The sequence below is a fragment of the Terrapene carolina genome, unplaced genomic scaffold (genome assembly GCF_002925995.2).
Source record: "Terrapene carolina triunguis isolate 2854851 unplaced genomic scaffold, T_m_triunguis-2.0 Scaffold139, whole genome shotgun sequence".
NCBI classification, from domain to species: Eukaryota; Metazoa; Chordata; order Testudines; family Emydidae; genus Terrapene; species Terrapene triunguis.
This window is the reverse complement of record NW_020664490.1, coordinates 8,227,221-8,299,309: the sequence shown is the minus strand read 5'-3', so window position 1 is coordinate 8,299,309 and position 72,089 is coordinate 8,227,221. Positions and strand designations below refer to the sequence as shown.

Sequence of the window (72,089 nt, the reverse complement as noted above, 5' to 3'; positions counted from 1 at the left end):
GCTCACACCTGCTTCCTCCCTCACTGGTTCCCTCATAAATGCCCTTGTTTTCACACGATACTGGTATAGCAAAGGTGCTAATGAGGTGACTGATGTAGAAGCATCCAGGATTAAACACTCCATGGGAACAGTTTAAAATGTCATGCAGGGAGTCATTAAGGATTTGTAGGAGTTAAAACTGTCCTGGCTCAACCTTTAGACATTTCTCACGGCAGGGCTACACTACCGCTTAAGTTGATCTAACTTACATCGCTCAGGGATGTGAAAAGGCCTGAGCGACACAACCTAAGCACTGTCCACACCAATGCTATGGCAGCATGAGACACTCTCCCGCCAACATAGCTTCCGCCTCTCACGGAGGTGGAGTAATTATGCCGATGGGAGAGCACTCTCCCGTCGGCCTAGAGCGTCGTCACCAGACCTGCTACAGCGGTGCAGCTGCATTGGTGCAGGCAGCAGCACCAATGTAGCGTTTCTAGTGTAGACCTGCCCTCAGCTTCCTTTTTATTTTAGAGCAGCTCCACACAAGGCAGGTTGATGGCCAGGACACATTCCCAGACGATGTAGTCTAGAGGTTTCCCAGGTATAAAGTTCAGGGGCTGAGGGAGGAAAAGAGGCTTAGGATGTGCTTAAGCACTTTGGCACAGCTCCTCCGAGGTACTTAGGCACTTAAATACATTTGAGGAGCTGGTCTTTGATCTTCCTGAGTTTTGGGTGAGTCCTGGAGGGGTCAGATGCCAAAGACAGCTGCAGCTTGGAACACAGGAACAGTGATGTACCTGAGATTTTTGCTAAAGGAAGTTGCCTGTGTGGTTTATTGCCACCTCTATTTAAGAAAACAGGCCTTGTGTACAATTTGTAAATAACAAATGTCATTAAGAAAATACCTGATTCTGCATTACCAATTTCTGCTCCAAGCAGGGAACCAATCTAACAAGCCCCCAAAAATCTCCTTCCTCGGTGCCACAATATGTAAAGCCTCACCATGTTATCTTCACAGCAGCAGACACCAGCCAGTGTTCATTTTTTTAAACAAAACATGAGGTTCTGCAGAAGCACAACGAAGACAATCAGAAAACCCTGCAATTGCAGACACTGCGGTGCCTTTTGCATCTTCTTCACAGCCTCTCAAAGACAAACACTGAAATACAGCTCACACAATAGTCACAAGTGACAATTTGCTATCACTTGCCTGACCCCTTGCAAGTTATGGGAGTAACGTGGCTGAATGGCCATCTATCCCTCCTCAAGCAATTCCTACTCTTTCCTTGAGCATGGTAAGAATGACTCCCTTTCCTTGCGAGACTGCATGCCAAATCAGTGTTATCAATTTTAAAAGGGGGAACCATAGACCAGTCACCCTATCAGCAGCATCTGCTCATCCCACTGGGCATGCAAAACAAGAGCTGGCTAGGTGCTTGCTTTCAGCTTTACACCGAACAAGCCTAAACAATCATACTGATACAAAATTGGGCCTTTTCCCTATATTGCTTGTGTAGTATAGGTGCAGTATGTGGATTGGACTGTCGCAGGCAATGAACCTAATTTTATACCCACTTTGCTATTCTGAAAGAAAGTTCCTAGTGAGCCGATGGGAGTTTGACCAGTGACTGCAGCGGGGGTAGAATTAGGCAACAGCTGAGCACTTTTGAAAACCCCACCACAACCTTTGACTTGGCAAATAAAGTGACTCCAGACAGTCAGAGTGTTTTTAAACACATTTGCACTGCTTCTTGGACAGATCTGAACTGTGGCGGGGGGGGGAGAGCCACTCTACATAGCTCCCCTGCTACTGACCTAGACAGCAAGACCAAGCTACAATGACCAGGGAGAGGGAGGCCCAGCAAGGGTGTCAGAAGCAAGCAGGATCAGCAGGGAGTGAGCTCTCTCTACACGAAATGGGAACGGAATGGGAGGGGAGGAGAGTACAAAGCAGACAGCACCCTGTGGTTAAGGTGTTGGAGGGATAAAAAAAAATCTCAGCTTCCCCATGCCACCCATTCATAGAGTTACCATATTTCAGGTTCCCCAAAAGGGGAGGAGAAGAGCTGGGGAGGGGGTAAAGTTGGAGGTGCTGAAGTGGGTACCTGTGGCGGGGGTTACTCACTCGAGGTGGGGGGGCACTGTCACTTCCTGTCACAGTGGCAGGGCAGGTGGCACAAGCCCAGGACACAGCACCAGCTGTCGGTCAGCGCTTCCCTATGGAACCCCCCTCCGTAGGGCTGAGAGCCTGGGCCTGGGTGGGCGGGATCCCGCAGCTGTGGCTTGCAGGGGAATGGACCAATCAGTTGTGGATGCAGGGTTGGGCCCAATCAGGAAGCAGACCAATCAGGGCTCTTTCTGAGCTGCAGCTTGTCTGGTCTACAAAAATCCTGGATATTGCCTGTTATTTGAAAAATCCACCTGGACAGAGAAAGGCAGCTCAGAAAAAGAGGCTATGTCTAGGAAAACCCGGACATATGGTAATGCTCCTCATTGAGGGCCAGAGTAAGGCAAAATAGGGCCACAGACCCACCATGACATGGGCCTCCATGTGGTCCCTCTCAACCCATTGCCTCAACCCTGCCCAACGTTATGGTTGTCAGGCGTCCGGTTTTCAACCGCAACCCCCAGTTGAAAAGGGGCCCTGGCGGCTCCAGTCAGCACCGCCTACCGGGCCGTTAAAAGCCCAGTTGGCGGGGCTGCGGGTCTAAGGCAGGCTAGTCCCTGCCTGTCTTGCCACCACGCTGCGCCCAGAAGCAGCAGGTCTGGCTCCTAGGCTGGGGGGGAGGGGGCCACGAAGCTCCACATGCAGCATGGGTCCCCTTAGAAACTCCGAGCACTAACAGAGGCCTTCCTCCCCTTCAGAGCATGGGGGGGGGGGGGGGGGCTTTTTCTCTACACAGGGGCAGATGGGGCACCAGGATAGCCCAGCGCCACTCACCTCACAGCTCGAGTGTCGCTGTTGGGTAGTTGGGCTGAGCCCACTGCACTCCCTCCCACCACCCACACAGCTCTCTGTTTGGGTAGGGTTAGTGGGGTTTCCTCACCCTGCACGATGGGGCTAGATGTTAACACACCATTGAGATGCATGGGGCAGCTCACACCTGCCCGCACTAGTGTTCAGGCTCTCTACAGACTCAGATAGACATCAAAGTCTTGCTTTACATTGCTTTACATTCCCAAGCTTCTTGCTGCAACCCTGGGGGCTAGAAACTAACTTTTTAAAAATGAAAACTGAGCTACTGCACTTATCACATTACTGCAGGGGCTGGAATGCAAGGCACAAGCCTACAGCATCTGCATATTAATTTTCTGCCTTCCTCTCCTGCCCTGCCACTTCATCAGTTCTTGCCCCTCACCCCATTCCAGCTCAGACAATTTAGTTTTCAGCTTGCCCTTCTTCCAAACCTTCCCCTTTCTCCTCCTCTTCCATGTTCCCATCCTCTGCCACCATTTCTCATCCTGACCCTTCCCCAGCATTTCATTTGCCACACCTCATGCCCCTTGCGTTAATTCTCAGACTCACACACACTTAGAAGGCTCCTACTCGCCTCCTTGCAGGGCTGGGTGGTTTCTGGTAGTGGCTTTTCTTCCCCAGTCCAGTGCCCAAATCTTCGCTGCACTCTTCAGATTTGAGAGAAGCCGCAAGCCAGCAGGGGCAGCCTCTTCCTTCACCCCTCAGGCTGGGAGAGAGGGCCCTGCTGGGAGCCAAACCAGGAGCTTCAGACCCAGCAAAAACAGCTGCACCTCAGCCAGCTGCGCCACCACAAAGAGCTTCCAGCTCATGATCAGGGGGCCGTGGAGAGTGCATGAGCTGCTCCTTGTGCTAAGGGACCAGGAGAGCATGCAGAACTTGGAGCCGCTCTGAGTAGCTGCCCTTCCCCAGCCTTCAGCTAGGCTTCATTATTGCACTGGTGTGACTCAGAAACGTACACACCAAAGTTTGGCTGGCTTGCCAAAAACTAAAAATCAGGGCCTGAAGGGACCTTTTTTTGCCAATGGGGAGGAGCTGAAAGTCGGTTTTTATATAAAACAGAATATGCCCATCTTACACTGTTAGTATGTCACCGTAACAGTATGAATATGCAAAGCCAGCCAGCCACTGGAACAATGCACAAGTCTGGGCCCCCGGACCCTCTCTGCCCTGTACTTAGGGTGACCAGATGTCCCGATTTTATAGGGACAGTCCTGATTTTGGGGGCTTTTTCTTATATAGGCTCCTATTACCCCCCACCCCCTGTCCCAATTTTTCACACTTGCTGTCTGGTCACCCCCCCTGTATTGCTTGCTGCACTATCCTCTTACTCGTTAAGGACCCCAGTTCCGCAGCTGCTCCACCTGCAATATCACTGCAGCATTGGTCCATAACCAAAGTAGAAGGTTTTTTTGTCCCTTTAGCTTGGCTTTCCGGCTTCCCTGACTCCTTAAGGATCAGCTTCCCAGGTACAGGGAAATAGAACAGTCTGGTCAGACCCCTTCCCTGGGCCACTGCCCACCAACAGCACAACTGGTCCCTGGCCAGTTCTGCTCATTACACCTAAGCTGCTGCTCCAGGTGGGAGCCAAACTTGGGCAGAGAAGAGGAAAATTTGCAGTTCCAATAGCTCCTTCCTTTTCTCCAGTAGCCACACTGCCCTTTGGCAAGCCACGTGGAGGCCTATGGGAGCTGCGGGGGCGGTGCCTGTGGGCGGGGGCAGCACGCAGAGCTCCCTGGCCGCCCCTCTGCCTTGGAGCCAGAGGGATGTGTCACCACTTCCTGGTAGCCGCCTGAGGTAAGCGCCGCCCAGAGCCTGCAGCCCTTATCCCCTTCCACACCCTTCAACCCCCCTGCCCCAGCCCTGAGCCCCAGCCCACATCCCACCCCCCTCCCACACCCTGAACCCTTCATTCCTGGCCCCACCCCTAGCTGGAGCCCTCACCCCCTCCCACACCCCAACCCTCTGCCCCAGCCTGGTGAAAGTGAGTGATGGTGGGGGCGAGCCAGCGATGGAGGGAGGGGGGAAATGGAGTGAGTGGGGAGCAGGACAAGGATGTTTGGTTTTCTGCGATTAGGAAGTTGGCAACCCTACCCATGGACCAGCAACCGGGACCTTATTCTGCTGCTCTGACTGCACCGCAGCTTCCCAGCTCAGCAGGGAGTGAGCCACTCATCTACGCTGGCCCTTATCTCACGCTCAGACTGGTGGTACCTGAGTGTCTCTACACCACATGCAATGTCCACAGCACAGCCATTGTGTTTCACAGCCCAAAGTGAGTCCCCACCTGCCCTCCCTTTCCCTGGTTTGCTCTCACTGTGAGCCACCTCCCTGTGTTTCCAAATCACATCCCAGGAAGCAGGCAGCTTGCTTAGCAACAGTGACTAGCAAAAACTGTCATGGAACCCAGAGCAACTTCCTGTTAGCGATAGCTGCTGGGGTGGAGCTGCATGCTCACCATTCTCTCTGAGATACGGAGACAAAGCCTGCTCAGGAGAGTGTGTTTGTTCTATTAATAATCTAGCTGTAGCCAGAAGGCTAAGTATGGTTGGTGTTAGCAGTAGGAGGTTTACCCTTTTGTTTCAGGAATATGAGCTTCACTCATAAAAAGCCCTAGCTTGAAGTGGCTGAAAGCAGCAGACTGGCTACCTAGGAAAATGAAGAAAGGTGTATGATACTTTCTTCCCGCGTAGAGTCCCGGGCACACAAATATAACTGAATCAGAGCTGTTCCTAGAGAATGACAACAGCTAAATTTGTCTAGTATGGAAATCCTATCACCATGAAACAGAATGAAGAATCTTGTTTGCTAAATGTCTGGAATGTTAAGGCATCAGAAGACAGAGAAACAATAACATAGCCAGATGGAAAAGGTCGCTCATATAATGACCAGGTTTACTGTTTGGAAAACAGCTACTCAAAGACTTCAGAAGAGATTGCTGCTGCCTGAGATAACTGAGATAGATTATTGCCTCCAGCAGCATCCGCTGCAACAGAATTTCTATCAATTCATGGCGCATGGAACAAATCCTCACAGAAAGCTCTACACAAACTACACGATTGCCACCAAGGTTAATCCACAGCAGCGCTAAATCTCAGCGTATAGTCACAAAGGTGCTAGCTCTTCAGTCAGACGACAGAACTGGGATCTGCTTCCTCTGCAGTAGCTTCTAAAGAAATAAGGCCAGATTCCCTCTGCCAGTGCAGTATTTCCACAGAGACCAGAAAAAGCTTTTAGATTCGTATGAAAACAACAAGAGCACAAGTGTAGAGGCCCCTTTTGAAAATGTGGTCCCTGAGCCTTAAACAGACGGAGACCTAGCTACCTCAGGGGCCTGCTCTGGATTGATCTGCTGGTACTCCTTGGAGATACAATCAGCTTCCCTTGGACAAGCCTGTATTTACAGTGGTGGCCACAAGAGGGTGGAATGAGCCACCACCGGTGTTTTGTTTTAATCAGTCCCTCCCCATCGCCCTGAACAGGAAAGCTGCAAAGAGTTTTTTCCATGGCCACTTTGGTGCCTGAGGAATTGCACAGCTTGTGGTCCTATATTCGTTTGTAATGATTTTATGTTTTGGGATTCATGTTATTCTAGTGTAGTGTATGGCTGCCTGAGCACTTTGGCAGGGGAACATGGACTGTCTGGGGACAAGATTATGCCATGGCTAGGGAACAGGGAGAGCAGTCAGCAGCCATAGGTGCTGTTCTCAGCTCCATCCTTGGTTCTCCATGTATGGAGACCCTTGGACAAGTCACAGACTTTCTGCACTGTATTTATCCCATCTGTAACAGGTTGGATAAATGACACGTCCTACTTGTTAGATCATTTTGATATCTACAGCTGAAAAGCGCTATTGCAAGTGTTCGCTGCTGTTACCAATGTAAATAATTATTGCAAATAGGCAGCAGGTTTAAAACAAAGATGAGGAAATATTTCTTCACACAGTGCACAGTCAACCGTGGAACTTGTTGCCAGGGGATATAGTGAAGGCCAAAAGTATTACTGAGTTCAAAAAAGTATTAGATAAATTCATGGAGGATAGGTCCATCAAGGGCTATTAGCCAAGATAGTCAGGGGTGAAACCCCATGATCTGGGTGTCCTTAAACCTCTGACTGCCAGAAGCTGGGACTAGACAATAGGGGAGGAATCACTCAATAATTGCCCTGTTCTATTCATTCCCTCTGAAGCATCTGGCACCGGCCACTATCAGAAGACATTGGGTTAGATGGACTATTGGTCTGACTCCGTATGGCCATTCTTACATTCTTATAACTAAAAGAAAATTAAACAGACAACACTGGGATAAAATAAACATAAACTTTAAAATACCGCCTCCTGCCATCACTGTAAGTTTTGCCTGAATCTTTTTCAGCAATTGCTCCATTGATCAGAATAGAAATACAGAGATTACTCAATTTTTTGAAAAACAAATGCAATTTAATCTTTTCAGTGCCTCATAAATCGATCCGTGTAATTAGAGATAGGAGATGAATAGCAGAGGTGCAGGAGCACTGTAGTACTTTTAAACTAAGCGTGTCCTTGACAGTGTCACCTGTGCATTTATATAATGATTATGCAGCATTAATATGAGCAAGCAGATACAAGGAGAAAATAATAAAAGCTAGGTTGCATTTTTTCTTCCTATCCCGTAATAATATGTCGACAGAGGAATGTGCATGTGAATAGCAAACAGAATCAAATGTATGCTGAGCAGTGCAAGATCCATCTAGCTTACTGTATTAAAATCAAGGGAAGGCAATATCCGGTCACATATCCTGCAGCAATGTGACCGATAAATGAGTTACAAGTGTGTAAAAAATTCACAAACCTCCATTAGGAATAGATTTAAAGGCTCAGTTGGTCCTGTAGGGGATCACAACACTGGCAGCTTACTTCATGGATATTTAGTTTCTTAGCTTTCAGAAATAAGAAACATTCACTCCCAACTGGGAGAATTATTGTGGGGGAGGGAGGAGAAAGGGAGAGAGGATTAACTATCAACAACTACTCACTTTCTGTAGCTAGCACTTTAACTTCTAAATTAACCTTCGTGACATTCCTGCAAGATGGGTAGGGATTATTATCCCCGTTTCATAGCTGGGGAAGCTGAAGACTTGCCCAAAGGCAAAAGAGGAAATAGGAGTCAGTGTCAGGTTGGAATTAGAACTCCAGCATTCCTCATTCACAGCTCAGACCACTAGACTACACCTCACCCAAAGGGTTTTGAAAAACTGGAGAGGGTGCAGAAGAGAGCCACCAAAATGACTCTCTAGGAAAAATGCCTTGCAGTAAGAGGGCTAGGAAAAATGCCTTGCAGTAAGAGACTAAAAGAGCTCAATCTGTTTAGTTTATCAACAATTGATTAAACTGCAGCAAGGGAGGTTTAGGTTGGACATTAGGAAAAAGTTCCTAACTGTCAGGGTGGTTAAACACTGGAATAAATTGCCTAGGGAGGTTGTGGAATCTCCATCTCTGGAGATATTTAAGAGTAGGTTAGATAAATGTCTATCAGGGATGGTCTAGACAGTATTTGGTCCTGCCATGAGGACAGGGGACTGGACTCGATGACCTCTCGAGGTCCCTTCCAGTCCTAGAATCTATGAATCAAAAGAATATTGAGATGTCACTTGATTGCAGCGTATAAATACCTCCACAGGGAGCAAATACTAGGTATTAAAGGGCCCTTCAATCCAGTGGAGAAAGGCGTAGCAAGAACCAATGGCTTGAACATAAAGCCAGACACATTTAAATGAGAAAGTAGGCATGAATTATTAATAGTGAGTGATTAACTAACTGGAACAAACTACCAAGAGAAGGGGTGGTTTCGCCATTTCGTGGAGTCTTCAAATCCAGTTTGGATGTGCTTTTCTGGAAAAAAGGCTTTAGTCAGACAAGTTGTTGGCTCAGTATAGGGGTAAAACTGGGTAAAATTTAACGACCTGTATTATACAGAGGGTCAAACTAGATGATCTCATCGTCTCTTCAGGCCTTAAGCTTTATGAATTTAAGAGGGATCTCCAGGAGACGTGCACTGCCTGTGAATGGTAGAGCACTAAGCCCATTCCAGAAGACAGAATATTGTTCTTGATCATTCACAACACTCTGCAGTTTGGGAGAACCCGATCATTTTGCCAGAATTCACTGAGCTTTGGCAGGATTTAAGGTGCCTCCAATAAGCATTTGACTCTTCCACTGTTAGAGAATAGAATTTTGTTAGTCTATAACAAAACTTTAAAACTCAGTTCCTACTGTTCCCCCTTTTGACACATGCTGTTAGACAATGTTCAAGGTCTTGTGGGTTGTTTCTGTTAGGAGGAGAAAATTATGATGGAGTCTGATTGCCCCAAAGAAATTCCTAAAAATGTACATAAAATCCTGTTTCCCTGACCACAGTAGGTATCAAACAACAGGAGAGAATTTCTCTGTGTGTTTCTGTGGTGTTTGTCTCGCTCTCCTGTGTACATGCGCACAAACACACTCAACCAAACAATAACCAGCCTCACGCATGTGCATTCAACCCCCACTTTATACCTTCCACAGCTCAGATTCCTAACTAGCCTTACATGTGGTCTGTGTTTTGGGTGATGGCTCCTATTGTTTCAGCTCTCTAGACTATTCCATAAAAGGAGCTTTGCTGCTTTTTACATTATCCTGAATGATGGTTGGCTCTTGTGCCCACTCGCTTCAACATGGTTTCACACAACCCCCATCATAACACCACAAATATGTTTATAGTGATCTTTCCCTTCCACTTTTTTAAAGGCAGCACTAGATTTTAGTACTAGACTGGAAATAGAAATGGTGTGAATTTGCTAGTCAAGAATCACTTAAAACATCCTGTTTTTAGAGGCTAGGTGGGGACAGTCCCAGGAAAGTGATGCAGCAGTCTGACATACTCCACAATAGTAACCCTATAGTTGTCCACAGCAAGAATTCACATTTCAGAAGCCAAACCAAACTAATTCAAGAAATGTATTTCCAGCCTAAATTTCACCACATTCCCAGATGGCTCCATCCAACCCTGGGTAGCTTACTTAATGCAGCAAAAAAACTTTGGACAGCTTTATTACCACCATATCAACCAGCATCACCATCATGGCTGTCACCACACCAACATGCTAGCACACAGGTATTTACTATTACACTGTTGGCCTCCTTTGTCCTGAAAGACTTTTTGACAGGACCAAATGGGGATTTGAGACTAGATGATGCCATCACTGCTGTGGCTGGGTTCTGAGCAATTCCTGAGATATGAAACTAAGGTTTCTGATATATTCTAATATGTCCATTTCCTTTCACCTTATTACTCCTTTTTCTTTCATCCTAAGCCAGTTGGCACAAATCTAGACTTGCAATGCTTTGCTATGTCCAGGCTGGCAAACTAATAGGTTTGCAGTGTGTTGTGCCTGTGGGTTGCCAACAGTTTACCAACTACACATATCAAAGACAGAAGCAACTTTTCCCTTTCTTCCCCTCTTCCTCTCCTCCATGCTACACCTCAGCTTTGTGTGCCTGAAGAAACCAGATAGAACTGTCTCAGATGAAGCTGAGCCCTATCACCTAAAACTGACATTTTCTTCTCCTTGGGAAAGGCATTTGTCACCTAAGAGACTTCAGCCAAAATGGATCCACTTTGAACGATTCCGTGCCTCTAAAGAGAAGAATATGGTAGTTTGGTAAAATTAAGATTTATTAATTTTTTTGTTTTAAATATTTTCACTCTTCCACTGCCACTGTCTCCATTTCCTAACCGTCCTGCTTCCCTCCTTATTCTTAGCTGCTTGGGAATGTTTGTATATCTATATAGATAGACAGATATAAAACATACATACACACAGAGACACTGTAGTGCCCAAAGCACTTTTATGTGGATAACATCTACAGTTACTCTAAGGCTTATACCAACATAGATATGTCATAGAAATGTAGGGCTGGAAGGGATCTCGAGAGGTCAATTAGTCCAGGCCCTTGCACTGAGGCAGGACCAAGTAAACCTAGACCATCCCTGCTAGGTGTTTGTCCAGCTTGTTCTTAATCTCCAATGATGGGAATTCCACAACCTCCCTTGGAAACCTATTCCAGAGCTTAAATACCCTTATCGTTGGAAGGTTTTTCCTAAGATCTAACCTAAATTACCCTTTCTGTATATTAGACCAATGACTTCTAGTCCTACCTTCCATGAACATGGAGAACAATTGACCATCATCCTCTTTATAACAGCCCTTAACATATCTGAAGACTTATCGGGTCCACTCTCTGTCTTCTTTTCTCAAGACTAAACATGTCCCAGTTTTTGTTTTGTTTTTTACATTTCCTCATACGTCAGGTTTTCTAAACCTTTTATCGTTTTGGTTGCTCTCCTCTGGACTCTCTCCAGTTGTCCACAACCTTCCTAAAATGTGGTGCTCAGAACTGAATACTGTACTTCAGCTGAAGCCTCTCCAGTGCTGAGTATAGGAGGCCAATTACCTTCCTTGTCCTAAATACAACATTCCTGTTTATACACCCCAGAATTACATTAGCCTTTTTTGCAACTGCATCACATTGTTGACACATATTCACTTTGTGATCCACTATAACCCCTGGATCCTTTTCAGCAGTACTACTGCCTAGGCAGTTATTCCCCATTTTGGAGTTGTGCATTTGTTTTTTCCTTCCTGAGTGTAGCACTTTGCTCTTGTTTTTATTTAATTTCCTCTCGTTGATTTCAGACCAATTCTCCAACTCATATTGAAAATATTGTATAGTACCGGACCCAGGACAGATTCATGCAGGACCCCACCAGGTACATCCTTCCCAGTTTGACAGCATTTTTTTGGGGGGGAAATCACAGCCCTAATCGGCAGAGCTATGCTGGTATAAGTTTTAAGTGTAGACGAGACCGAGTGTAGATGCAGCTATTCTGGCAAAAAAATGCTTTTGCCAATATAGATTATTCCAGTCTGACAAGCAAAATAAGCTATATAAGCAAAAGCACTTATATGTCGGTATAACTGTATCTACAGTAGGGCTTTTGCTGCCAGAGCTATGTAGCAAAAAAAACCAACCAAACAAACAAACAAACCAACCAAAAAACGGCACTATAATGCATCTGACATAGCTATGCCAGCAAAATGTAAGGTTAGATCTGGTCTTAGTCATTGGCAATAACCCCCCAAATACACATTACTGTTAATGTTGTGGCAGTAGAAAACTAACAAACAGATTAATTAAAAATTATCCTAAAAATCCTGCCACTAAAGCTTTACATAGGGCACTAAAAGGCCCATACCCTTTTTGTTGTGAACAGGAAACTGGCAGTTGTACAATTAAAATAAAGTTTGCAGTGTGTGATGTACAGTAAGTTTGATTCCATTTCTAAGGGAGGGCATTATGTCCCTCCTGGAGCTGCAAAGCAGGGGACTACAACTGCCATCAGGCCCTTCCCCACTGCACTTTCCTTTCCCCTGGTCAGGTAAGAAGGGGAATGATCCTCCTGAACCAGGAGGTGGCCAGGGCCTCTTTGGAAGTTTAAACAGCAGCCACATGCCAAGCAGAGAACTGGAAAGAAACTGGAAACAGGAATAGATGCAGAGCATCATGTGGAACAGGCTGTGACTGCCGGACGTTACAGCTGGGCAGGTCTGTGTGGGACTTACGGGGGACCAGCAACCGCTGGGCAGGGAGCCAGTGCCCAGAGGCCCCAGTGGGAGACAATAAATGAGCCTGGCCTGGAAACCTGCAAGCACTTATATACTAGAAATAAAGACTGGGCTGGAGATGGCACCCCAGGCACTAGGGCTGAAGAGCCTTGACTCTGGATTGGACTGCCCCCGGCACCCAAAGAAGAACTGCTATTGCTCACTTTGAACTGCAATTGTTGAAGGCTCTGTACCTAGGGTATCTGCAACCTGTCCGTTTCCTGCCATCCTTAGTAAAAACCTTTCCCTTAGCCATGAGTTTGAGTGGTTACTGGGACTCACCAGGTCTACTTCCCTACAAGGCCTCGCTGCTGAAGCACCTACAGTGCTTGCCTCTGAGATGTGGTACACTGGGAATGCTACTGTCACCCTAGGGTGTTGAGAAACTCCAATAATAGCAACAACATAAATACAACATATACTGCATACGTTTTGCAAATACTTTCTATTAGCATTCATTCTTTACAGCCTGCTCCAGGAAATAAAAACAGCAGATTTCCACCTGTATCACAAAAATATTTTGAATCAAAATATAATTTCATATTTTACAACAGTGTTAGAGCTGTAACTTTCAGTAAATTGGCAATAATGTACATTCCATTAGCACAGTTAAAAACAACATGAGCATATGCATTTCACACAGCCTATTAACACCAACTATCTCAGATGCAAAAGCTTGTTAATTTTCAAAACTAAATTATGCTATGTTTAGATCTCACTATATTTTTATAATAGTGTTCTGTTGTTTAAAAATTAAAAAATCTGGTTGCTGTCCAGTCATGGCACAAGCTACTATCGATGTTCTCTTCACAGAAGAGTGTTAAATCACCATTTACAAATAAATATTGAAAGTGAAAAAATGCCATCTGTACCACACCCTGATTACTGAGGAGGAGCTGAATCAGTCTGCAGGAGCACAGTGCAAATGTTACGCAAGCCTTAGGGGAGTGGTGTCCAATCTTGGACCATTGAAGGGCCAGTTTGGCAATTTTCAAGGAGTCTGAGAACTGCTCCTAATGTCCATAAAATGAAGGAAACTGCTGAGTCTATACCCTGGCATGTGCTCTAGCAAATCAACCTGTAGTTTGCTTGGGCCACCGCGCCATGTTAAAGGTGCGGAATTAATTCACTCAGATTTGTACAGTGTTCTGAAAAGGTAAAGCACTTTATAAGCGCAAGGTGTTATTTGGCCAAAAACTTTCCTTTGGACACTCCTGTCTTATTTAAAAAGAGATTGTTCAGTTTTAAAAACAGCCTGCACATGGTACTGAAGTAGATAGGATATTGTGGGAAATATTTCTGCATATATTTATATTGAATCCATGAGGTCAGTGTTTTTCAGTGATATTTAAAGTCAGTTTTGAAAGTAAGAGCACAAAAGGCTGTATTATTTCTACAGGTGCTGGCAGCATTATTGTATGGGATAATGTTTCTCTTGCGTCACTGTAATGAATCCCTGATTTACTTACACTAGATAGTGAGTAAGCACCATTTGAAAACTCAACATTTGCCGCTCACTGACTACAGTATCACCTAATCTAAGTATCGGAAGAACCTGCAATGGTTGCAGATACTTGATCAGTTAATTTGTTTTAATGGTGCTCGGCCTCTACTGATTTCAGAGGTGGAAATTTTCACTATGGTGATTTTTAAAATGGCACAGCATGATCATCTGGCAAAATGCCAACCTAACCATGGAACTTTAAACAATCCTATACTTAGTCCAGTCCACACCAAACACATTTATCCTATTACTACTTGTGAGAAGACTTTATACATTCTTACTATGTCTGGTCCATCCTAAGTGTCTTGCTCTGTATAAATGCAGTTTAGGAAATAGGTTGTTTTTTTATGGTGCAGGTGTTATTTCAAGTTGTTGCAGTTATTGCACCATAGGTGCAATCACTGATGCAGATAAATGGAACAGACATGTCCCCTGCCATCTTTTTGCTGCTCTATTTACGTCCCCCTCGATGTGAATGCAGGTTTCATGCATTCTCGCTTCAGGCCTCCCATTCCCCCCAACATTTCAAAATGTGGCTTTACAAATGACTAGCTCAAGATAGTAATGCATTGATCATTCCTAGGTAGTGAAATAGCCGCATGTTAAATACACATTTTAAATAGCCAACCAGTGGGGAAGAGAGTAGGAATATAAAATACTTGGTTTGGGTTAGGATTTTCAGGTCCTCAGCACATACACACACACACAATGCAGTCAGTGAGAGCTGCACATGCTCACCTACTCTAAAAATCAGGCCCAGTATTTATGATTCTAGCATAGTTATAGCAAGGAAAACTAGCACGTAGCTATATTTGGCCATGTATATATTAAATATTGTCCTTTTCACCATCCGTTGAGTTTTCCACCTGACACCATGAAGTAAGCTATACATTAAATATGTAAATAGGTGACTCTTTACAATGACATGGAGAAATCTATATAGCTCTCCATGTATTCATTAAGAACCGTCTTTTTGTATTACAGTCCATGCAGCACCATATGGCAGCAGGTAAACGTAGAAATGACACAGTAAAGTTTGAAAATATATTCTCCTTCAGCAAACCTTTCCAGGCTAATATACATTTTCTATACGTTATCACCTACCCAGAATTTGTCACCTGAATCCTCATAGCAAAATATATATATATATTAGTGCAAATGGAGACTCTTGTAAGTCTGAAACTAAAATACAAACATATTAATCACTATCACTGAACAATAATTATTTTCTATTTCGCTACATAACCTAAATAGGAAAGAAATGTAATCTAGTTTGCAAATGAAAGTAGGCATATTTCACATATAAATTTCAATTTACAGTAGATAAACATTCACATTCAATACAGCAACATCAGCTTCTGCTAGATAAACTACTTATAATTGACACAGAGCATATTAGATTAAAAAATCCTCTCCAGTGATGAACATAACTCACGAGGCAATATGGAAATAGAAGCATAAATGCATCTGAAGACAATGCAAGCACGGAGATAGAGAAAACAATCACTGTTCTGCATTATGCAGAATGGGCTCCTAATATACTGATTCTATTAATAAACAGTGTTGCTTTTTTTTGCTAATTTATTCCATTGAGAGAGAAGGGAAAGTCGCTCAGACTTTCAATGGTATTTCTGGATCTGAGTGCTATCAAGGCCTGATCCAATTCCCATTACAATCTATGGAAAAGACTCCAATGGGAGTTGGGTCAAGCTCTTAGAGAATAAATAAGTGAGTTTCAAAAGCAAGACTTAAATCCTTGGCAAACAAGGCAGCAGGTGGCCAGGGTAGAGGTGTGAAATTTATAGGCTTAAAGCCTCCAGACCCAACATAATTCAAACTCAAACAAATCCCTTCCTCAAATCATTCCACAGTTTGCTAACCAATGGGAACCTGGGAAATGGTTAATTACCAGTTTTGTTTTTTAATTGTTGGGGGAAGGTGCACAAGTAGGAGGAAAAGGTTCTGGTTACTAGGTGGTGGTATGGGTCCACGCTGTATTTGCCCCCTGCACCTCCATAAGACATACAGTTTCCTGCTATCAAGCACGGCAAAGGTCAGTGCAGTTCTCCCATTTGTCAACTGGGAGCACCCCAGATCCTTCACAATTACTACTCTCCCCCCTCACCAAACAAAATAAGAGCCTTTAATCCTCTTTAACTCTCCCACATCTCCAAGGCCTGGACCCTACCCCCGAGTGCTTAATTTGTAATGGAAGAGGTGCCGGAGCTCAAGCAATTAGGTGCCAGGGTTCAAGCAATTTTTTTATTTTCATAACTGATGCAGCAAGCCCCGAGGTGCCGGGGCTATGAACTGCCAAGCCTAGAGGTGCTGGGGCTCTGCCCTGGCATAAATTAAACACTGCCTGCCCCTTTGCCAGGAACCACCTTTACTGCCCTCCAAACATGAGTCAATTCCCCTTGCTGCTGTTTCCCGATGGATTTGTCAGGTTAGACACAGCAAGGTGGAGCTGGGTCACGCTCCACAGCATGGAGCCAGGGCAGTAGACTGGCAGGGTGACAGCACCAATAGAGACAGAGCAGGTAGGGAGTGTGGAACCAGCAGCCTGCTTTGCAGTTAAGTGATTTACCCAAAGTCACCAGCACAGCAGGGAAAAAATTCCCAATCTCTTCACTCCCTGTCCTCTGCTTTAGCAAGAAGACTCTCCTTTCCCTTTTGGTACATACAGTTGTTGAGTCTCTACTTTCCTGATCATTTAAATCATGTGTTTGTTTTGTATCAGGTGCCATAACACCTGGTTTGGGGAGATGGTTTCTTTTGTTTCTCATCAATCTTTCACCCTGAGAACTCCACATCTGTAGTTTTCCACTACTATATGTCTTAAAATAAAACCAAACCCAATTTACATCTAAGTTAATATATTTGTTTGTGTCTCCACCATCAGGCTAATTGTAGGCCTTTTTAAAAAATACCCTTACCCGAGTGGAAAAAAACCTGCCCAAATAAAGGGCCTCAATCAAAGTTCTGAGATAAATTTGATGACAACAATCAAGGATCTGTCATAAACCAGAAGTATTAAAACACAGAGAAGGATTTCAGGGCCCTATGTTCACAACCCATTTTCAACTTCAGTGCTTCACAGTATTATAAAATGCAAATGGTTCCCTAGTATTGAAGTGATTACAACCTTGTGTGCCATTATTTCAGAATTCCCAAAGGAATGCAGATGAAGGAGTAGCGAGTGCTGGATGCGAAGGGGCAGCACTATTTATACCTTCTTTCAACCCTCCTAGAGTAGTAAATAATGAAGAATACAGTAACAATAAAAGCAAAAAATATAAAAGATATAAAAGCTAATAAAGATTTTCTGGTTTGGAAAAGGTTGCATTCAGGGCACAAGACAAGCATTTCTGGGCACAGTCTATCAGGAGTTTCTGAACTGGGAAAACCATTATTGTCAATTATTCCTCTGTAATGTTTCATGGAAGGCTTCGGCTCATACTGATTAGCAATGTAACGATAGAGGCCGTATTTGGGAGCAGTCCTGTCATTAAAAGAATAGACAAAATATCCCCGTAGATTGACATTATCCAGGGTGTATGCTGCAAAAGAAAACAAAGGGGAGGGGAAATGAAAATAAATCAGTTATTAATTTATTTAAGAACAATGCTGTGTGCTACTGTATGTTGCTGAGGAAGGTCAGAGTCAAACCCAGATGTGAACTCATCTCCACACAGAGAGAAGATAGATATGCATACATACATTACGAGGTTATCATTAAAAAGTGAGCATTGGATGACAATTACCATATAGCGTGATCTGTGATTACCACACAGTTTTTCCTTTTAATTAAAATATATATGGTAATTCTGGGGTAATGGTTGGCCTATTAATGCAGGTATAGATCTGTTTGTATAAAACAAACAAACAGTAGTATACCCATGCACAGACATAAACTTATAGTATAACATATAACTCGTGTGGTCAATGAATACATCTTCATTCAAGGGAGTGAAACCTAGGGGCATGGAATCTATCACAGAATGCAGCCAGTGAAATTATCTTTTTAAAGTCATGACAAAAGCAGTTTTCAGAATTTTCTACGATATGTTGTTTGGGGGGTTGGGATTTTTTAAAATTTTCTCTGCTTACCCATGCCCCCAGCAATGAAGATAAATATGGTGAACACAACCAAGCTCTTTACACAGTGCTTCCAAATGGCAAAAGGGGAGAGTCACATGAACCATTCCTGCCCGTGGCACCAGGAGAACATACACACCAACATGGGGGGAAGGGTGGAGTTGGAATAGTCAATGTAACCTTCCTCAGTTGGTAAATCCTGCTCCATCACATCAGAAATCATTCCAGGACATGCTATGTGTATCAACCCCATCTCCTCAAATTGCCCTGTGATTTTGGACTGAGGTGACCTGAGTCATTAACTGAGTCAGAAAGGTACTTAAGCATAAGTCTAGCTTTAAACACATGAGCAGACCCACTGAAGTCAAGTTAGGCATGTGCTTAAGTACCTTGCTGAATCAGGACCTGTCAAACATGGACTATTCAGCTGACATCATCTCACAGTGTATCTTCAACTCACATAAGTAAAGTTATGCATGTGCACAAGTGTTTGCAGGAGAAGGCTCTTACTGAAAGGTACAGGCTTCTTGGCAGCAGGCCGTGCAGTTGGCAAGGAGAGTCAGACTGAGGTGAGGCAATTGGTAAGGCTGGTGTGTAACGCTGGCGGTAAATTGCCCCTTAGCACAGGTAGGGAATATCCGACAGCAAATATTGTGATCTGAGAGTGTATTTTTATATATCACTTTATTTACGGGCATTCAAAGATATCTGCCACAACTGGTGGTTCCTTCACACATTACACTACAATGACCAAAAGCTACTCTTTTTCTTTGTTGTAAAGTTCTGTACTATCCAAGTACCTGTAGTTTGGAAGGCCGAGAGCCTCAAAAGTATTTAGGCACCTAACTCCCGTTGGATTCAAAAGGAGTTAGGCACCTTAATACCTTTGAAGATCTACACCAAAGCTTTTAAAGGTCGGCAACATGCAGCTTTTTGGCAGATGTCTCCCACTGCACAGTATGGCTTATTCTTACAGCACTGTGCAAATTATTTTTATTTCAAGGTGATGTAAAAACATTATATTGGGAGATGTGAGGCATTATTTAAAACTGGTCTTTTTGGATAACTAATTTAACTGTGTGTGCGCAACATTACACAGAGTGGAAGACAAGTGCTTATTAATTTTGTAAATAAATCTAAATAAATAACTAAGCTCCTCCCTCCAAATCCTTGTGAGGGACAGAAGTAAGCTTTTTTGTTTCAGTTTCTCCATCAGTAAAATGGTGATACTAAGACAGAGAGGTTGAAGGACTTGCCCAAGTCGCACAGAGTATGAGAACTGTGATAAGGAGTCAGGAATTCCTGGCTACAAGTCCTGTGCTCAGTCCACTAGATCATACTGCTCTCCAAAGGCAATGTTTATTTTTATCCCCATACACACAAAATGTAAAGGGAAAATATTTTCCTGTGCTATTTTTTCTGGCTCATACACCTGTGTGTTATTTCACTGAAGTTGAAGATGTAAGCTATGCAAAATTGCATACATCATTCAGAACCTGCTATAAACATTGCAGGCACAAAACTGACATCTAACCCAGTTTCAGTCCTAAGGAAAAAACTGAAAAGAAAGTATGCTTGCTTAGATTCATGGCTGGTGCAAATGGAGATTACTTACCTGTAACTGGTGGTATCTCGAGATGTGTGGACCAAGCAGTGTCTGTTGGTCTGCACCTGCACCGTAGCTCTCCGCATGCACCGAACCAAGGGCATAAAAGGCAGCACAGAACGTGTTCCTCCAAAAACGGTCAAATTTAAATTACTGCGCATGCCTCTGCATAAACCACAACTGTCTCAGCCAGTTGGGCACTATAAGGATGACTTGAGCCCTGTCTTAATGGATTTTCTATAGAACCTGTGGTATTAAAGGAATGGGAGGTAAGGCATATCTCAGGTGATCCTTCTGTGATAGCAGCTCATTGTCTCCCATCGAGCACTTGCCTAGGGGAAGTTTCTCCATCACCTGTGAGACAAAAAGATTGCAGGACAGCATTTCCCATTGAGTGAAGACCTTGTTGAGAACTGAATTGTGAAACTTTCATTTGTGGTTCATGGAAAAATGTCTGGTAAGACTGTTCACTAGGTGAGAACTGGTGAGTTCTGCATCCCGGTAAGTGTACTGCTGAAAGGGTTTATGATGGCTGATGCACCTATTCCAGAGGTTGGCTGCCTCTATACCAAGAGGGAGGGATCTCGTTCCCCCTGAAAAGGAACCAGGAGGAGGTCTGTGGATAGGAGTTGCCAGAAACTCAATCAGGTAACTGCTGTGAATAACTTCCAGTACCCATTTGTCGGCAGTTAGGGCCTTCCGGTTGCAGACAAATTGAGTAAGGCAGCCTCCAAAAATCTGAAGAGGGCAATGATGTGGCATCAATAAAGGGAAGGAGGTCTTGACAGTCCTATTCAAAGAAGCTCTTTGGCTGAGGGTCAGAGTAAGATGCAGTGGTAGATGCTGCAGGGGCTGCATTCCTGGGATGATAAACCTTCTGTCTTTTACATGGTGGTTCCTGAGGACATTGATGCGAACAGAGCTGAGGAGGCAGTCTCACCCTATACCCTGTCTGTGATGTTTTCTCTTGGGGGTTGGGGTATAGATCCTAGCGAGCAAAGAATTGTTCTAAAGTCCTTGAGGGAGTGGAGAGATTCATCGGTCTTCTTGTGGAACAGACTGATCCTATCAAAGGGCAGATCCTGGATGATACTCCGCATCTCGCTAGGAAAACCATAAGTCTCTCCCCATAACAACCTCTGGAGGCAATGTCCGCAGCATTCACCATGACCTGGAGGGAAGTTCTAGCCACCAATTTGCCCTCGTCAAGTAAGGCCTGAAAGTGTGCTCTATCCTTTTCCGGCACCTTGTCCTTGAAATTTAGAAACAGCATAATTGGTAAAATCATATTTGGCTATGAGGGCCTGATAGTTTGAGATCCTGAACTGGAGGGAGGTGGAAGAGAGGATTTTTCTTCCCAGAAGATCGAGCTACTTCTGTATCTTATCAGAGGGAGTAGCCATTGGTCCCTGCTGCCTGGATCTCTTGGTAGCCACTTGGTAGCTTAGGCAATGGGTGAGAGAATAAAAACTCTCCCCTTTTGGACTGAACAAAGTCCTTTCTGGGATGGGAGAACAAGAGGTAGGAGGGTGCCATGCCATCTTTCTTGGGTCTATAATGGCCTCGTTGATTGGGAGGGCCACCCAAATGGGACCCGAAGGCTGCAAAATGTCCAGCAATCTGTGTGAGGCCACTGAACTTCCTCAAGCTTTATCTGCAGCTTGGAAGCCATCCTGTGCATGAGCTACTGATGTTGCCTGAAGTCATCAGGCAGAGATGGAGAAAATGAAGTCACTGCCTCATCCAGTGAAGACTATGAAATCACCCCTGGAATTGTCAGAACCAGTGGATCTGGCCTTCTACCAAATACTGCGATGGGGCCGGTTGGTGTTGGCGGGGCAATGGTAAATATGGCTCATGTACCGAATCCCATGTGTCTACGGTAGGTGTCCTAGGGCCCCCAATAGTGCCAGTAGATGGGATCAACTGGCAGGGTAGGACCCCATGGCATAAGGTACCACTGGTCCCATAGCCAGTCATATCTGGCCAGGACCCTGATCTTCTACAACTGCTGCTCAGGGCCACCTCTACCTGGTACCACAGAGACTCCTGAGAAGCTTCAAACTCATCAGAAAAAAAGGCTGGATCCTGGACTACTGGCAGAACCGACAGTACTGATGGCTACATAACTAGGCTGGCAAGCAGGATGGGAGAACGACTCTGCATCCTTGGGGTAGCCTCTTCCTCTGGAGGAAGAATGTCCAGGAACAGAAATGGTCCTGTTAGGAGAGGTGAATGAGGATGGGGAGAGCAAAAATATCCTCCAGGGAGATGTAGGTCTCAGATCACCCTGGGTGTGGGGAGAGTCCATTGGTGGAGCCGTCGGATCCAAAGCTTCCCTGGTCACCGTGGAAGTCAGATCCATCAGGGGCTGTGTTGTTATAGGCACCATGTCAGCTCTAGATATGGATGGGAGCACCAGAGGCTGTTTGTCTTTAGCCTTAGCCATCAGAACTGGTGCCAGAACCGGAGGGTCTGTAGTCTTGCACATCACTTTCTCTTGCTGAGGAAATTTATTCAGGCCTAAGTTCTTAGCACCTGTGTGTGCAGGCTCTCCCAACTTTGATGGGGTTGGAGAAGGATCCTCTCTCTTCAGGGCAGGCTTCAATGAAGATGGTTTGTCCCTATGCTTATGAGAGTGCCCCTTACTGTCATGGGAAGCCTTCTCTTTAGGCTTAAAAGACTTAGCTTCCATTCCTGAGCTCAAGCTCAGAGGGGTGCTGCCAGCTTGATAAGGTTGATATACTTGGGGGGTGGTCTCCGGCCAAATCTGATTGGAATCTCACTGTCTTCTCCATCAAACCTCAGTCCCTGAATCTTATAACTTCTGGGGGAAAGGAGTGGCAGATACAGCTCTTGGCTTAGATGTGAGTCTCACCCTGGCAGTAGAAGCAGTGTTGATCTTCATCACTCACAGCAAAGGAGTGAGGGCAGGAAACACAGTTCTTGACCCTTGGGCATAATCTCAGCCTTCTCCGGGGAGAAAAAATACCCCAAGGTGGGAACAAGAAAGGGGAAAACAACAATCTAACTACACGATACCAGAAAAATACTAAAACAAACTACTTACGATATATTTACAGCAATGATGCAGCAGAAAGGCGCTGAGGACACCAAGGATTCTGACTCAGACTATGCAGCAGTAAGAAGGAAGTGAAGAGGCATCAGCCTGCACCACCCATTATGCCCTCAGTTCGGCGTATGAGGAGAGCTACAGTGCATGTGCGGACCAATGGACACTGCTTGCAAAAAAAGTCCAGACTCAGGCACAGACTGTGCATGCATATCCACTTGTGGAATAAACATAGGGACCATCACTCAAAGAAGAACCTATCTCTGTTGACTACATTGACACCAGACATAAATGTGCTCTATTACATCTAATGGACATCTGAGAGTGGATTTTCTGAGTGATGCAGAAACAGAGCCATAACTAGGTATTTTTGCGCCCGAGGCAAGAATATAAAATTGCGCCCCTCCCCCAGGGCCGGCTCTTCGGTGGCAATTCGGTGGCGGGTCCCTCAGTCCCTCTCGGAGGAAAGGGCCTGCTGCCGAAGAATGAATGAAGCAGTAGCAGTAGAGCCTGTGATTTTGGGGGGTCTAACTCATAATTTTTGACTGCTTGGGCTGGTAATGTTGCTTCCAAGATAGTCTTTGGTTCCAGTCCAGTTCCAATCCAGAGAGGGACTCACAGGTTAAGAGAGGAGGGAGGTGCTGGATATCAGCAGTGGCCACTAGGGATCAGCACGTGTCCTGAGAATGCTGGGAGTTCAGGTTTGCAGGGCAGGATCAGGGGTGGCAGGTTTGTAGAAATTTTGGTGGTGCTCAGAATCCACCCCCACCCAAACTCTGCCCACCCGCCCAAGGCTCTGGGAGGGAGTTTGGGTGAGGGAGGGGGTGCAGGTTCTGGGAGGGAGTTTGGGGATAGGAGGGGTGCAGAGGGATGGGGTGCAGGGGTGAGGGCTGTGGGTTGTGGCTGCAGAAGAGGGGTTTGGAGTGTGGGAGGGGCTCAGGGCGAGAGATGGGGTGAGGGCTCTGTCTGGGGCTGGGAATGGGAGATTTGGGGTGTCGGAGGGGCTCAGGGCGAGAGTAGGAGTGTGGGGGGTGAGGGCTCTGTCTGGGGCTGGGAATGGGAGATTTGGGGTGTGGGAGGGGCTCAGGGCTGGGGCAGAGGGTTAGGGTGTGGGGGGGTGAGGGTTCTGGCTGGGACTGGGGATAAGGTGTTTGGGGTGCTGGAGGGGCTCAGGGCTTGGGCAGAGGGTTAAGGGTGCAGTGGGGGGGTGAAAGCCCTGACTGGGGGTGTGGGCTCTGGGGTGGGGCAGGGCTGGAGATGAATTTGGGGTGCAGGCAGGCTGCTCCGGGACAGGGGCCAGAGAGGAGGACTCCCCCCAGCCCCCTTCCCTGCTGGCAGCAGCAAGCTCTGGGGGAGGAGTCCCCCTTTTCTGCTCCCCCAGCAGCACACTCACCCCCACCACTGTTACTGCATGTGCTCCTAGGGTCCCTCTCAGGTCCAGGAATCTTCCTCGCCTCCCCCATGGTGGGTGCCAGGGGGTGCTGCCTGTGCCTCCTCCCCTGCTGTTGCCCCTGACTGTAGCCTCACTGGGGGTGAGGGATGGGGCTGCCTCCTTGCCCAATATGGGGCAGGAGTGGTGACTGCAGGTGGGGGGGCGGACTGTGCTGCTGGAGGGTCCCATTGGAAAATGAAAGGGCAGGCTCAGAGTCAGTCTGCCCTGGCAGTAGAGACGGGGGGTGCTAGGACCCTGCGGCAGCAGTTGCTGCAGGGGAGAGACAGGGACTCTCTGCTCCGTTTCCCCCACACACACACTCGCCTCGCCCTTGTTACGGCACTGTGCAGAAAGCAGGATTTGTCTTAATTATTTCAGAGGGCTAGAAGTAGGTATGGACCCAAACCAAAATCCTTGATTTAAATACTCCAGTACTTTGAGAAAAATTCAGTCTGGATCTAAATTTGATTCCAGACTCCTATTTTGCACCTGCATTCTATCCCTATAATGGGCCATATCAAACATGCAAATCCCAACACCCCACAAACTTTGGGATCTAGGTGCAACTTTTCTGCACCCTAGTTCATAGAATCATAGAATATCAGGGTTGGAAGGGACCTCAGGAGGTCATCTAGTCCAACCCCCTGCTCAAAGCAGGACCAATTCCCAACTAGTTAGGTGTAAATTGGCCAGGGGGAAGATTTGGGATTTGAAATCAGAGCCACAAAAAGGCAGAAATCTGTTCTAGATGGTGGAAACAGTGTAGGACAGAATTTACTGTTCAATACAAAGAGCTAAGGGGTGCGAGGGAAATCACAAACATTCTACTATATAAGAAAAGCAGGGGATGGGTGGAGAAAACAAAGAGGCTAATATTCAAATAATAAGTGAAAGAAGACTGTGGATAAATATTGATGAGGAAACCTTGTCCTGAATTCTGAAACGGAAAGAAAGCCAAGAAAGAGTACTGAGAATTGGGTTGATGTATTCCCACTCTTGGATATAAGTAAGTAGAGCTCTGCAAATCCACGGATATCCGCTTCATATCCATGGACCATTTTTGCAGATATTGGATCGGATGCGGATACAAAAGGGCTCTACCAATGCGTGCTGCTGCTGCCACCGCTCAAGCCCCGTGAGCAGCATGCGATGCTACGCCTCTTACTCCGAGCCCCCCATGCCGCCCCTTACCCTCAGTCTCTGCCCTCCCGCCATCTCTTGCCCCCCTGCCCCACCCCACTTGCTCATCTCTACCCGCGTGACTCTCCCTCCCCGGTCGCGGGCCCTTAGGGCTTTTAAAATGATGGGGCCTGGCGGGCGGAGTGGGGCAAGTGCCCGCGCCTTGAGCCTGCTCCCTGGTAGTAGGGGGGGTATTGCAGACTGCAGGCCCCATAAACCCCTAATCTGCCTCTGGCCCCCTTGTCCCTGGTTCCAGCACCCCTGACCTCCTACCATCCAATGGGGAATTTGCTTGGCAGCTTCCCTATACCCAGCGTGTGGCTCCCACTCTGCATTTTGCATTCCAATGGTGATGGATCTCAAAGGCAGGGAAGCAGCTGGCTGCAGCTCATAACCTATGAGTCACATAGGCTATGATCTGCACACCGCTGCTTCCCCACCTTTGAGATCCTACTTCCAGAGAAGATGGAACTTGAGTACAAACCTCTCATGCCTTATGTGATGCTTGCTGTATCTCCACATAACTCTGCAAGGGGGAACATACAACCTAGAAACCCATATAATGCAGCAACCACACCACCACATCTCATCTGTCTAAGGGAAATAAAATCACTGGAAATACCCCAGGCATGTAGTTCTTGGAGGCATGATCTGGTGCAATATTTGTTATGTTTTGTGCTGCCTGTATGAGAGTATTCTCCATCCTGATGTGCTGTTCACAGGCTGCACTGTGTCACTCCTTCCAAACACAAACACAGCCGTGTCCTTCAGTGATCACCAGGAGGTGCTTGCCCATTTACAGTGGCAAGCCTCTGACATAGGAGGCTGGCAGGGGTCAAGGAATCCACTGGAAATAGTGAAGGTTTAGTTCTGGTGGGGCAACTTTGAACAACATATAAAAGAGCAGGACAAATGGAGCAGTATTTAATTTAGCTGAGAGAGGAAAAAGCTATTCCTGAAAACTGCGATTGTCTGATTAATTTGGTTACTTTACCTATAGCAGATATTTTAGAATACTGTATCTGAAATAAAAAATATTTTGCTTTTTACTCAGATCAACAGCAATAATATTCTTTTCTAGTTGATACAGCAAGATCAAACCAAAGGCCAATTTGGCAGCTTCCTAAGAACCAGAACCCATGGTGCATAGAAAGGGAGAAAATGCAGTCTCCCTCACTATTGATACGTAGGAATGGCCAACAGACCCTACAAATCCCCTTATGCAATCTATTTTGAGTCATGCTTCTTCACAGACCACACCTCCTTATTTAAAATGAGGTTAGCCACAGACTGCCTATTAGAAATCTATGGGCTGAATTTGGATCATGAGATGTATCTTATCCACCCTGAGATACAGAGGCAGTAATTTAGCGAAAAAATGCTTAGTAGATAGATGACTAGTTTCTGGATTGATTTCTATCATCAAGCCCATTCAATCATGCTAAATTTAGCCCTGTAAATGTATTAGGTGCGTAGATGCTTTTAAAAATCCCAGTAGGCACCTAAATACCTTTAAAAATCTGGTCCCTACCTCGTGGAAGCACCAAGAGTTTTGGAGGGATCTGAATGAGGGAAAAGTAAGGGAATGTCTACACTGCAATCAGCATGGACTTCAGTGCGGTCTAGCTGTCCAATTAAGTACCCAGGGTCCCAGGTAGGCTCCTACAGCCCATGCTGAAGCCCATGATGCTGTGGATTCACTTCAGCTAGTACACACACTAGCTACATTAAAAGCTAACTCAGGTATGTCTAAACATGGTGCAATCACACCTCCTACTGTAGTGCAAACATACCCCAAGAGCTCATTTCAAGTGTATGGACAGTGTGGAAGAAAACATGAGACTCACAGACTTTAAGGTCAGAAGGGACCATCATGGTCATCTAGTCTGATCTCCTGCACATTGCAGGCCACAGAACCTCACCCACTCACTCCTGAAATAGACCCTCTAACCTCTGACTAAGGGCTGGTCTACACTGCTGCGCTAGTTCGGCGGCTGGGGATCGAAGTTCCGAGTTCGATTTATCGCGTCTGGTCTGGACGCGATAAATCGAACCAGGAAGTGATCCCCGTCGACTGCGGTACTCCAGCTCAACGAGAGGAGTACCGCGGAGTCGACTGGGAGCCTGCCTGCCGTGTGTGGACCGCGTCTGAACCACGGTAAGTTCGAAGTAAGGTATGTCGAATTCAGCTACGTTATTCACGTAGCTGAATTTGCGTACCTTACTTCGACTTGGGGGGTAAGTGTGGACCAAGCCTTAGTGACTGAAGTCCTCAAATCATGGTTTAAAGACTTCAAGCTACAGAGAATTCACCATTTACACTAGTTTAAACCTGCACATGACCCATACCCCATACTGCAGAGGAAGGCGAAACCCCCCCAGGATCTCTGCCAATCTGACTGAGGGGGCGGGAGGGGGAGGAAATTCCTTCCCAACCCCAAATATGGCAATCAATTAAGACCCTGAGAATGTGGGCAAGACCCACCAAGCAGATACCTGGGAAAGCAATATCTGCAGTAACTCAGAGCCCTCCCAATCTAGTGTCCCATCTCCGTCTGTTGAGGATTTTTGCTACTGGCAGTCATTGATGGGCCACATGCTATTGTAGGCAGTCCCATCATACCATCTCCTCCATAAACTTAAGCTCAATCTTGAAGCCAGTTAGGTTTTCTGCCTCCACTTGTCTCTTAGGGTAGATGTATGAAAGCAAGTGTAAAGTCTTGATGGCAAGGGCAAGTTTTAACTTGATACAGAGAGCAAGGGGAGCTAGTGCAGAGATGTGAAAATGGGGCTTGCGTGTTGTGACTGGAAAGATAATGTGTGTTCTGGATGGACAGTGGGAGTGATACCCTACATGACACAATCATGTGAAGAGATAAGGGAATGCGCAAGTGTTTTAGCCAGCAGAAAAGACAGGACGGACTGAATTTTTATAAATTGTGAAAGACGTAGTGGCAAGACTTGGTGATGGCCTAAATGGGCAGGGAGAAGGAGGAGGAATTAAAAGTGACCCCCAGGTTGGAAGCATGAATGACAGGCAGGATGTCAGCAACCACAGAGAAAGTATTAAGAGTTTGGTTTTGGTCATGCTTATCTTGAATTGGAGACAGGCCACCCAAGATGATGTGCTGGAGAGATGGTCAGATATGTAGCACTGGTCAGAAATAGTACGCAGAGGTAGACTGGTGAATTGGTGTGAGGAGAGGACATCCCCCATGAATAAGGTGTAGGGAGAAAAGGAAGGGACTGTGGACTGAGGCCTGTGGTACTCGAACAGAGAGGGGGAAGAGAAAGAAGCACCAAAAGAGATGATGAAAGGAGCAGTCCAGGGGTGGGGAGGAGGGGAGGAATCTCATGAGCAGATTTTGAAGCTATTCACACCAGTTACTTAAAGATAGATTTTTCCTCTTCTGCTTTATTAAGAACATGTGGAAGTAGATCTGACTTCCTACCGCTTAACAACAACTGATTTATGAACCATAGAATAAGTTATCCATTATAAAGTATAGCATAACTACATGTTAGATGCTGTTAGATGCTAATTTTTTTTCAATCATACACTATGCCAAAATTTATGCTAGTACTTTCAGTGTATAAACTTTGCATGGATTCCTTACCTTTTAAAGCTTCATTGATATAATTTTGTATGTAATATACTCTCAGTTTATCTTGAACCATATTCTGATCATCATCAATTCCATTGGCTGTAATATAAACTGGGACATCCCCATACTTGGATTTAACCCACTTGAGCATTTTGCGCAGTCCCCAGGGCACCACAGCGGCTCTGCTTGGGGAGTTCAGCCATGTGATGTCTTTTATCATTTGAACTTGAAGATAGTGATCATACTTCAGTGCATCTTCTTTTTCCGAGTCCACAAGAATAGTGGTGTAATGACTTAAGGCAAAAAAATCAAATGAGCCTTGGATTAATTTCTTTTCTTCTTCAGAGAAATAAGGCAAGTGGAAATTGTATAAATCAATGCTGTTTCTTTGGTGAAGCCATTCTCTCATCACATGTGGATAGTCACCATTCCCAAAGATGGGCTCAGCAAGCCAGCCAATGTCAAATTCTAGAACTCTATCAGCAACTTCTTGGTCATTTTTGGAAAAAGGACAGGCTGGCTCTACCCAATCAGCTTGCAGAGCTATAGATATTTTACCTTTCTGAGATCTTCTAAATTCTTTGTCATACACGTGCCAGGCTTTAGCATGGGCTTTCAACAGATTATGCCCTGCAGAGTATGTCAGGTTCCTCACATAGGGTTCATTCATTGTAATCCAAAATTTGACATGGTGGCCCAAACTTTTGAAGCAGAGCTTGGCATACTCAACAAAGGCTTGAACAGTCTCTGGGTTCTCCCAGGCTCCATATCTGGCTAGCACATCAGGAAGCCCTTGGTTCTCAGCCATAGGTTGCCATAAAGCTACAACAGGAGTTATATTAACTCTGAGAAGTTCACTAACAAAACACTGATAGTAGTGCAAGAATGTGTGGTTGATTTGAGACAGGTTACCCAAAGGGAGAATCAAAGACCATTTCAGTGAAAAATGAAAATGCGTGACATGCATTTCCTGCAGCAGCGAGATCTGGAGCCTGATGGCAGCAAAGTCAACACAGTGACGCTTACGTTTTGGGGTAGCAACTCCATCAACTTTAATAAGCTTCTTAGTGTGGTGAACATCCCACACATATACATTAGTGTCAAGGAATTGGGTGGGGGTTGTGTCTACCTAAGAAGGGAAAAGAAACACACAAGATTCAATTTGTTAGTTCTGATTACATAGAAAATTCATAACCATCAGACAAGGTTTATTAAAAGATAATCACAAGTAGAATATTTCTTTTAATTGATGCTGCCTCCTAAGATGAACACATTTTCCCTTTTAGCATCTCTCTCATACATCTCTGATGCCATCTCTGACTCATATGAATGAATGCATCTTAATATTGTGAGGTCCAGAAAATGCCAAATATATGTAGCACCTTCACCCGACTTTTATAAAAAGCAATGTACTAGCGTATGCCTTCTGTTTACACTCTCCCCACAATGCTCAGTTCTGTGAGGGAAATCAGGGGCTGCTCAGGGACAAAAAAGCAAATCCAGAGAAGGATAATACAGTAAAGTCTGTACTAATTTTTAAAATAATTTCTTTAAAGTTTAAAAGGCTATATTTTAGGGCTATTTGTACACTATACATTACCATAAATAAGCCTTCCTTTTTCCTGTAAGGTGGAACAAAATAAATAATAAATGAAACATGAAGAAGAATTAAACAGTTTCCTTATTTGAACCTGTGCTAAAAGAGAAATATGTCTCTGAGCTTGATTTTCAGCATGAATACAATTGACGGGTAAGAATTTTGCTTCTTGCTAAAGAAATGTCCTTTAACTGCATTAGCATATTGAACTAAAAAGTTCCTTCACTTTTACAACATTAAATTGGTTAAAATAGCATGCTGTTGATTTCTGAGTCATATTTTTGCTCTGATATCAGAGTTATGCCAATGTGCATCACTCCAACAATAAGCAAATTTTCCACAAATCTTTTGGGCCTGAGAGGAACACCTGCATTACCCACTGAAATCAATGAGAGTCTTACAACATCACATTTTCATTTTTTAATAAATACCATGATCATAAAAAGGACTCTAAAGGGAGCGAAAGAGTTACTTAGAAGGTTTTATTATGTGTATTATTTTTTTTCTCCTTCCTAGTCCAGTTTACCTTTCAAAGGAAAGACCCAAACTATAAGACACAGTTCCTATATATACACATCTACCTATGTCCACTATTTTTCTTCTTAAATTAACCCTCTGGGCATAAGTTTCCCTGTCGGACCTTTTGTTTCAAAAGCAGGGTCAACCTAAACCCACTGTTGAGCCTGTAACTGAGACTGTAGAATTGTGCAGAGCAGCTGCAGATCACTTGCTCTTTTCTCTGGAGAGGTCAGTGTTGTGCTTACAGAGGAAAGCAATAAAAAACAGCATGTCAGAGGGAAATTGCTTTTCTGGAGAATTGTCCCTTGTAGATTACTAAAGCATGCATTTCCACTAATACTGTGGGAATGCTGTCAGAAATGTTTTTCCACTATGATGCATCTACAAATCATTCTACCTCAGCCTTACAGCACAAAATGTTTGAATATCCTTTTGAAGTGAAAATATCCAGAGTTTTAAGGGTTCTTTTAAGTGTCTTGAACTAACAGACTCAGTAACTTTACAACTGTTATTGATCCCAAAGGTAGTAGTGCCATTTCCAGTCTCAACTTATTTGGGACCAGAAGGACAATGATTGCTGAATTTTCTTAAAAATCAATGCATCAGATAAGGAGGTTGCAATGTTTCTCAATAGTGTGAAGTCAGAGCTTACTTTTAGGGTATGAAACAAAACAAAACAAAAAAAACCCAAACCTATGCTCCAGCTCATAGGTGCTAGAACAAGGGGTGCTGCACCCCCTGGCTTGACGGGGTTTCCATTATATACAGGGTTTACAGTTGGTTCAATGGCTCTCAGCACTCCCACGATAAAAATTGTTCCAGCATCCCTGCTCCAGCCTTCAGAAAATGTCTGTCTTTGTGGAAAATCTAAATTAAAAATTTTGCTCTTGGATCCAATCTGAGAGCTGAATTTTACATTACATCTTTATTGTGGCTACAGGAGCCCTACAGACCAAACAGTATCTGAGAATTATACAGTCATATTTTCAAAGAGACCACAACCTGTCTATAATTTTTGCATGTGAAATGAAGGCTTTAATCGTGAAGGGTTGTCAGAAGTAACAGATCTAGCTGGAGAAAAAAACTGAAAACTAAGAAGAGGCTCTCAGAGAGGTTGGTTGCTACAAGGGGGCAGTGATGCAGCAGAGGCAGAGACAACACTGCACTGCTGGCAAATGAGGAGCACAGCAGAATTGTCCATTCCTGATACAGAGGTACTTTCCTGTACACTTTCTGCTTCTTTTTTTTTAGCACAGAATACCACTAACAATGATGCTGTAATGCACATGCAGAAAACATGAACACATTAGGAACAGAACCGAGCAAATAACAGAGTTTTCAGTTTGGGGGCTAACCAAAAAAAAAAAAAAAAACTACAATGGAGCCTGGTTCAATTCAGAGCAAAACAAATTTTTTCAAAATTTAAAAAAAAAAAATCCAACCCCCTGATACCCCCCACAAAAACCTCTTAGGTTGACTTTAAGCAATTTATTTTTGTTTTTTCAATTTGTTTTGGTCATTTTCAGGTGTGGTTTTTTAATTGGGCAAATTTGAAAACAAGACTCCGTTTTGAAACAAAAAATTAAAATGAAATGATTCAATATGATTAAACCAAAATATTTTAACTTTTTTGAATTTTTCCCCATTTTTGGGGTGGGGAGATGGGGGGCAAACTATTCACCAGATTTGACCCAGATTTGCAAATAGTTTCATAGCCCTGAAAAATGCATTTTTCTGTAAAATTCCTAATGGCAAAAAAAAAAAAAAAAAAAATTCACCCAGCTCTAATTAGGAATGGCTTTTAGAAAACATGAGTAATGATGGTTTCGTGACTTTTAACATTTCCAAATACAAGGATATATTTAAACAAATTTCTTGCCATTAAAAGGAATAGATTTGGATCATAACAACCAAATATGCTGCTGTTAAAACTATGGAGATAAAAATGCCACTTGCAATATTTGCCATTTTCATATATTAGTATCTTTGTGTGGAAGTGATGAACTTAGTAGATAATTATCTTCCAAAATGCATTTGAAAAAGGATGTATTTTTGTTAACTGAACACATAATAAGTGTTCTAGGAAGATGGACATTAGATCACATTTTCTGTTTTTTGTTTATGTGGTGTTTGTTTTTAGAAAATCTGTTATTTATGATATTTAAATTTGGATCCGCTTTCATGGTCACATTTAGGATGCCTGGTGAAAGCTGGGAAGATATTCTGTAAAATGTGCAGCTTTACTAAATTGGTGCTCCCACTACATCATTATGGTAACAGATCTTATATCACCCAAGTAAAAATGATTATATACTTGCACAATACAATTATTATATACTTAAAGAACAATTTGGTTGGAGCATCTATTGACTGTCATCAGACTTACCTGAACGTAGTTATCAACAATTCCCCAAGCAAAGTCGCAGGGAAACTTCCCAGCTATGGGTTGATTCTCAGGCAAAGGCGGGAAGCCATTTCTCTCGATTAGCTTTTGGTAGAACAAAGCTGAAGACTTTGGCAAAAACTTCTTGTCATGGCTTTGAAAATCAACATAAAATAATCCACGTCTAATGCTGTATCCTCTATGCCATTCAAAGCCATCCATGAGGGACCAAACGGTGTACCCAAAAACATCAACTTCATCATATCTGATGGCTGAGAGGAAAAAAAGCAAGATGACCTCATATTGCTCATTTTTTCCAGATAGAGTATACCATTTAAAAAACGATTCTAGTATTTGAGCATTAGAACAATGTAGTAGGATAAATAAATGTCTTAAGGCTTGATTCAAATTCCATTCAGTGGAAGTCCTTCAATTGACTTCAATGGACTTTGGATCCAACTCTTACAGTTTACATCCAAGAAGTTATATAGAAACAAAAAAGTTACCCTGAAGAAATTATCATGAAAAATTTAACACAACTTTTTGGTGTTCTTAGGGATTTGCATTAACTATCCTGGCAATGCGGGTGGTTGTGATAATGCTGATGAGACTTTACTCATTTGATTTTACAGACCCCCTCACATCTGGTCTGAGAATACCATTTTCTGGAATAAATATCTGGCGTTTATTAACCCTAAAGTAGGTTGAAGGCCTGTTACAGATGTAAGGGTCGTACCAGCATTATTATTGTTGTGACAAGTTCCACTCTGTGATTTAATTTGAGGTTTACAAATGGTTTGCATTTCTATAGATATTAAACACTTAGAATCAGCAAAATGTTCTTAGAGAGGGTCCCGATTCAACAAAGCCCTTAAGTGTGTGTTTAATTTTAAGCGCATACTTAAATCCATTCCTATTTAGCAAAGCATTTAAGCACATTTTAAAATGCTTTGTTAAACTGGGGCCTGTATCAGTATCCAGCACAATTTAGCTTTATCACTCACCACCGTATGTAAACACAAATTGGATATCTATTGAACTTAACATTACCCAGCCTAGTTACACAAGCCAACATTTTACACAATCAAATGTCAAAAAGTGTTCATATTTCCTAGTTTTATTAATGTATCTCATTACAATCAGATATGAGGGGCCAAACTGATTCTTGATGTAGCATCGTTTGAACCAATTAAACAAATGGAATTATAAAAGAGCTGAATTCGGCCGTCTCTTTAATTTGCCATGATAAACTCGCAAAGAAACTGGAATATTTCTTTCCCTAAAGATTAGTTCTTTTCTGTTTGGCAAACATTGATTTTTTTTAAAAAAAGCCCTCCACATTCACACAACACTTGCTGTTCTGAGAGAGTAAAAGTCAGGATGGATTCACATTGTTAACTAGCATCAGCAAAAATTTCTCTTAGACTAGCATTACACACCTGCTGCAAATCAGCTGGGAGAGCTTCCACATTGCTTTTCGGGCTCACCAAAAATTCTCCTAAAATCCCTCCTTAAAAGTTTACTGACTTGTGCCATGTTCTCTATGAGAAGTGAGTTAAAAAAATTTGGAAGCAGGAAAAAAGTCTCAAATACAATGTAACCATCAAGTAGTGCACATGCCTTATCAAGTAACCACATGACTTATTGATATTACTTTTATCTTCCTTCATACTTCTCCCCATCTTCAGGGCAGGAACCATATCTTTACTTGTTTCTGTAAAGGGCTTAGCAAATTTTTGGCATTCCAAAATAATAGTAGTTCTTGTTATTTATTATGAACTTCTTGGTGACCGAGTGGCAAATTGAAAGGGAAAATATAGTCTATAATTTAATATGTTGCCAGTAAGCCCTAGTCACACTCAGAGTGCAGATCTATGTATATATATCAATAATTTTATTAAATTGAATAAACAACACCTTTTTGTTAACAAGAATATGACTATGTAGTTTCCATATAACTCCACACACACCTCTAACACATTGTATATGCAATAATTAATAACTCTAGTATATACTATCCCCCAGACTTCAGATACAACATTGGTTTGCATGTTAATTCAACTTTTAGTTTAGCTGTAATAGTGAGGTATTTGGAACAGCAGCTGAAACAAATGTAGCAATTCCAGGATCTTTTATCCCGGTTGAGAGGCAAATGGAAATCATCTTCACTAAACCATTAAAGGAAAATTCCATTGGAACATGAAAGCTATTTAAACTGAATGAATAGTTTATTTCAGCTACTAATATTTTAAAAACCCTTGAAGCAGATAACAGAGAAATAAACCAATTATAACATGTTTTGTAGAAATAAAAAGTACAGTATAATAAAAATAATTATTAAGGAGGAAACAGGGAACAGTCATCCCAATAAGTTGTTGTTGACAAGCCGGACTGAAAGAATCTACAGTACTTTGCCATTAAAGAAGTATTAGAAATGGGATGTGTCAATGTTATAAAGTAAGTTGGGTGGGGGGGGGGTGTCATTTTTTTAAATCTAGGTTAACAATTGGTAAAAAAAAATTAGTTAAAATAATTTTATTTAAAACTTCAAAGGCCTGATTCTCAGACCAGTGTAAATCAGGTTTAGTTCCACTGAAGTCCACAGAATTACACTGCTGTAAGAACAGAATCAGGCTCCAAAACTACAGGGGAACCCCATTTATCCGAGCCTCCATTATCTGGCTCTCCATATTAAGCAAACAACCAGCACACACACAGGATCATTACAAAGCATTAAAATGTAGCCTCCTTATTTATTTACAGCGTACACAAACGGTTACTTCTAGTAAAGAATACTGTACCAGTTTTTAAAAATGCAGAAATAATAAACTCAAGCAACTCAAAAAAAGTATAGTATTGCTGTTGTTGCAACTTAAAACTATCATTTTGGCATTTTTAGAAACTGGATCTCTTTACTAGAAGTAACAGTTCATGTACGCTGTAAATAAAGAAGGACGGTATGTTTTAATGCTTTTCCAGGAAGGGTCAGCTAGTTTAAAAGCAACTCTGCATCTTAAAATAATGGTTAGAAAGCTCTTTGCCCATTCTCTGGATTATCCAAATTTTTGATTATCCGATCTGTGTGTGTGTTTACACACACACACACACACACACATATAATTCAGCTAACATATTAAAACTCATCACTGGAGTTTTCCTGTAATGATTCCAAGCAAATCCCATTGATAACTATAAAAACAGCAATGTTCACATAGGGTGTGCACTTGCTCTTTCTGAAATCAATTGAAGTTTTGCCATTGGCTTCAAGGAGAGCAGGACCAGACCAACAAAATCCCATCCATACCACACATTAAAAGGCACTTGTCAACAACTGATAAAAATGAACCTAACTAACTGATTTGAAGTCTCATTTCATAGTGAAAGTCTAGATAGATGTTAAAGACCAAAATTAAGTTTTGGAGCATTTGTTTAATGAGCTTTAGTCGGACATTTTCCATAAGTTTTGTCAGGAGAATAATATTAATTTGTCAACTAAGCTACCTTTTAAAGTTTCCATAATGAACTTCTTGAGATAATAAATATACTTGGCATCATCTCGCTTGGTGCTACCAGAGACAAACCAGCTGTTCTCCACAATGAATATTTTGGGCTTGTTATATTCACGGCTTATCCAATAAAGGAGCTGCCTCAGGCTTAGTGATTCCAACTGATGGAATTTCATCTGAGAATCCAAGAGCTGGAAACTCAGTGTTGCTCCAAAAGAAAGAGCAAAAAAGTCAGCTGTTCCCTTGATGTACTTCTTCTCTGCATCACTGAATTCAGGCAGCAGAGATGAGAGGTTACTCTTCATGCTCTGAGGGTAGTCACCATCAATAAATATGGGTTTAGCAAACCAGCCCAACACAAAGTCAAGGGATTTTTGACATTCTTGTATGTCTTGTTCAGTCATAGCTTGAGGTTTTATCCAGTGGGAGCTGAGGGCAATGGACACTTGGCCTCCTTGAGCTGGACGAAAATGATCATTGTAGAGATGCCAGACTTTGGCGTGGGCCTGTTGAGAAGAAAGATTATAATGAATGCATCTGAAATTCTGTCTTGAATAACAGAAATGCAATAGCATATTCAACCACTAATGTTCAGGTTTGACTAGCAATGCTTTATCCTCACATCCCTAGGCTGTCTTATTCCCTTCTCAGTGATTTATGATTGCTAACTTCTATTATCCTAATCAGAGTAGATAATATTACACTGATCCAAGAAGAGCTTGTTTTGGAAAAGCAGCAAGAGCTGCTTAATATGGTGTATATTCCATGCACTGAATATAATGCTGGTTTTTCTGATCTTTTGAAAAATAGTGTTTTAATTTTACAAGGAAACCTGGCTTTGTACTTACCTACTGGTATGAGTGAAATTTAGGCTTTGGTTTGAACACATATATAAAAGAGAAAGGCCATTTTGTCTGATATCATTACTTTTTAAAGTTTTGCTGGTTTTAAATTTTATTAAATTGGTAACAAATTACATCTTACAGTATTATTGGCATCATGAGATCTCAAATAGTGAAAAAGTAAGAGCACATTTTAAAATGTATTTGAAAAAACATGTTTCAGATTATATTTTACATTACAGGAGTCTTAGCATATTACTGTTTTAGATTGGGTGTGTAGAAATTGTCAAAAATTACATTATTACATTTTTAGACAGTTACAAAGTAAGGCAAAACTAGAAAAAAAGCTATGGGCACTTCTTATCTGGAAATGTGGAAAAAATCTGGAGGTCATACATTTAGCGATTAGAGCTGGGACTGGTAGTCAAGAGATGACTTCAAAACTCTGCCATCTCTGTCCTATATACAATCCTTTAAAATCTTTTATTTCTTTAATTTATAAATGAATGAATAAATTAAATCTGACTTTTCTTGTTGTTCAAAATAAACTGGAGTTTTCAAACAGATTCTGAATCATCTGATTTAACACTATGCATAGAATCAAGAGGATTTGGAAAAAGGATAGACATGGGCAGGAAGAGAAGCAAGTGCTCCTTCACACCCATTATATATGAGTTTAAGGCTACTAAATCCAGATGGTCAGGAATCTCATAACCCCAACATAACCCACACATCTCAACTCTGCCCCAGCTCCCAAACACACACAGAGACACACCCACACACTCTCTCTCTGCACCAACCTATTCAGAGCCAAGTAGGAGCCCCATTCTACAATATGCAGGAAATGCAGAGACATCCATGTATAGCCACTGTTTCCAGCCCTTCCTCAGGAGTTAAATGATACAGAAGGCCTTGCACCTCCATCCTGATAAATGTATCACTGATGCATTGATAATTGCTTCTCACAGTTTCATTTTAATACAGAATTATCATTCACAGCTTCCAGTTGCAATGAAATGCCAGTTTTATTAAGAACTAATTGTTTAAATGTCAGATTGTCATCTCTATTGCCATAAAAGATAAATTTAAAAAACATGATTAACTACTGAGGGTTAGGGTTAGGTTTAGGGTTTACTTTTACAGTTCTTACAAAATCTTAATTCTCACTGCTAAGCAAAAAAGCAATTAGAACTAAAAGGACAGTTAAAGTTATAGATAATAACTGACTTCATGTGTGTTTTCAGTTATTAGTATTGTACCGATAATTAAAAATAGCAAAGATATAGTTATACTGTTTATATAAGTACAATGGATTGTGAGAGAAGTGAAAATTGAGAAATAGTAATTCTACTTCAAAACCTCACAGTACAGACATATCATCTGAATTGCAGAGACACAAGACAATTTTGCCATATATTGTAATCCCATCCTGCCGACAAAAGAAGAAAATATCATGGTGTCACGCTGTCTGGAGTTGCTAACTACCATGAGTGCCTACCTCAGGGAAGACTATCAAAAATGGGCAGACACCCCAAACTAGTGGTATGTTCTATAATTAGATTTCCCCAACCCAGTAACAAATGTGAACTCCTGGATCACTATAACAGTCTTACCACGGAGTTCCACACAGTTCTCCTTTGGGCTCTCCAGTCTATTTTGCCACCCAGGCAAGATAGACTATGTGATAAATGGTCACTTACACCAAAAATCACAAAATATTCAGCAACAGAGGGTCCTGTGGCACCTTTAAGACTAACAGAAGTACTGGAGCATAAGCTTTCGTGGGTGAATGCCCACTTCATCAGACACAATATTCAGGTTACACCCAGTCCCAAATGGACTAGTCACTCACCCGGGTTGATTTGCATTCTAGATCTCACACCAAAGATAATGCTGGGAGCCAATTCTACAGTAAACTAACTAAAGGTTTATTAGCTAAGAAAAACAAATGAGAGTTATTGAGAGGTTAAAGCAGGTAAAAATATATGTACATGTGAATCACAGTCTATAACAGTGGTTCTCAACCTGTAGCCCCCGGGCCGCTCGTGGCCCAATGAGCACACAGCTGCGGCCCATGTGACATCCTCAGAGCCATACAGATAGTATATGTATTGTGTAGATGCAGCCCACATAACACAGAGAGCTGCATAGGCAGCCCACAATTTAAATAGGTTAAGAACCACTAGTCTATAATTTCAAAAGGTAGCAGAGATGTAATCTGCCAGTTTCCCAAAAGTCTTTTAGGGCTACCCAGAGTAACTCCAGGGATCTCCATCTTCTTTTCTGTTATTTTGCCTGTTAGAATCCAAACAAAAGATTTTTTCATGTGTCCATATTTATAGTTTCTTTTCACAGAAACTAAGCTGACAGAACAGCCCCCACATGTGTCCTTTCTTTCATGATGGGGAGAGAGGAATGTACTTAGAGACTTTGACCTCACACACAATGATCATATGCTTTCCATGCACAGGAATTAGCACTTTCCTATTAAAGTTCTTCATTTGCATTACACAAGGTTTCTTTCTCATTTGATGGGTTACTTAGTTACAGGGGTATATACACAACGCAAATGTTTGCTATTACATTGTAACAGGGTACAGATAAGCGAAAACAAGGCACGCAACATTCCCCCAGTTTTTCATGAAGTTTAAACTCTAAACACATTCTTATACATTTTAACATCTACTTTGAATTATACTAACACACAAGCAAGCTGGCCTGGCTTACAGCTGTGAGTTTGTCAGTTCTTAAGCTAGCAACTGCGGCCTTGGCCAGAGCTGGCACTTAGCTTACCAGCATCACGCACAGCATGAATATCTTCTTGTGACGATGACTGTAAATATGATTTATAAAATACTATGAGGTAGCAGATATGCATCATTAGGTGCTACTCTATGGAATGTTTGAATGTATGCTGCTGACAGCCAGCTTCAAAGTCACCCTCCCTCCCCACCTGAAGACACCAGCATCTGAGCAAGGAAGCCCCTGGTCAGGTAACCCACTCTGTCGCAGACACCTTCCCTTTGTACTATCTCCTCCATAAATCCCCCTATGTTTCCTCATAATAGTGGTATCTATTCTCCCCATGTGACTCATGCCTCCCACCCCATATCACTGACCTGATACCTGGAGACACTCACCATCCACGCTCCCAAAGATACATGACTTCTCTATGTCAACCGAGACCTATTTCTATGTTCAAAACACCTGTATCCCTATACATGCTGTCCTCCTGTGGAACACTGTCCCCTCCAAGGTTATACGGGGATTGGCCCAATATGTCCTGATCCTTTCCCTCTAGGGGAGCAAAACAGATGCCTCCTTCAGATAGGTGCCAACTCCAGGGGTGCTCCGGGGCTCAAGCACTCACAGGAAAAAAATAGGGGGTGCTCTGAACCCACAGGGTCAGATTAATCTTTTGTGGGCCCCAGCATCTGGACTGTGGCCTCGCCCCCAACTCCACTTGTGTTCTGCCCCAAGGCCCCACCCCCACTTGGCCTCTTCCCCCCGAGGCCCTGCCCCCACCCTGAGGCCCCATCCCTGCTTGGCTTCTTCTCCCCGAGGCCCAGTCCCCACTCAGCCTCTTCTCCTCCAGGCCCTGCCCACACTCCACTCCGAGGCCCAGCCTCCAGCCTCGCTCAGCCTCTTCCCTCCCAGGCCCAGCCCACCACCTTCATGTGGGGGGGAGGGGGGGAGAGGGGCAGAGAGGAGGTACCAGCAAAAACAAAAGTCAGCGCCTGTGGTCCTGCATCTTCATATCCACCTATCCCAAAACAAAGCCAAAGATGAGGGGACTTCTCACAGCTCAATCCTTTCTTCGTAGTAAAGAGGAGAAAGAGGCACTGTACAGTTCACCAGTGGTGAAAAAAAGTACAACAATGGCCAGCCAGTAACATTTTGAAAAAGTCGCATTTATACAACAAATGCCTGCCTTCCTCAGTTTGCCTGGATAAAAGGAATGAGACTGCTTTTGTGGCAAAAAATCCTAACACAGAAAATAACATACCATACATTCATTCTAATGATAATGGACGGAGTGCCAATCAACATTACTGGGGTATTTGGGTATAGTTTGGTGTACTGAACTTGGGAATTTCTGTAATTAAAGGCTTCTGGAGATAAAGCTGCAGGAGGCCAGTGACAGAGCAGAGACAGCTGGTAGTAAATGTCTATCTGTTCCTTTGTCCTTATTTGACATCTCAACTCCTGATAGTGTAGCAATGGCAAGCAAAAACTAACCTATGGTTCATGCAATTCAGTTCATGGTTGAATGCAATTAAGACCACCAAAATCCACTATTTACTTGTATTAACTGATACTTCTACTGAGCCAGGTTTGTCTAGGCATTTTTGAGCTGGTTGCTCAACTTGGCATGAGCTTGGGCTGATCTGGAATGTGCAGTGATCATACCTTTTATATTTTGAAAGGAGGTACCTCACTAAAATGGACTTGTTACAAACTGGCCCCCTGACCCACGATACAGTCACCAGTCTGTTGCAAGTGGACCCAATCGCTGGGTTCCACATGCTTTCAAGCTACCTGAGTCTGGATGTAGTCTAGTCACCATTTCTTGCTCTTGGACTCTAACGCTCACTCCTAGGTTCAAGCCTCTAGTCTGATACCTTTTTGGGGGATGTGAAACATTCCATCCAGCCACCCTAGACCCTGAAACCTCCAGTTACTTTCAAACACTCCCTCAGCTCCCCACCTACACTGAGGGCACTCTGAGCTTAGTAGTTTAATTCCTTCATGGATAACATGGCAGTGCAGCAAGGAATATGGAGTTAGCAGGGGAATCTCTTAACCACAGTCACTTTACTCTTAAAGTAGCTGAGAGTTGCAGCTCTTTGAAAATAACTAAAGCCCTGAGACACACCCTCCCTTAATCTGAGCTCACCCCTTCTTGTGCACCTGTGGTTCATAGTGTTTCAGGTATGGAAGAGCCCCTCCTGTCCTCTCTCTCCCTCTCCTGCCAGTTTTTCCTAATATTTAATCTAAATCTCCTTGCTGCAGATTCAGCCCATTACTTCTTATCCTACCTTCAGTGGACAGAGAACAATTGATCATAGTCTTCTTTATAACAGCCCTTAACATATTTGAAGACTTGACAGGTCCCCCCGCCCCAGTCTTCTTTTCTCAAGACTAAACATGCCCAATTTTATTAACCTTTCCTCATAGGTCAGGTTTTCTAAATGTTTTATCATTTTGGTTGCTTTCTTATGGACTCTCTCCAATCTTATCCACATCTGTGGTGCGGAGAACTGAACACTGTACTCCAGCTGAGGCCTCACTAATGCCGAGTACAGTGGGATAATTATCTCCCTTGTCTTACATACAACACCCCTGTTAATATATTCCAGAATGATATTAGACGTTTTTGCAACTGCATCACACTGTTGACTCATTCAATTTGTGACCCACTATAACCCCTATATCTTTTTCAGCAGTACTACCACCTAGCTAGTTATTTCCCATTTTGTAGTTGTGCATTTAATTTTTCTGTCCTAAGTGAAGTACTCTGCACTTGTCTTTCTTGAATTTCATTTGGTTGAATTCAGACCAATTCTCCAATTTGTCGAGGTTGTTTTGAATTTTAATCCCATCTTCCAAAGGCCTTGCAAAACTCCCCATACCTTGGTATCATCTGCAAATTTTATAAGCATACGCTCTATTCCATTATCCAAGTCATTAATGAAAATATTGAGCAGTACTGGACTCAGGACTGACCCCTGTAGGACTGCACTAGACACACTCTCCTAGTTACACATAGTGATGATCAGACCCCCGGCACAAAACAGGACATGACTCTTAAATTGAGCATGTAGTTCAGAGACAGGTGTCAAACTTTGAAATTCCATATCCACCTCTCATGTTTGCCTCTCAACCCCTCTGTGGGCCCCTGTGTAGAAAGCCCATTGTTCCATGGGTTGGCCAGTTGTTGAAAATCAATACCCCCAGCTTGAGCTTTGATGGCTCTCAATGATGGCCTTTCAATGAGGTGTCAACTCCCTTTCCCCAGCAGAGCATCTGTCTGGAATGCAGCATAACAGGGTGTCCCTGGGCAAATCCAAACTAATGCAGCCACGGTGCCAATATTTCAACATGGGTATAAAACATACGTCAGAATTTTATACAGCCATATCACACTCCATCACAGAGTTCAGCAGAGTTATGAGATATATATTCTTAAATTAATTTTGAGTATATACCAGCCTGCCTATTCCCCAGGATTCCTGCCCCAAAGAACCGAGACCTCCTAAGGTTTGGCATTGGCAATACATATCATTCTGTGCAATTTTGATGTCAATCTCTATGATTATCCTTATGTTTTTACTAGTGGCAAATCCAGAATAAGAGTTTAGGGCCTCCTGACTCCCAGGACCATGCTTATTCTAGACCAGTGTTTCTCAACCTGGGGAAAGCAACCCCCAGGGAGGACGTGGGACAGGTTTAGGGGAGTCATAAGCAGGGCCAGCATTAGGGGGTAGGAAGCAGGGCAATTCCCTGCGTCCCCGTGCCACAGGGGCCCCATGAAGCTGATTTACATGTTTTAGCTCAGCGCCAGAGAGGGCTGAAGCCCAGAATCCCGAACTTAAGGGGAGATGGGGCTGCAATTTTTTCTATTGGGGGGGGGGGGTCCACGATTTTTTTTAAAGTCCAAAGGGGGTCACCAGCACAAAAAGGTTGAGAAACACCATGTTGTATCAATTTTAATGGTGTTTTCTGAACCAAGAACTGTGCGCTATTCATTTCACAAATAAACTGCTTGCCATGCCCAAGTGACCTACAGTAACTCCTCACTTAACGTTGTAGTTATGTTCCTGAAAAATGCAACTTTAAGTGAAACGATGTTAAACTAATCCAATTTTCCCATAAGATTTAATGTAAATGCGGGGGGTTAGGTTCCAAGGAAATTTTTCTGGCGCAGACAAAAGGCATTATATACTGTACAGTACTGTACTGAGTGGGGAGATGCCCCTGGCTTACCCCTGGGGCTCAGGGCTCGGGGTGCAGGATCTGGGAAGGAGTTAGGGTGCGGGAGGGCACTCAGGGTGGGGTGCTGGAGGAGGCTCAGGGCTGGGGCAGGCAGGAGGTGCAGAGCACTTACCTGGGGCAGCTCCTGTTTGGTGCAGGGGATGAGCAGGTGGCTCTGCGCAGCGCAGCACCGTCCCCATGGCCGCGATTCTGGGAGCTGCCCCCCTGGGCAGGCAGTGCCACCCGGAACGCAGGGGCTTTAGGGGCTGCAGGGCCCTGGGCTAAGGGGGCCCCGGGGCCCTGGCCTGCAGCTCTAAAGCCCCTTTCGGAATGCGGCCCTGCGAGCACGGGCCGGAGGACTCAGGAGGAGCAGGGGCAGCCGTGCAGCCAGCGGCCGGAGAGTAGCGGCGCTTTCCCCTCCAAAGCGCCACTTCTCTCCGTCCGGCTTTGAAGGGGAAAGCGCCGCTACTCTTTGGCCGCTGGCTGCACGGCTGCCCCTGCTCCTCCTGAGTCCTCCGGCCCGTGCTCGCAGGGCCGCATTCCGAAAGGGGCTTTAGAGCTGCAGGCCAGGGCCCCCGGGCCCCCTTAGCCCAGGGCCCTGCAGCTCCTAAAGCCCCTGCGTTCCGGGTGGCCCTGCCTGCTGCGGGAAGGGGGTGGGGGGCAGCTTCCCCGCTCACTCCTTCCCTCCCAGAAAGTCCTAAGCACTGAAGTGCTGGGAGGGAGGGAGGAAGTGCTGGGAGGGAGGAAGGGAGGGGGAGGAGGCAGAGAAGTGGAACTTGTGCTATGCTCCCTTGTAAAGTCAGCCAAATGATGTTATAAGGGAGCATTTAACAACTTTAAACGAATATGTTCCTAATGGAGCAGTGACGTAACTTCGAAGCAACATTAAGCAGGAGGACGTTAAGTGAGGAGTTACTGTATCTGTATTAGCTCTCTATTTGCATGTTAATGAAACTCTGCATAGTAAAGTGTTACCAAAATTCATTTAGCAATACAAAGAAAAAAGATAACTGGAAAAGACATGAAAAGGATTTTGATTACTGTAAGTACATTAGATATAGCTCCAAAAAAAATTCATTATCCAATCCTAGATCAAAAGCCCCTTTGAAATGCATATCATTATCACTATGGCTTGGAAAATATTGGTATATGATTAGTCAGAAAATACCTTGTACCAAGAAGAAGAAAAATGTAATCTGTATTTTTCCTTACCTTCAAAAGGAAGGATGTGAATCAAAAGTTACAACATAATGTGTCACATCTCATACCATGTGCCATCTTTAGACCCAGAGTGAAGTAGGTTTTATCTATACAATCTCTGAGCTGACACAACATTTCCTCCCAGGAGAAGATGACAGCCATAGCATAGTATAAGGGACAGATATGGCTGTTAGAAAGCTAAGCTATTTCTTCATATTTGGAAACTGCTAACATAAAGTATTCTATATGTAAAGTTTAGTACCAATTTGTGAGCCCTTGTTATGGACAACATATCAGGCATTTAAGATTTTTATTTTTCCTCTCTCTCCTATTACTTCCCATAAATATCTCTTGGTCTACTTCTTTATTAGAACAAGGTGAACTACTTTGTAACAAACAATTACCAAACAAAATGTAGCCCCTCCTTCTAATTTCAAATATTGGAGACCAGAATTAGATATTTACAAGTACGTTTGGTATTTGATGAGTGTTTTATGTGAACATATTTCAGCCTATGACAGGGTTCTCGCAACACATTTTTTAGTGGCCTCAGAGTGCAGTCAACAACTCTTGCTGGTGGTCACACTGACCCTGTTTCCTAAAATACTTCATTAACTTTAGGAAAAACAAATAAATAGCACATGTACACATCCAAATCATTATAATTTCTTTATGCAAGGGTTTGGGTTTTTTTGCAGACTCAATAAAAATATTACTGTGAAAAGTGATATTTGTATGTTTGTTAATATCACTTTTTTCAGCAAATCCCAGGACAAATTAAGCCCTGGACGGGGTGGGAGTTGGAGACGAAGGCAGTGGGGGACATGGTGGGATAGATGTGGGCTGGGGGAGGCAGTGGGGGCTGGGGGCAATGGAGGGGTGGGGATCAGCGCCAGGAGCCAGCACCTGCTGCCGCGTGGCTGGGACTACAAGTCGGCACCCAGGGTCAGCGGCCAGGACTGGGGGTCAGAGCACATGGCAGGGGGTTGGTGCCCAGGGCCAGTGGCTGCTGCTGGGGTCAGGGATCAGTGCCTGGGGCCAGCAGCTGCCACCGGGGTTGGGCTAGAGACTGGGACTGGAGTCTGCCGCCACATGGCCAGGGGTTGGAGCATGAACTAAAACCCCATGGCCAAAAACCGGGGCTGCCTGGAGCCTATCTCCCAACCACCCCAGGGCTGAAGCATGGAGGTGTTGGCTCTTCCCACTACACAGATCAGAGTTCTAGTCCCTGAAGAACCCAGCACCTGTTTTTATAAACCCCCAATGACCGAGATTCCACAACCTCCCTTGGTAACTTATTCCAACACTTCGCTAGCCTTAGAAATGTTTTCCTAATATTTAACCTAAATATCCCTAACTGCAGACTAAGCCCATTACTTTTTGCCCTACCTTCATTAGACATGGAGAGCTGATCACCGTCTTCTTTATAAGAGCCCTTACCATATCTGAAGACTTATCAGATACCCTCTCAGTCTTCTTTTCTCATGACTAAACATGCCCAGTTGTTGTTTTTTTAACTTGCCCTCATAGATCTTGTTTTCTAAACCTTGTATCATTTTTTTGCTCTCCAATGGTCTCCAATTTGTCCAAAGTTTTCTTGAAGTGTGGACCGCTCAAAACCAGACCCAGTACTCCAGCTGAGGCCTCACCAGTGCCAAGTAGAGTGAAACAATTATCTCCCATGTCTTAGATACACCACTCCCATAAATACAACTCAGAATGGTATTTGCCTTTTTTGAACCTGAATCACATTGTTGGCTCATATGCAATATGTGATCCACAATGATCCCCAGAACCTTTTCTGTAATATTACTGCCTAGCAAGTTATTCCCCATGTGAGGGGTTGGATCACAGAAACCCCCTTGGGAGCTGCCACCTGATGTGCCAAGACTACCCCTGCTTCTGTTTTCCCTGCCAGCTCAGGACTCCAGCACCCTATCTTGCTAGGTCAGACACTCCTGTCTGACTCCAACACAGACCAAGGGTCTGAATCACTTGTCCCAAAGCTGCAAGTTTGCCCAAAAACAGCTCACAGGAGTGTGTTTGTCTTTAGCACTCAGATACCCAACTCCCAATGGGGTCTAAACCCAGATAAATCTGTTTTACCCTGCATAAAGCTTATGCAGGGCAAACTCATGTAACCCTTCTGCCCATCTAAGTTGGCAGCAACAAGGGCCGGGTTCTATATCTAGGGGTTCCGTTTCAATAACACAATGCAAAACTGGCTCGAGCCCCCACCCAGTGACCTGGGACAATTACATACCACCCCCCTGGGTACCTCTAAGAGGCAATACTTCCCCTCTCGCAAGCACGGAGTCTGAGTGTAGCAGAAAATGTTTAATAACATGAGGTAAACGACATCAGCATAAAATTGGAAAAACACCACAAACAGGATTCATAACACAAACCATGAGCAAAACCCACCCCAGCAAATGGGGCTGTGTCCTTTCCCTTTGGTTCTTGAATCCAGCAACCCAAAAATCACCCAGAGTCCCCCAAGTCCAACAGCCCCAAAGTCTCTTGGGTCCAGCAACCACCCAAAGTCCCAAAAGTCCAACAACCCCCAAAATCTCTGTCCCTGGTCAGTGCAGCCCCAGAGTAAAAAGGGGGGGGCACGCAGGGTGTTAAGGGGCACCTTATGTGATCCGAGGCTGGCCAGCCGTCTGTTTCTCCGTGGGGGTTCCGCCGCAGCCTTTACCACGAGCCAGTGCACTTTCCTGCCATCCCACGAACTGCTCCCCTCTACAAGCTGCTTCGCTCCACTCCGTTCCGCTCACCGACCTGTGAGCCGTTCCAGCCGTCCCCGCAAACAGCTCCGCTCGCCGTTCCTTGGGCCACTCCAACCAGCCCCGCAAGGCTCCACGCCGCTCACTGCTCCTCCAGTCGTCCCCACAAATTGCTCCGCCAGCTGCTGAGCAATATAGCTTCAGGCTCCCCCACTAGTTAACACAGCACTCAGTGATCTCAGCTCTTAATAACATCAGCTCTTTTGTGGTTTCAGCTCTTAGCGATTTCAGCTCATAGTATAGTAGGGGAGCCCCAGTGCTGGTGCACCATTGGCCCAAAGTGAATTCAGCTCAGCAGCCTGTAACTAGACTCCTAAGGGAATCAAAGTTAGCTCTGACATTCAACAGTGGAGAGAGGAGGCAGTGCAATTGGTGTTTCAAACCCTCAGAGGGGGGGCCCATACCATCAGGTACAAATACCTATCCCCATTCTCTCTCAATTCACTGGGTTTTGTAACCCATGCCCCTTGTCAAGCAAGTGCTACTTAGGTAATGGTGAAGGACTCACTCAGTCCTTCTGTCATACAACAGTTCCACTGGCCTTGATTCACAGAATCAGGGTAACAAAACTTTATTCCTCCTGCCCCAATAATAGAGAAACTGGGGATCCCACACCAGCCAAAGTAACCACTTTCAGTTGCTGTGTTTCATGCCAGGCGAGTGGGTGTGCCTATGCAAACAAGATCAGCCCCTGGAGTTCTTTTCCACACTCGCCATAATTCACCACCAGATGTCAGGGTAGAGCTCATCCTGACTCTGCTTACACTCATAAATTGTTCGCCCTCTATAACACAGATAGAGAGATATGCACAGTTGTTTGCTCCCCCAGGTATTAATACATACTCTGAGTAAATTACTAAATAAAAAGTGATTTTATTAAATACAGACAGTAGGATTTAAGTGGTTCAAAGTAGTAACAGACAGAACAAAGTAAGTCACAAGCAAAATAAAATAAAATGCGCAAATCTATGCCTAATCAAACTAAATACAGATAATCTCACTCTCAGAGATGCTTCAGTAAGTTTTTCTCAGACTGGACACCTTCCAGGCCTGGGCACAATTCTTTCCCCTGGTACAGCTCTTGTTCCAGCTTAGGTGTTATCTAGGGGATTCTCCATGATGGTTCCTCTCTCTCTCTGTTCTCTTCCACCCCTTTATATATCTTTTGCATAAGGCGGGAACTCTTTGTCCCTCTGGGTTTTCACCCCCCCTCACTGGAAAAGCACCAGGTTAAAGATGGATTCCAGTTCAGGTGACATGATCACATGTCACTGCAAGACTTCATTACTCACTTGCCAGCACACACATATACAGGAAGACTCACAGGTAAACACAGTCATCTGCAGACAATGGTCCTTGTTAATGGGAGTCATCAAGATTCCAAATCATCATTAATGGCCCACACTTTACATAATTACAATAGGCCCTCAGAGTTATGTTTTATATTTCTAGTTTTAGATACAAGAGTGGTACATTTCTACAAATAGGATGATCACACTCAGTAGATTATGAGCGTTGTAATGATACCTTACAAGAGACCTTTTGCATGAAGCATATCCCAATTACATTACATTCACTTATATTTTTATAAAACCATATAGACTGCACAACGTCACACCCCATTTTATAGTTGTGCATTTGATTTTTACTTCCTAAACAAAGTACTTTACATTGTCTTTATTGACTATGGTTAAACAGCAAAAAATAAAGATCATACAGTCCCTACTTTGTAAACGCTGATGTTTGTATTGTATATATGTATGATGACAACATGGATTCTTCTGTTTGTATACAAAGGACTTGTAGAAATGTTGTGATCATTAAACTACCGTGTCTTTTTTAATGTAGTTGATACGAGGAAGCCAAGTTTTCAAAGAGCGGGTGTAGGAGTCGCTCCTAGAGTTATTAGTTTTCCTGAAGTGCAAGTACTTTCCAGTTTTTTTTAATTATTAATCCAGCAGAAGCATATTAGTGTTGCACCACTGTACTGCAATAACAGCTTGAACAGCCAAGAAAAGAAACTGTAGTAAAGTTTGACCTGATTTTGGAACAGTTTTCATCCAAATCTAGAAGTGCATACAGTAGGGCAGGACAAATTATTTGTTGGCTGTATGACTGCAATTTTTTTTTTTTTTTTAGATTTGATTCCAAAGCATACAGATTTGAAGACACTCCCATCGCATACAAATAAAACCAAAAGCTAGTTAGCCATTCCTCCATCACCAAGCCTTGTTTAGGTTGCCAGTTTATTTAGCCTGAGTAGTGTTTCATAGGTTCTGAATGGAAGCTGATATTGTTTTAGGAGATGGGAACTATTCTTAGAATAATTGGCTGATGTTTAGAGGTGCTGAGTATCCACCCATGCCTCTGAACTCAATGAGAGATCGAGGTGCTCAGCACTTTTGAAAAATGAGACATGTGGTTTATAATTAAGGCTACGTTTTAGTGACGGGTATTTTTAGTAAAAGTCATGGACAGGTCACAGGCTGTAAACAAAAATTCACAACCCGTGCCCTGTCCATGACTTTTACTAAAAATACCAGGTGCTGGGGGAGGGCAGCCTAGCTGCTTGGGGGGCGGGGAAAGGGGGTGGCGCACAGCTGGGACCCCCACTGGTGCTGGGGTGGGGGTGGGGATTGGAGGGGCCAGGCAACCCCATCATATAATCCCATTCAAATGTATCAAGCTCCATTTTAAAACCAATTAGGTTCTTTGCCCCCACTACTTCTATTGAAAGGTTGTTCTAGAAACTCACTTCTTTGATGGTAGATACATCCTTCTAATTTCCATCTTAAAATTATTCATGGCCACTTTATACCCATTTATTCTTGTGCCAGCAGCTGTCTTTTAGTTTAAATAGCTCTTCTCCATCCCTGTTGTTTAGCCCCACGTTTCATGTTGAAATGAAACATTTCAACCTTTTTCAACCCAGAACAGAAAAATCCAGTAGCAGCTAGTTTGATTGGAATGTTCACTGCATCACTTAGTCCAGGCAGGGAGGGGCCAGAGGAGGATAGGAGTACTAGTGACTGAGAGATGTAAATAAAAGCGAGATAAATAAATAAATAAAACCTCCCTATAGCAGAGATGGAAGGAAGAGTGGTGGGGAGGGGGAAGCTGAAGAGGAGGGAGCCTCTTGCCACTCCACGAGGTGATGCTCAAGTATACGGGAGAACTTTGCAGTAGTGACAGGGCAATCAAAGATGGCTGCCTGCCACCACTGTGAAAGGGGCTCCCAAGTGCACAGGGGAAAGACTCTGGAACCAGTGTCTCTGGTCCCACCTGCAAAGGAGGCACCCAGAGGTACTGTGGAGGCACCAAGGACACCACTAGGGGCCTCTGATGTGCAGATGAGATTTTAGATGATCCAGTGGTCCCTTCTGGCCTTAATCTCGATGACTCTGAGTAGGCCTATGACATTCCCTGTCAAGAGACACATGCACCTGTTGGAGACTGTAGGGCCTGCTGCACTAAAGCGGTGCTCCAAGTACAGATTTGATGGTAGGCAGGAGAAGTGGGCAACAGCCAGCTAATGCAATGCTGGCCATACATCCTTCCTTAGCTGCCAATAATGAAGAGAGTCTGAGTCAGGGGTACCAGCATCATATCTTGTAAATATTCCTCCACCATCCTCTCTGCTGCAGCAGCATCGGGCTCCTGCTCCTTAAGGTGGGAAGAAGCAATGTGATCATTCCAAAGTCCCCCAACCTCTGCCAAAAGGAGGACGACGACCTTTTGCTCTCTCCCTTGGCAGAATCCATGTCGTACTGCCCACTGCTAGTGTTGCTTCCTGGTTGTGACAGTGTCTTGAATCACCCCATCAATGACATTAACCACCATGTCTTTCAGGGTGTGACTACATTACAGTCAGAGGTGTGACTGCAGCACATGTAGAATAGTTAATAGCTACATTGGGTAACTAACACAATAATTATCAGTGATGCCACGGCAGCACAGGTGGCAGCAGAAGCTGTTTTTCCACCTGAAGCATGCCTGCCTCCCTGTTCTCTGATGAGAGGAAGGAAGCCATAGTCCTTTGAATCAGCAGTCTAGATATGTTGCTATCCAGTTATGCTCCTTCTCCCAGATGTCTAAGAGATGGTGATTTCCCAGAAGAAAAGACCGCATGACTCCCACCAGGGTTTCCCTACTCTGTTTCTGGAATATGTGTCTCAGTTCTCTCTCCAGCAGGCACAGCAAGGGAATTACTTGGTTGATCACTGCATCCCTGTGGTCTCAAAATGTCAAAGGAGGTTGGTTAACTTCTTCATGAGGAGCCAGTGGGTGGGTGAAGTTTGGAGGCTGGTGTTCATCTGTACTTTCCTGGGCCCACAGATGTGGAATTCTACCATTGCTTTTCTCTGCTCATACAGACTTTCCATCCTGTAAAACAGGGGTGGGCAAACTACGGCCCGCGGGCCACATCCGGCCCGTGGGACCGTCCTGCCCGGCCCCCGAGCTCCTGGCCTGGGAGTGGCAGTTTGAGTGACTCCTGTAGCTCTCTAAGTTTGTGGTGCACTGCACAGGTCTAGCTGAAATGGCCACAGAGCTTCCTGGCCATTGACAGCAGCATCTGCAACCCTGTATCCCACCCCTCCTAGGAATTTCCTCACAGAGAGACTGAGGCAGTGAGCAAGACAAGGGACAAGCTGGAAGCAACCATCACACTCTGCCTTTGTGATGTCTACTGCATTGTCCATTGCCAGAAACCCAGCAGACAGGTCCAGGGGCTTTAGCCACTTGGTGACAGCACAGCTTATTTAAGATGTTTCCAGAGGTGTGCTGTTTTTCAAGCCCCACATGCAAAGCATGGTGGGCTGTCGACTGAGGGTATACATATTGCAAGTGCTGTTGCCATGTCCATGGACAGATGCGCCCTTCTACCTTCAGTTACCCAGTCAGCCCTACTGCACTTCTCACAGCAATACACAGACCTGGAACTGCATTTTTAGGAAAAGAGGAGTGTCTAAGGTTCTGCAGGAGTGCCGCCAGCTTTTCCGCCGCCCTAGGTGGCGGAAGGTTCTGCCCCGAAATGCCGCTCCCCCACAGAGGCGGCAGAAAGTCCCGCCGCGGAAATACCGACGCGGTTGCTGCCCCCCAAATCGCAGCGCCCTAGGCGACTGCCTAGGTCGCCTAATGGGTTGTGCCAGCCCTGAGGTTCTGCCATCTGCAGACAGCTGCAGCCATAAGGTGTCTGCAGCCCTCATCCTCCACATGGGAGAAAGGAAATATGTCCACAGCCAACATCCTCACGCATCTGTAGCCAGTGTCACAACCCTAGGGTGGCTGCAATCATATTTTTGCCCCTTCTGAACACTCTCTGCTAAGCTGTCAAAATCGCGGAATTCACTGGCTGTGCCAGCCTCTGCTCTGTAGAAGACCCAGTGCCTGGCTGTTTTTCTCTGAAGCCAACCTGTTTCAGTATGTGCGCTCTGTGATTGAGTTCCATGTGTGCCAGCATGCCTGATGTGCCCAGCCTTTGTGGTGACAGCCCCGCCTGACCCTATGTCTACATAATTGGCAAATGGCACTGATACTTTCTCCAGTATCAACTTTGAAGTGTTTGCAAACCCAGGAGGATGTCTGTTTAGTGCAGAGGATGTCTGTTTAGGATGTCTGTTCAGGAGAGATTTGGGGGATTGTAGCTGGTGACAGTTGCTGCTAAGTTACATGCTGAGTGGGCGCAGTGCCTTCCCCTCTACCGTTCCCACCAAAAACCACGGCCGGCAGAGATGGAGTCAGTGATTGTCCTCTCATCTGGGAGCTGTGACTAAAACCCACATCCTTTCCAGAAATTAATGAATGGGAGCAGTGGAGCTAAGCTTAAGAGGAAGCTAATGGGTCTCTGATCATAGCTTGCTGGGGGTCAGCCTCTAGATCAGAACCTGCAACCTCAGGCCAAACTAACTGGAGATACACTAACCTCCTCCACCTCCTAGTATTGCCACATCCAGCAGCCTGGTCAATTGTGTCTCAGGGAAATATTCCTTTTCAGAGAAGCTGTCTGCCTGGGGCAAAGTGGATTCTGCCAATTCCTGTTCCTTATGAGATTCTGGTTTCCCTCCCTTCACTCCCTGTGGTTCATGCTGCAGAGCTTCCACAACCCTTTCTCCACTGAGCAAGCCAGAAGTCATCTTTCTTTTTCCTAACCCTGAACTGCTCCATGGAAGAACGCTGCTTCTGAGCAGCCTCACACTACAATCTATTAATTCCACTGGAAACGTTCTGAGACAGGCGTTCTGAGAGGGATGGCACAAGTTCACCACGGCTTGTCCTACGAGCAGCTTCTGAAAATGTTTTTCTCCCTCAATCTATTGCTGCTTTTTATTCATAGATTCATAGAATGAATTCCTCTTTTCATCTTGCAGGATTGGGGGAAAGGATGATGGAGGAATGAAGGCAGGCAGGCTTCCTGAGGTGAAATAAATCACTGAATAATTACTGTCTCACACAACAGTCATGCCAGCAGCTACAGGGGCAAGTCAGACAGTACCTACTATGCCAGAGGAATTCTATCCTGACAGTCCTCAGTCTTCTACATTTCTTTCACTAAAGAATCAGATGCATCAGTCTGCAACTTCAAGCAAACAAAGTAAACAGTCCTGCTGCAACAACTCACACTGAAACTTCTCATGGGTAAGCTGAACAAATGTTAAACAATGTGCACTCACCCAATGAAGGAACACACAGGGCAACATGTGACAAGAGTGACTGACACACTACATTGTAATGGAATTTTTCAACAACAAGATGAAATGAAACAGGAAACTCAGAATGAAATTCTAAATTTGGAATAAAATGAAGTGGTAAAGTCAAAACAACTCAGTTTTTTAATTTCATTTTATTCCAAATTTTTGTCAAAATTGAAATGTCTCTGTGAAATGTTCTGATTTCAATGAATCAGCAAATTTTGATAAAAAATTCAATCAAAATTTTTTCAACCAGCTCTAATTCCTATGTCATTTGGGAAGGAGAGAAAGTGTCAGGAATCTGAGCAAGGGGTAGCTGATCTGATAGAAGGCACACTGAGCCCTCATGGATCCAGTTAACACAGCTAATTGGACAGAGGTCATTGGTCCTGCCAGACTAATTAACATCAGGGAGGCCAACAGCAACATTCCAGATGCATTGGGACCAGCAGACCAGGAGATGGAGCCAGCCTCACCTGTGCCTTAATTAATTAATTGTTTCTCTGTCTGTGGGGCCAGGACTAACTGGAGGGTCAAGTGATAGTTTAATGAAAAGCGGGGCCTTACAGAAGAGCAGCAAGAGATCTGTCTGAGGAGTAAGCAGGTTTCTGTGGAAGGCCCTGAGCCATTATCAGTCAGGTGGGTACCCCAGGGAAACCAGTGCTCTATGGCAGAGCAGTGAGAAACCTCAGGGAGCAAGCTGGATTTCTGTAGAAGGCCTTAGAGTAGGGTCTTGAAAGAGTATGGGAGTCTGGGCTCTATCCCAGAGCCAGGAAGGTAGCCTGGACTGTGAGAGGGACTCCAGTGGAGTCCAAAGCAAGGTGGAAAGAACCTTTTGTCTGTTTGGGACTACTGTTACCCTGAAAGGGGACTGAGAGTGACCCAGACAAGAGGACTGAGCCATATGAATCTCAGAGAAAACACCTGCGTGAGGAGAATTTGAAGTAGGAAGTGCCTGCAGTGCCATGTTCCACCAGAAGGTGGTGCTAAAGGGCACCCATGGCCCACTACTTACCCCCAGAGAAAGTTCCCTTCACACTCAACACAGCAGAAGAAGAGCAGGGACCTCTGGGGAAGGTGGATTATCTCCAGTGGTAGAAGCCCTCCCGTTGGTGTAGGTAGCATCTTCACTGAAGCACTGCAACTGTGCCACTGCAGCCTTTGAAGTAGAGACAAGCCCTTAGGCTCCTTTGAAAAATCCCAAAGGTCAAATACCTATGTGCTCATATATTTTATTGAGGTGAATAGACTTACCATTTGATGTCACATCATATGTCATTTACCCTATTCTCATGGATGGAGGGTGGAGCCCCCTTCAGGGAGGCTAGCCCCTGGCTCTGCCCCGTCCCCTGCTGGAGGAGCCCTGGGCCTGAGCATCCCCCCCTCCCTCCACCTGCCCAGAGGAGCCCCGAGCCAGCTGCACCACGCCTCCTCAGACCCCAAGCTGCGGTGGGGAAAAGCGTCTTGGACTCTCTCCAGAAGAAGCTTTTGCTATGCCTCATTCAGGTTCCATGGCGGCTGAGGAGGCAGTATTTGCTACTCAGATTCCTGAGTTCATCAGTAATCTCTCTGGAGTCCAGGGAGATTATTTATGAAGCCAGGAAACTGAGTAGCAAATAACCGCCTCCTCAGCTGCCCCAGAACCTGCATAGGGCATAATAAAACAAAAACTTCCCCCACAAACCCCACAACCGGGGTTCCAGTAGCAGAGCCTCCCCTGGCCTATTATACCCACTGCCTTTGCCTGTTCTGTTTTTCAGATTGTTTCGCTCTCCCTCCCTTTCTCAGAGTCTTGAACTGGCAATGATGAATATGATCAATCACATCTCTGCAATCCAGATCAAGTGCAAAAATCTGAATCTTGGCCTTGAGCTCCATTACCTACACTGTAGCTCATTAAATAATGAGTCCGACTCACCAAAATCATAAGATTATCTTCAAAATCTTATGATTTGTAAGCCAAAGTCATGGTGGGGTTTGCCAGCCTTCTGATATTTCTTGCCTTTGGGGAAGGCCAATTGCCCCGAATTCCATTTTAGGTTCAAATGTCAAGCTTTAAAAACACATCACACAAATGCAGGCCTCCTTGTTTGCGACTCAGAGGGGAGTTCACTTACCAACACATACCCCTAAGTCTGCCTCCTGCTCCCCACTTTCTCCTGACTCCTCATAGGATCAGGTCCTGTTTCCTAACACATTACTCATGCCATTTTCCTCACAGTCTCACTACCAGCACCTCTGCATTCTTCTGTCCCCTGCCTGGCTTTCACATGGCCACTAAGAGGCCACCATTTTGGAAATAATGGGAGATGCTGGGCTGGCCATTTTAGCTCAGGGCAGTCTCACTGTCACCTACAAAAGGTTAAATGGATAGGGGGACCATCTTGCTGAGGGCAGCCTGTGGCTATGTTTATAGTTGAATAAGATATAAAATATGATGCCAACAATACAGTAAAGTACATTATCATAATAAAGGGCCCAATCCAACGTCCATTTAAGTTAATGGGTTTCTAGCATTGACCTTTTTGTAAAGAAAATTAAATTGAAATCTAAATAAGAGGACATAATTAATTATAGTCCATAAAGTGAATTAACACCACTTCATCTACTACACAATGTATTTCAAACTAACTTTCTCAAAAGATAACCAATAATTGGCATGGGACTAGTGTTTGCAAATACTTGTGGCTTAAGGCAACACAATCAGGATAATGAATCAGTGACCAGGTTCAAGAGTTACTGGGGCTGCTTTTAAAATGAGAATTTTTTAAAATGCTAAAAGTTAAATAAACAAATTAAGTAAACTTTGCCCTTAGCTCTGGACAACAACTGATCTAATGGAGCTGCTAAATACACAGAGCAATAACTGAAAAAAAGAGCTGATTAAAAAATAGCTCTGATAATTACCGTGGACTTTTATCAGATAGTACCATTTACTAGCTACAAAAACCAGATTACCTTTTGCTGTTTTCTTTAGAAGCAAATGAATATTCTTATCTATCCAACTGTAAAAGCAAACATTCTATATTGGGATGGACATGTAATGATTCTAGTAATGCCAAAGTTTCCTAACCTTTGCTAAGGACATTAAGCTGTAAATAGATTTCTAGGTTGACTTTTGGACTTACAAAATAGCAAGGCATTACCATAAAATAATCTCGCCTGGCTGATTTTAAACTGTCCTATTGCTCTGTGCTATGGTGGTAAACTGGAGTAAAACATAAGTCCAAGATCAATGGCTATTACAGCCTTAAAATTGGAGGAATGATTGTCTCAATTTCAGGGACTGCTGGGAGTCTCAAAATTAATTTATGTTCACTAGAGCTGAGTGGAAATTTTTCCAACACAACACCGTTCCGTCAGAAAAACATAATTCACTGAAACCAAAACAAACACTCAGGAAACCTGTTGATTTTGACAAATCTCCATCAGAAACCTGCCAGCTTGTGGGCCTCCCCTGCAGCCCACCTAGCAGGCTGCCACAGAGCCAGAACCCCCAGGCTCCCCAGCTCGCAAGCCAGCTAGCTCTCTGATAGTCAGACCCAGCTGGCATGGGAGGTGGGAAGCTGTAGGAGCCCCAGCCAGGTGGCATGCTGCAGATCTGAGGTTTCCAGGCTCCCAACCTCCAAGCCTCCTGGCTCAGTCCACAGCTCCCATGGCTTCTAGGCTCCCAACTCACCATTTGCCTGCCTGTTTTGAAATTATCAAATAACATATTTTGGTTTTTCAAATAAATTTTTTTAATAATCTTTCTTGCAATGAGAATTTCTAAATTTTTGGTTTTGTCTGAATCGAAACAAAAACAGATTTTGAAATCTTCCATGAAACTGAATTGCCATTCTCTGCTCAGCTGTAATACACACAGAAATGAAGAGTCATGGGTTTTGCATGTCAGAGAGGCAATGTACTTTAATTTGGGCTAATTCAGAAACTCTGGAAGTTAGTTACCTGGCAGATGCTGGACCAAGTTACACCAGTTAAAATTCAAAATACCTCCATTGACATCAATGCAGATATACTGTGTAAAACTGGTGTTAAGCGGGAAGAGAATCAGTTCCAGAATCTGACCCACAGTATTTAATTTACAATTCTTTTGCCCACCCACAGAATGCCGAATCAGTGCAAGTTATACTACATTACCAATTATGGGTGAGATTCACCAGCACAGTCTGGCTGCTTTGAGCTGCTCAGGCAACACAAAGCAGCCATAAATCTGGTTTAAACGGCAAGTTAAGCCATTCTTACGACTGTCTTTCCCCGCTGAAGCAGTGTGAGATGCCTCGAGCATGCCCATAAATCTGGTCCCCATATCCAGTTTTATGGCCAAATTAAATCAATGACTAATGTACATCATCTTTGAATTTGCTCATTGAATCCAACTCCTACTGATTGTACCCTAACTCTCACCAGCCAACCCTATCCCTGCAAGAAAAAATACTCTCAGCACTGGTTATCTGCACACATGTATTATTTTGGCCATATTTCAGGTTAGCGTGAAGCAATAGTTGAAGACAGGGGAAATTCATCTTTTGTTTCTTATTGTAGGTAGATCCGTGGAAGGAAGCTTTTATAACTCAGTGAAAACTTTATAACTTTACGGAAGGAGTTAGTGTCGTAAAGAACACTGAGGGCCAGATTCTGCAAGTTACACCAATATAAATCCAGAATGATTCCTATGAACCTATCAGTGTCTCTGGGCCCAATTCTGATTTCATTTCCACCAAAGCAAAAGAGATCAGAATCAGGCCCCCAGAGGTTCAAATCCTGAGTAGGAGATAAGGACACCAAATGTCTTTTACCCCAGAGTTCCCGTATAGCTTTCTGCTAAGACGTTCTGAATAGAGATTGCTCTTTTCTTTGTCATAGCTCACACAGCTTTGCTGTCTTCAGTCAAGAAGGAAAGGCAGGAATTACAAAATTATAAATGCTATCTCAAATTAAGCTAACAATTTCACCCTTTAAAAACTGAAGTTGGTTTTTATTCCAAATGTCCAGACAAAATGTTTAAGTACGGATAGGGATTATTCCCACCCTTTACCTGGAATACTAGGGAAAATTTGTAAAAATAAGGAGAAATGTAAAAATAAAAATTTGTACAAATACAGAGTAGAACTGTGCACCTCATGAAGTATTCAAGGAGCGCTCTGTAGAAGCATTCAAGTCAAGAAAACAGCCATTCCTGCAGCCCTTAATCATAAGAGTGGGCCCACAGCCCCACTATTTCCAATAGGACTATTCCTGTGAATAAGGGCTGTGGGATTGGGCACTGGATCTTGATCAAAGCCCACTGAAATTAGCGGGAGTCTTTCCATTGACTCCAGTGGGTTTTGAATCAGGCCCTCAAAAGTACAATTATAAAGAAGCAAAGGTTCTGAGCTGCTTGATTGAAGTGTAAATATCAAGAGGTCCCTTCCACTCTATCATCTTTTATTAGATTAACATAGAAAAGGGTATCAACAAAGAGCAAAAACCTTTTGACTTTCAGTCCTTCAGTGCCTAGTAAAGTTTTAGGAAGGATTATTTTGGTGCCTATCCAAATGCCCTTTATCTTTATTAAACTGCAGTTAACCAATAGCTCACTATCTTCCTGGCAACAAGCAGAAAATATCCTATCCAATATGTACCAATGTCAAACTAGAACTTTGATCTTAAATAAAAATATTGGCACTGCTTACACAGGAAAGCAACAACAGAGAACTTACACATAAAGGGCATGTCTTCACTACCGGCTGGATCGGCAGGGAGTGATCGATCCTGCAGGGATCGATTTATTGTGTCTAGTCTAGATGCGATAAATCGATCCCTGAGCGCTCTCAAGTCGGCTCCTGTACTCCAGCTCGGCGAGAGGCACAGGCAGAGTCGACTGGGGAGCGGCAGCAGTCAACTCACCGTAGTGAAGACATCACAGTAAGTAGATCTAAGTACATCAACTTCAGCTTTTCCTTTTATCTCTTCTGATTAAGACATAATCTGCCTACCGTTGAAGGACATCCATTTAGAGCCTAACTTTATCACTCTTACACACCTTGAATAGCATCTTACTTCACAAGTAGCCCTCTCTTACTTCACAAGTAGCCCTAAGTAGCCAATTGCAGAGTAAGATATCACTCAATGTTAGGAATGTGGTACAACTGGGACTTTATTTACTTAGACTATTTGAAAACAATTCATTCTGTGAATGTAGTGTGCAATCATATGCTTGGAGGACAAAATGGGGTTACTTTCATCCTTTCTTCACCAGGTATTAACAACAACAGAGGGTCCTGTGGCACCTTTAAGACTAACAGAAGTATTGGGAGCATAAGCTTTCGTGGGTAAGAACCTCACTTCTTCAGACTTGCATCTGAAGAAGTGAGGTTCTTACCCACGAAAGCTTATGCTCCCAATACTTCTGTTAGTCTTAAAGGTGCCACAGGACCCTCTGTTGCTTTTCATAGATTCAGACTAACACGGCTACCCCTCTGATACTTGACAGGTATTAACAGTTGATTTTTATAAAAGTACAGCCAACCCAAGAATTCCTGCCTTCTGTTTTAGCATACTTTACAACTGAACTCTTACTTTTTGTTTTTAATTTTTTTCATTCGTGATGAAAGCTTCAAAGAGTCTCTCACCTCACAAATGGTAGAATTGTGACTATATCAGAACCACCTACATCAAGATTACATTATAGGAAATCATTATGTCTAGTCTGAATCCTCTCTACTGGTTAATTATACTTGTTCGTCATCTCTGACACTTTAAAGCCACATGACTCAAAAGATGAGTGATTAATTTCTATTGAAATAAAATATTTGCAAACAAATACTATCAAAGAAGAGGAAAGGACAGATACTAAAAGCTAGAAATTAGATATTTTCTTATTTGTTTCCATTTCCATTGTAACTGGTAATATTAAAAAAAAGGGGGAAAATCTGCATGATGTGGCAAAACAGGATTATTTACAGTTGCTCCTCGTTAAAAAAAAAATCTGTTAGATATATTTCTACAATAACTATCAGGTGTATTCACCTCTAACTGGCCAAGTTCTGCTCTCAGTTATTTCAGAATAAATAGATCAATTGACTTCAATGGACCTACTCTGCATTTCCAAGTGAACAGAATTTGGTGCACTGACTATGCATTATTCTTATTTAATATAAAGGAAGTGGTGTGCATGCATTGAAGAGAAAGTTCCTAGATTTAGAATTGTTCACACTTTTTAGGGTTTAGTGTTCAATGGTCAAATCCCAAAAGGTCAACACCTAAGAACAGTATTTATCCAGGAAAAGGAGAGGAGAGTCAGCATCCTGTCTGCAATGTGACTGGTTTCTAGGCAGCAGCTCCTCTCCACTTCTTGAAGAAATAAATGTGTTGTTCGGTTTCTGAAAATGCAGTTTACATTGTGAAAACTGGCCCAAGTTCAATGCACAAACAATTCACTTAGATCAAGAAACAGAAAAAATGTATTTGCAGAAACAGAAAATTTCTCTGATTCTTTGAGGAGAAAGGGGACCGGCCACCAATACTCTAGTCACTCGGTAAGGGGACACTGACTCTTCTCTTCCTTATCTGAAGGATAGTGTTGCCCCTTTTCAATCCGAGGGGCTAGTCAAACTTCGGGCCCTTGGAGGTGTTCCAAATGGAAGTATAAACTGACTATGGAATCTCATGTTTTCTTTGATGCAATCTTGTTTATTTACAAGGAATGTACAAGGTCCTGCTTCTCCAAATGCAGGAGGAACTAGAATCAAAACAATAGCTTCTTAGGCCTAGTCTACACTAGAAAATTTGGTCGGTTTAACTATGGCAGTCAGAGACAGAGCCAGCACTAGGCATAAGCAGACTAAGTAATTGCTTAGGGCCGCAAGCAGCTCAAAGGGACCCCTATTCGCTTTTTATTATGTGTTGTGTGTGGAGCCCCCCCAGAGTTTTCCCACTTATGGCCTCCAATGGGCTAGCACCACCTCTGATCAGAGATGTGAAAAATCCACACCCCTCAGTGGCATTGTTAAGCTGACCTAAGTCCTCATGTAGACAGCACTAAATCAACAGAAGAATTCTTCTATGAACCTAGCTAATGCCTCTTGGGCAAGTGGATTACTTACGCTGACAGGATAATCTCGCCTGTCAGCTTAGGTAGTGTTTACACTGAAGCACTACAATGGCACAGCTGTGCCACTGTGGCATTTTAAGTATAAATATGCCCTTAGCTTACAGTCCCAAGCCTCCTGAGTCAACACTAGACCCAAAACCCCTCTCCAGTTTTTTTCCAGGGTCATACACCATGCTCACAGGCTGTTGCTTGGATTTCTTGCTTCTTACCTCTGAGTCTGTCTCTGTTCTGTCTAAGTTTCTGTATCTGCACCCCAGTTTCTCCCTCTAATCTCTCTCTCTCACACACACACACACACACAGTGGAAACCTCCAGCTACATGGTGCTGGTTTGTGAGGTATGGCCCCTTAACTGTCTCTTACAACTATCTTAAGTGAAGGGCGCATTCACACATCAGATTTAACAAGGTTCTAACTCGGCCCATAACAAGGTTTAACCCAGCTCATAAAAATAGGATGGATCCTAAATGTGTCAGCTTTCTACCATTCTGTTTTCTGGCTGTAGACTTGAGGGGGTGTCAACCTCTATGGAGTCAACCTGTTCTATTCAACTTCATTTGTTAATAAAAGCACATAATTGCACCCATTTCTTACCCAGTTTTGGAGTCTTAGACAAGTCAAAAACAAAGCGTTAGCTTAAGAAAAAGCTAAAAAAAAAAAAAAAAAAAAAAATATTCATTTTCCCCAGTACCCTAAAACTAAGAGCCAGATCTTCAGCTGGTGTAAATCAGCATAGCTGCATTGACTTCAGTAGAACTATCCAGTGGTGTGTTTCCTACATATTCTGGGAGAACAAAAATAATCTAAAGTATACTCACCTACATTATACATCTTCCTTATTATTTATTAGTTAGATAAAATGTGCCTTATTTTATCAATTCAGAATTTGAAATGAGGCTACTGCAAAGAGCTTTATAACTAGTGAGTGGACATTTATAGAACATGTGACGCTTTCAAGTGGTACCCGGGGTTGTGAGGCACCTTGCTAATACCTTCCCTTAGCATGAGGAAGCCTTATCTGTGCCTTCTGCTGGTCAGCTCCCCAACTCTATGTGCAAAGGCAACACAAGCATGCCCCTCTAGGCCTAGGCAGGCCTCACTGCCTCTCTACATGTTAGCAGTAGGTACACTGCAACCCCCAAGCCTTCTGAGCATATCCCTGGAGGGCCCAGCCCCTGATCCACTGGACGGACACTCACAGAATTCCCAAGATCCACTGTTCCCAAAGGAGCAGTACACCCCTGCTTACAAGATTCACCTCAGGATCACCGCTCCACTCAACTCACAGCACTTAGATTTGTTAATAGTGAAATTAAGTATAAGTTTATTTAACAAAGCACAGAGACTGAAGTAATAACAAGAAGAAGTATTGGAAACAAATGGTTACATATAAAATAAAATCCTAACATGCATTCTAGAACCTAGACTTAATTAACTAGATACTTTCATGTCTTGTAGAGTAATGTTCACCCGAAGTCTTTTCAGTGTTTTACAGACAGCCTGGCTGGGACCCTCCTTTCATACGACAAACACGCTGTTAGCTTGTCTCCTCAGTGAAGGATCCTGTGTTTTTTGTGCCTTCCCTGACATACCAGACTAATCCTTTTATCTTTGTCATAAACAGGATACCCCCCTGCTATTTTATTTCTTCCTGTAGATTTTCTCTCTTGTAGATTTTGCAATTTTTTTTGACTGACTTTTAGCTTAGTGTGCAAATAAGCCTCCACTGTGAGACATACAATGCACAATACACACGTGGCCAGACAGAGAGATAAGCATCTGTTTCCTCCTGCCTGAAAGGAACATGTCCAAGGTATGTCACTGCCCGGTGACCTGCCTTAACTCCCAGACATTAAGAACATACTTTTTTAGTATAGCTACATAATTTCTGAAATATTATCCATACATACATTTCACAATGATAAAGACGACCAGTGGGTTACGGACTCTCAGTAGAGACCTCACATGCCAACCTTTGGTTATGCAGCTATTTGACTCAGGGAATCCCTGTAAAAATCTTTGCAACCCCTATGCCCTCTGGCAGTTAGCACTGAGAAGTCCCTGGGTCATGCATGCTTATATTTCTCTCCAAAATTAGCACTGTGCACATGCAGTAATTGGGCATGCAGTTTCACTAGCAAGCACTTCAACATTTTCAACAGGTGGTGCTATTGGACAAATCCTACAAAGGTGACTTCTATAGGAGATGAAGTTGCCTCAGCACTTCACAGGAAGCTCACAGCATTTTGCAGGATTGGGGTCTAAATCATGAGAGCTACTGTGCACCTAAAAGAGCACAAGAAGTGGTAGGTTGGCCAGGGGTTATGACCATAAGCATTCAAGTGACTATGCAACATGATTAGGCACATATTTAGGCACCTAAATTTAATCAACGTATTTATGCTTGCAAGTATTCATGATGTATTTTAGAAGTTCTCTATTTATAACGTTTCATTCCACAATTCCTATATGTCGAAGTATGGAACCATATACTGGATTTTCAACATTATAAAATGTTTTTTTTTAAACTATCACCTTTGCCCTAAAGTTCACAAATTGAAAAATGTTAACCACAAAGCAGAACAAACAGTGACTATGTAAATTAAAAAGTTCAAAAAATGAAAAAGTAGTACATATAACAGTGTAAAATGAACACATAACCAGCCAAATTCAGACCCAGGTAAATGCATGAAATTCCACTAACTTGTTTACACCAACCCTGAATTTGACTCGCATTCTAATTCTTATCTGATTACTTATTCAGAAAATAAATAACTTATCCTCAGAAAGAGTCCAATATCCACATTAGTATCTGTGGGATTTAAAGGATTTGAGGGACATGAATTAATACTTTATGGTAATCAACATTCTGTAAAATGCATCAGTAAAAAGACTTGCACGAGCTTCTTTTTGCTCATAAAGGTCTTTGTTTTAATAAAAGCAAAAAAGATGCTAGAAACTCTGTACATATTGTGAATTAGGGGATAAATGTGAAAGGACATGTATATTAGAGAGATAGGGTGTTAATCTGTTGATAGCCAAACAGTTGAGAACAAAGGAGTTTTTCTGAAGATATTCAGCAAGCTTGATTTCACTGGGACAAGTAACGAAGGAGAGGTGTAGTGGAGAGAATCAGAAGGTCAGTTGGTGGAGACAGATCAGATGATGAGGTGGGATCAGAGGAACTGGGACTGGTTGGGGAGAGAGACTGGGAACAAGGAAGAGAGCTGGGAATGGCTGGGCAAGAAGAATTGGACTGGGAGCAGGGTAACTGGGAATGGAAGCAGGAGGGGAGCCTGGCACTCGGACAGGAAGACCAAAAGGGGAGACTAGCGTGGGCTGGGCAAGGAGACTTGGATTGGGATGAGAAGCCTGAGGAGTGGAGACTGGGACTAGGACAAGGAGCTGGGTTGGGGGAAGAGACAAGACTGACACAGGGATAAATTGGACTGGATGGGGCAGCAGGGGTCAAATTTCAAGGTAACAGACAAAAGAATCTGTGCCAGTGATTAATTTATGCTGAGGCTTGCCAGGGCTGAGATACGGCACCTCTAAACTTGGCACTTCATAGCCTCAGCAACTCTGGGCTTGCCGCATCAGTTATGAAAGTAAAAAAAAAATTGCTTGAGCCCTGACACAAATTACATTACAAATTAAGTACTGGCCACTAGTCAAAGCCTGGAATGAAACCCAAGATTCCTGAATCTCACCACTGCTCTGCTGTCAGCAAATATCCATGAAAACTGCTGATGAAGTGCATGTCTCATCCTCATCTAGTGCTGTTCCACAATGAGAATGACAGCCTATCAATGTTACTCAGTTAATCAGTTACTCTGTTAGCTCAAGTGGCAGTGGTCTGTGTGTGGATCTAAAAATTCCCTGCTTGATGATCCATGTGGGTGTCAATGTGATGCCACACGATGGAGTTTGGGGGGCAGGAGGAGTGTTTCAGTTTGCTTTAAAAAAAAAAATCTAGAATTTTACACACACACAAACTGTGTTAAATGAACACTATTAAGGTTGCAAAATAAAGCACTCAAAAGTTTTGAAATGCCTGTGCAACTTTAATTCAGTCCCCTTATGCATAAACATTATGATACCGTTTTTAAAGATCACATACTATAATTTTCTACAGGACTTTTGCCTCATTCAGTGCACTGAATGGGATGGTGCTACCACACACCTTCCAACTATTGCAACAGGGGGGTGGTTTATTCACAACCCTAAGCGACATAAATTATGCTTGTATAGGCTGTAGTGTAGACATCGCGCTAGCTACTATAACACGGGGAGGTGGAGTTCCTTCGGTGATGGAAAAACCACTTCTGTCGTTGTAGTCTGTGGCTACGTCCTCACTACGGGGGTGTGGGGGTCGATTTAAGATATGCAAATTCAGCTATGCAAATAGCATAGCTGAATTCGACGTATCGGAGCCAACTTACCCCACTGTGAGGACGGCGGCAAATTGACCTCCGCGGCTCCCCCGTCGACGGCGCTTACTCCTACCTCTGCTGGTGGAGTACAAGCGTCAATTCGGGGATTGAATGTCGCGTCCCGACAAGACATGATAATTCAATCCCTGAGAGATCGATTTCTACCCGCCAATTCAGGCGGGTAGTGTAGACGTAGCCTGTGTCTACCCTACGGTACCATAGCTATGCTGCTGTAGCACCTGTAGTGTAAACAGGTGCTACACATTTCCTAAACATTATTTTTGTGGAGAAGACATTACATCATTCCATCACGCAGACGTACAGCGCTGAAACTTTTTTTTATATTGCAGATGGCATAGTCGGAAGTTGCAGATTTAATATAGTGGCAATTTTAGCAGGGATACCAAATGTATTTTATCTTCTCCGGTGGATGGCAATGAATTCACAAAGTCTGCGCACCACACAAAAGTTGGATAGACGTTAGGGAGATGGATATTATCTGCAAGAAATCTACAAACATGTAGAACTCCACTTCATCTCCTTTGCCTGCCTCTGAATCCCATTCATCTACTCTAGAAAATATCCTCTCTGTCTCAGTAAATCCCAGTGTGACATATTTTCAGATTCCCCCAACTGTTCTTAGAGTAGGCGTACATCGTTTGCAATGCTCTTCCTGGGAACCTCCTTCCTTCCACGATCGGCAACTCCTGCCAGGCATTTCCCAACTTGGCCAAGTCCCGTATCACTGCCAGTGGAAATCTGCACTAAGAAATCTGACTTTGTAAATCCCAGCTCCTCAGCCGCTTCCTCGGTGTGTGAACGAGAAAGCCCTTTTCCTCTCTTGCCCTCTCCTCCACTAGCCACCCCCATCTCCTCTCCCCTATCCAGCCACCGCTCCTTCCCAGCTGGGGGAGGGATTTTCTCTCCTCTCCAACTCAGAGACGGGCTGGGAGAGGAGACTGAGGCGCTTTCGCCTTCTCCCTCCATCCCCACTTGTGGGGCAAACTCCTTGGCCGGCCTGCCTGCCATCCAGCGCGGCTGGGAGTGGGCATCACCCCCCATCCATCCATCCCTAGGCGTTTCCTCCCCTCCATCCCCTGCCCGCGGGGCGCGCAGCCCTTACCTGGAGGAGGTTGTGCGCCGCCCTGTAGCCCAGCGGCGGGCCGCCCTTGACGCCCGGGGGCAGCCTGCCGGTGGCGTAGCCGTGCCAGGCCACCACGTAGGGGTTGTCGATGGTGAGCCAGTAGCGGACCTGGCCGCCGAAGTGCTTGAAGCAGAGCCCGGCGTAGTCCCGGAACAGCTCGGCCAGGGTCGGGCTGGCCCAGCCCCCGTAGGCGTCCTGCAGGCGCTGCGGCAGGTCCCAGTGGTAGAGGGTCACCACGGGCTCCACGCCCAGCTGCCGCAGGCGGGCCAGCAGGCGGCCGTAGTGCGCCAGGCCGGCGGGGCTGGGGGGCGCGGTGCCGTTGGGCAGCAGGCGCGCCCAGGAGAGCGAGAAGCGGTAGTGGGAGACGCCCAGGCGCCGCAGCCCCTCGGTGTCGCGGAAGAGGTTGTTGTAGCTGTCGCTGGCCACGTCCCCGCCGGCGGGCGCCGAGGGCAGCGGCTGGGGCTGGCGGGCGCCGGCCGGCGCCGCCCGGTGCGCGAAGGTGTCCCACACCGAGGCGCCCTTGCCGCCCTGGCGCCAGCCCCCCTCGGCCTGGTACGCGGCGCTGCCCGCCCCCCACAGGAAGCCCGCGGGGAAGGTGTCGTAGAGGAAGAGCTCGTCCTCCGGGTAGGGCAGGCGGGCGAAGCGAGCCCAGGTGCCCGCGCCTTGCCCGGGCTCCCCGCGCAGCCGGCGGCCGCTCAGCAGGCAGAGCAGCAGCAGGTGGAGCGGGGCCGCAGGTGTCATGCTGCCGGGAGGGCGGAGAGGGGACGCGTGTGAGCGCCTGGCTCCCGCCCCGCAGCCCCCTTTATCCCCTTCCCGCCCCCCGGGTGGGCACGGCCATTAATCATTACCTAGGTGCTCAGCGCCCTTCGGCAGCCTCGGCCGGGGAGGGGGCGAGCTGGATCCTCGGGGCGTCCTCCAGGGGCGCGCCGGGCTTAGCCGTGACTGGGGGGGGGAGGTCCTAGGGGTGCACGGCCCGCGCTGCCAGGATAGGGAAGGGAACGGGGAGCAGCTGCCCCGTAGGCTCCAACTCTTGTCCCCGAGAAGCAGCGCGTCGGTTTGTCTCTTTCCCTCCCCTGCACCTGGAGCAAAGATACATGAGCGCTCCAGAGACAAACCCTGCGGGACCCATTGCAAAGGGCGGCAGGCGGTTATTGAAATGGGGCACTGGGATGCCTGGGTACCTAAAACTCCCGCGGTGCCTAACTTTAAGCACACGCCTTTGAACACGAGCCCTTTGCTGCTGCCGCCTTGCTCTGCTTCCTTCTCTGGCGGGAGCCATTTAAAACCACTTTGGGATGTTTTCTTTGAACCGATTAAATCAATGATTGATGGAGCACAAAGGCAGGTGAGAAATAACCTGAGGCTCCTAAGGAGCAGTCCGCCATACTGTATGGGGGAAGGAATCTCTCAGCACCCCCGTGCAGCAGCCCAAATCTGACTGGGGAGACACTTATTGCCAGCCCCAGGCTTGGGCTGTGACGGTGACCACGCTTTTAAGTGCAAAGCACTGGTGCGGAATGGATTTATTGGACAGAAGTGACGAGTAAGCGTTTCAGCAACTGTACCAAAGTCAACATAAAACAGTCTTCAAGAAATGTTTTAACAAGCGTCTAAATGTCAACTCTTCCAGAGCTCTTGAGACAAATTTATGATTAAATTGCTTTTCACGGTCATTTCTCCACCTGTGCGCATGGATAATTAGGAAAGAAAGGGGGAAAGTACAAAACCGTCCTGTAATCTTAGCTCCAACAGTGGAAAAACTGGCTGTGAGGACTCAGAGGAACTAAATGTATGTCTACACTGGAAACTTCAAAGCGCTCCCGCGGCAGCGCTTTGAAGTGCGAGTGTGGTCGCGCGCGAGTGCTGGGAGAGAGCTCTCCCAGTGCTCCTGGTAATCCACCTCCACGAGGGGATTAGCTCCGAGCCTGTCTACACTAGCGCTTTCAAGCGCTCAGTAGACTAGGGTTTATGCTGCTAACTGGAAGGCTGTACTTGTGATCGCAACGAGTCAAAGTTAGTATCACACCGACAATCACAGACAACAGAAATGGAACTGACTTATAACGCCCTAGAGTCACAACCCCCTTGCAGTACAGTTACATACAGCACTTTCTCTAGCAGTTTTAAATGTCAGAGGCACTGGGGCTCCAACCACATCCTATAGAAAATTACTCGAAAAATAAATGTATCCCATGTTTTTCAATCCAGCATCTATTTCATGATGAAATATCAACAGTCACCGCAGCTGCGATCATTCCATTTATGCAATAAAAAAATAATTGACCAAGAACTCTATACTCTCTCACCCACGCATATACTAGTTTCTGGGTAGCCACACACAGGCAATATCCTATGTTCCTTTCTGGAGGTGAAGAGTATGGTATATGATTGTTTGCTGCATGAAATTAGAAATGCCTCACAGATCTTCACAGGGCAAAATCCATCAAGCAGTGTATTTAAGTTTAATGATTTTAGTCACTCCCTTTAATTGCTTGTGTGAATGTGATATGTGGACTGTTTCTAAAGGTCAGGTTTCAAATGGCTACTCTTCTTATCTCATTTAAACCAAAAAAATCCGACTAGAGCAGTCAAATAAAAAAAGTTGAAAAGGCCAGTATTTAAAATTCAAATATTTGAACTCTAACAGTTGGGGCATCTAAAAGCAATATGCATCTGCTAGAGAGGCTGATAACTACAGATAGATGTTCCCAGGAGATAAAGTTATTATTTAACCAAAGAATGAAAGTATTATGATAATTTAACTATTTTTAGAAAAATAATTGTCT

The 72,089-nt window shown here is 44.3% G+C and overlaps 1 protein-coding gene across 1 annotated transcript; it reads right to left on the bottom strand.

Annotated features, from left to right (window-relative positions):
* Positions 1–16,413: 16,413 nt before the first annotated feature.
* On the bottom strand, positions 16,414–70,054 carry LOC112103155 (klotho). The gene is made up of 5 exons (XM_024194778.1): positions 69,283–70,054; positions 37,136–37,646; positions 33,638–33,906; positions 29,148–30,264; positions 16,414–17,702 (listed from the first exon to the last, which is right to left on the bottom strand). Exons 1-5 carry the CDS (start codon positions 70,042–70,044, stop codon positions 17,365–17,367), a joined length of 2,997 nt encoding a protein of 998 aa, XP_024050546.1. The 5' UTR covers positions 70,045–70,054; the 3' UTR covers positions 16,414–17,364.
* Between the last annotated feature and the right edge of the window lie 2,035 nt (positions 70,055–72,089).

Excerpts from the sequence above, each read along its gene's own strand:
- LOC112103155 (XM_024194778.1), bottom strand. The coding sequence starts at position 70,044 with ATGACACCTGCGGCCCCGCTCCACCTGCTGCTGCTCTGCCTGCTGAGC. Across the intron at positions 30,265-33,637 it reads TTGTTGATAACTACGTTCAG|GTAGACACAACCCCCACCCA; the intron begins GTAAGTCTGATG and ends TTCCCTTCTTAG. Across the intron at positions 17,703-29,147 it reads TATCAATGAAGCTTTAAAAG|CATACACCCTGGATAATGTC; the intron begins GTAAGGAATCCA and ends TTTCTTTTGCAG.